We start from the raw sequence: 72089 nt of genomic DNA, 5'->3' as shown, positions 1-72089 counted from the left end.
TTTAACAGACAGTGTTAGCCATTAGATCCCTTTCAACCATCATTTTGTTCAGGAAATGTAAAAAATATAAAAATACTTCACTTTATTATTTTTTTTTCTTTTAGACAATACAAGTCTTCAGCAAAGAAATATCTAGGTCAAGCTGCTCAGTTTAAATACTCTTTGTCAATACACCATTTGGCATTTAATAGTTAAGACATTAGGAAATTTAAATCAGAAAAATATTGTGCATTTTAAGAGCAGATTGTTATGTTCAGTTGGCCAGTTAATTTTTACCATAGAGTGGTTTCTTAATATACAGTACACTATTGCTGTATTCCAAGAAATTTTGCTTACACATCTTTTTTCTATTGAAAATAATATAATTGCTCCAGGTGCATAATTTTGAGATAATCTGAGACGACACGCTGAAAATAATTGTCCTAAAACAGATTTATTCTAAGTTCAAACAAAATATTTTATCACAAAGCCAATGTATTTTGGTGGTCAGAGAGAGTCCCTTTATGAGGGGTACAAAGATACAACAAAAACATACCAAAGTATGTAAACTAGGTAAAAGCGTAATAATAATAATAATAATGATAAAATATAAATTATGTATATCAATTATGTATTATAGTATATAAATTATATACATTGCTGGGTGTTTGCAAATCAGACATTATTCCAAAATGAATACAATTAAATACAGAAGTTATTAAGGTATGAAACTGATATATATTATTGTGATTGTAAATGATCACCTTGTAAAAACAGAAATGAAAGGCAAAACATTTGTGTATAGATATGAAAAAAACATCACAAATACCTTTTTCCCCGTGTCTGTCTCCCTCTGTCTCTCCCTGTCTCTTTCTCTCTGAATGTGCGTGTCTCTCTCCGTCCGACACTCTCTCTGCCTGTCTCTCTCTGTGTCTCTCTGTCTGTCTCTCTCCATCCCTGAATCTCTCTATCTGTCTCTTCCTCTCTCTCAGTCTTTCTCTGCCTGTCTCTCTCTGTATATCTCTCTGTTTTTCTGTCTCTCCCTGTGTCTCTCATTGTCTCTCTCTCACTGAGTGTGTGTGTGTGTCTCTCTCTCTCTCTTTCTATGTGTCTCTCTCTGCCTGTCTCTCTTTCTGCCTGTTTTTGACTGTCTGTCTCTCTTTTTTCACTTAGCTCTAGGGCAGTCTTTGGAGATTAAGAGGTAATAAAAAGGAGGATAGGAGAAGAGTCCATGTAATGGATTTTTAAGTCCTACATTTTTCATGTCCCTCTCAGTCTGGAACATGCTGTCACATATTGTGCAGCTATTTTCACTGTTGACTCCTCTTGTTCTGGTAGAATTTGAAGTTTCCTCTTTTCTTCCATTGAGTTGAAGTCTGGGATGAGAGCAGAGAGTCTCTGGAAGTGAGTGTCCCTCGCTGATGAGTATTTGGGGCATCGTAGCAGGAAGTGGTCCTCATCCTTCAGGACCCCTGGTCACACTGCTGGCACAGTCTACTTTTCCTGGGCTTGTAGGTCTGTCTGTGCTATCCTAATTTGATTTCCAGGCTGTGGGCACTTAGTCTCTCTCTCTCTCTATCTCTCTCTCTCTCTCTCTCTATTTGTCTGTCTGACTCTCTGTCTGTCTGTCTGTCTGTCTCTCTCTCACTCCATGTCTGTTTCTCACTGTCTCTCTCTTTCTCTGTCTTTATCTTTCTGTCTTTCTGTCTGTCTGTCTCTCTCTCTCTCTGACTGAGTGTGTCTGTGTCTCTCACTCTGTCTCAGACTAGGCAAACCTTAGAGTAGGACCTCCAAAATAAGGTGCTGATTAGAGAAGGTATTTAGCAGTTTATATTTACTAAAATAATTTAATTTCCATGTTCTAGGTACTGTGGGAGACCAGATATAATGAATGCAGGGTCCTGGTTTAGTATAACTTTAATGTTCAGTTTGTATTTGGTTTTCCAGGTTTACAACCACTTTAAGGTTAAAAAAAAAAACGATCCAGCTACTGTCCCCCCCTTCCATAAATACTTACCTGAGTTTGGTATTTGATCCTGCTCTGTACCCTCGGTTCTTCTCTCTCCTTTCCCTGCATTTCAAAGCTTGGCTGAGAGCAGCAGGCTCCTGTCAAAGGAGGGAGCGAGGGTCAGGCCAAGCCACACTGTATGTACCTATGAATGCATAAAAACCTGGCTCGGAAGTGAGCCTACCTGTCTGCCTCCATAGCAAGCAGCTTGCTATGGAAGTAGACACAGAAAAGTAGGAGATGAGAAAATGAGCTGGGACTCCAGAAGAGGAGGTTCTAGCCAGTTCTTTGCAATACCATTGCATGGAGCTGGTAACTATAACATGTTTGTTAATTTGAGAAAATTTTTTAAAAAAAGAGCCTTTAGAACCACTTTAATGTATGCTAATATTAGTAAAAAATCAAATGCTTATGCAAAGGGTTTTACTTCTTCCTCCCTTGATTGATCTTTGTCTTTCGACAATTAACGAGTGGTTGCCATAGAAGGCTTTGTTCTTTCTGCTTGCCATCTTTTTATGCCTGATACAAATTTCTGCAGCCTTTAGGCTACTGCTTTATGAATGAAAGATTTTAATTACTCTAATTATTTACCCCAGAAGGAGCAACCTCTGTAAAACATGCATCACACATAATTTTACCTAGCATTGCCGGATCTATGCAAACCCAGCACACCTTTCCAGAGGTCTAATAGCAAGCAAAGTCAACTTGTCTTTAACCCAAATGTCATGAGAAAAGTAAACCAAAGATACAATGGAATGATTTATTTGACTTCTTGCAATTTTGTGGTGGGGAGACAGAACTGCATACCTCCTTATGTGGGAAATATGTACTTGTTCTACAATACCAGGAGAAAATAAATTAGTTAGCCCAAATGCACTCTTTTAGCGGAAAAGCTGAAGAAACTACTGCCACCTGGATCTTCTACCATAATCTAGGTGTTGGTGTGGGTGGGCTCACGGCCGTAAAGATAGTGGAGGACATTTTAAGAAGCCAGAATGCCAGAGGGATACAGCAAAACCACCAGCACTGTGGAAGTTTGTTGAAAACTACAAGCCGACAGCCATGTTTGTTGCAGAGTGTGACAGTTAGTGGGGGGGGGGAGAGATCCCCCCTAACTGTCAGAATGAGGGATTGGGGGGAGCGGGGGCCGGTGCATGTGTAACATGTTACAAAATGTGAAATTATCCTTTAAAGAGTCTACAGCTTATCCCAACCCCAGCATCACAGAATTTACCCCCCTACTTTTCTCACTTGTAATGTGGAGAGAAATGGGTAAAAGTGCTCCAAGGCCACAGTGTACATGACTAGATGTGGCATCAACATACTTCCTGTCAATTGTAAAAAACTACCCATTAACCAGGAAGGGGAAGAACCGGGCAGGAAAAGAGCATAGTGAGAAAGTACAAAGGTTGGAAAAAATGCACAAAACAAAAAGCACTGCCATGGCCCACAATTACAATGCAGCACTTTATGTCAGTATGGAACAATGTGCCCTGGGTAATCAGGATGATATATATTTAGGAATAACACCTGATCATCACATTGAGAGAGATTGAAATCAGGTGGTGCTTTTGGAAATTCTAATGAATTCAGGAGCTGAAAATTTGGACAGAAAAAAAGGACCAACAGCTGGGTGGATGGGCAAAATCAGTATAACCATGATAATTTACTAAGTAAAGCTCAACTCCTAAATGGTATCAGTGTAGATTTACTTATATTTTGTATTTGAAGTTTTCAGAAATTTTGTCTTTTGACTATTATGCTCATCAAATCTTGAAAACAATTACATTTTGAATTGTTGCAATCTTTAAACTGACACTTGTGAATCCTATAAGTTGCAATATAGCTGATGTAGTGACTAGACAGCTGCTCTTGTTATCACAGGGTAGCCAGCACATTTTTCCAATCAGTGGGGACAGCTCAGTGAAGATTATACTTCTCTGCACAAAGTATTTTTGCTCCTTTGAACTACAGTGAAATGTAAATTGTGTAACCTGTAATTTGCCTAAAATCAAGTACTTCCAATAATCACATTTAATTTTCCTATCAAGTCAATAAAACTTACCACTTCATCCACAGTAAGTTCCATAACTGATTCAGACTTCAAACATGCTTTCACTGTGCACTGTAACAAACTGAAACTTATATTTATTTCTCATAAATCCACTTGTATGAAATGACAGCTCTCGACACTTTTTAAGGTTTTCACTATAAAGTATTTTCTTCATGTACTGCATGTTGTGGTTTACGTAATAATAATGTCCTATTTATTTATATACCAAATTTGTGTATTTTAAGTAACTATGTTTACTTTTGCCTGTATTCACTAATACATTTTAGCAAAATTTAGGTTCGCTGTACCTTCACCTAACGATTAAAAAAATTTGCAGACCCCAAACATAGCAGCAAACCCAATCGAAGTCCATAAAATGCCAAATCTTGCTTTTTTTTTCTGCCTCTTTTCAAGGCCAATTGCAAGCTTTTAGAAAAACCTTGCATGGGTAGCTGGGCACTGCTATGTGGGAACATGTACCAATGAATAAAAAAATACCATTGGGGGATTCTGCAACTAAATGAAGAACTACAGGCTGCAGCAGTAGGAAGTTTATTAACTGTGATTGTTTAAAGTTTGGGTACAATTCTACATGGGCGAAAACTCAAATCTCACAGATCACTACAATATTAACACTTTAAATTGTCCTTAAATTAAATAGCATAGAACTCTTAGGGCTCTCTCACACATGGAGTTCGTCAGACGGACTCCGTTTTTCTCAGCGGGGGATCGATCCACCGATCCCCCGCTGAGCAGGAGGATGACAGATGTTCTCTGTGCTGTGTGCGGAGACACAGCTGTCAGGTCCCCATGCATCTCTATGGGGGAATCGGATGGGAACGGACCGTCTGTCCGTTCTCATCGATCCAATCCGATCCTATCCGATCCGCTGGATGGATGGAAAATAGGGTTTCAAACTGTCCAGATTTGATTAGCGAGTTTTAGTAGGGCAGTTTCTTTGGAGTGTTGTGAGCTAAAGCCAGACTGCAAGGGGTCAAGAAGGTTGTTGTCAGTGAGGTAGGAATTCAGATGGTTGTAGACTAGGTGTTTGATGGATAAAATACATTTTTGCTTTAACCACGTGACCTCCGGAAAGTTTACCCCCTTCATGACCAGGCCACTTTTTGCGATATGGCACTGCGTTAATTTAACCGACAATTGTGCCATCATGTGACACTGTACCCAAATAAAATTTGTGTCTTTTTTTCCCAAAAATAGAGCTTTCTTTTAATGGGATTTGATCTGCAATTTTTATTTTTTACACTATAAACCAAAAAGACCAACAATTTTGAAAAGAAAAAACAATATTTTTTACTTTCTGTTGTAAAACATATCCAATAAAAAATGTAAAAACAATCAGATTTCTTCATCAGCTTAGGCCAATATGTATTCTGCTACATATTTTTGGTAAAAAAAAATCCCAATAAGCATATATTGATTGGTTTGTGCAAAAGGTATAGCGTCTACAAACTATGGGATATTTTTAACATTTTTTTTTTTTTTAGTAATGGCAGCAATCAGCGACTTATAATGGAATTACAATATTGCAATGGACAAATTGGACACCTAACTGGCAACTTTTAAAACTTTTTGTGGACCAGTGACACTAATATAGTGATCAGTGCTAAAAAATACTGAGAAGGGGGTTAACATCAGGGGCAATCAAAGGGTTAACCGTGTGCCTAGACTGTGCCTACTTACTGTGGGGGAGGTGCTTTAAATAGGAGAAGGCAAAGATGCCTTCCCTTCTGATAGAACGACAATCTGCCTTGTTTACATAAGCAGATTGTCGGTCTCACCAGAGGCAAACGTGGTGGAAGGAAAAAAGAGAAGACGAGAGTTTTAGGTACCAGCATTTTTAATCTGAGCGGAATAGATTTTAACAAAGAGGAACTTGAGATTTTAGATCTAGGCCTTAAATATGCTCCGAGTAAAGACATTGATAAATTCGAAACCTATATAGATGTACAGAGATTCATTAGGAAGCTAAACATCAAAAAGTTTTTTAACATAAAAGGGGAACAAAAATCACAACCAAGGACTTATTTTAAACATAACGAATTTAGGAACCGATCCATTTGTAATCCAAAGGTGCCCAACAATGAATATGTTAATGCTTTTAAAAAGATGGTGGAACATGACATAAAGAATTTAAATGCAAGAAATAAAGAAAATAAGAGAATTTGGAAGACAATTAAAAACATAGAAGAAAATAGTGGTCATTCGCCCTGAGGATAAAGGTGGGGGCCTCGTCATCCTCAAAAACAGGATTATGAAGAAGAGATGAACAACCTATTACAAATTCCCGATACATACAAAAAACTGAAGTCCGACCCAATTAGGGAATACAAGAAGAAATTGGAACTCTATATCAAAAAGGGCAAAGATTTAGGAATCCTTACAGACAAAGAAGCTAAATATCTTCTCCCCACATCTTCGAAAACACAGGTGATATACTATCTCCCAAAAATTCATAAAAGATTAGAGAAACCACCGGGCAGGCCCATAATAAGTGGGATTGACTCACTGTTTTCGAGGCTTGGAGAATATCTCGATAAATTTCTTCAACCTCTAGTGTGCAAGGGCAAGTCCTATTTAAAGGACAGCACACAGCTGATCAGGGAACTTCAGGACCTACACATTGAAGACTCGTGGATCCTAGTGACGGTGGACGTGAATTCTTTGGACACCAGTATTAATCAAAAAGATGGCCTAAAAGGAGTGGAAAAAGCTTTATATGAGGAAACAGATCTAAAACAGGCCCAAATCAAGTGCATACTCGAGGGACTAGAGTTAGCAATGTCTAGTAATTATTTTTGGTATTCCAACACCTTTTATGTCCAAGCAAAAGGTGTCGCAATGGGGGCACATTATGCCCCCAGTGTCGCGAACCTTTTTATGAATTTACTTGAAGATTAACTAATTTATAAAATATACAGACCACACCTACGTTTTTATCATCGTTATATTGACGACATTATCATGATATGGGACGGGACACAAGAGTCCCTGGACGTTTTTATTGAGGAGTTAAATAGCAACAGATATGGCATCAAATTTACAGGAAACCAGAATAATGAACAGATCGATTTTCTGGACCTACAAATATATAAAGAGAATGATAGGTTACAGACGAGGACATTCTTTAAACTGACAGACAAAAATGTGTACATTCCCACCTCCAGTTGCCACCACCGTAAATGGAAACAGAACATACCGAAGGGGCAATATATGAGACTGAGACGCAACTGTGCAAAGCCAGAAGACATTTATCTACAAGCAGAAGGGCTCACCAAAAGGTTTATAGAAAAGGGCTACCATAGATACACATTAAAAGCAACAAAGAATAAAGTAAAAAATATGAAAAGGGAGGACTTACTCACCAAGAGAACTAGAGATAACAATACAAAATTTGATTGTGCTTTTATCACGGGTTTTAATAATCAGTATAGAACAATAGAAAAGATTTTTAACAAATATTGGCCCATTCTTAAGTCTGACAAGACGCTCGCCAAGATCTTGCCAAAAAAAACACAGTTCATATATCTAAGAGCACCCACGCTAAGAAATAGACTAGTCCATAATGTGGTTGATCAACCTAAACCAATTAGAATTTTTCCAGAAATGAAGGACTTTATACACTGCCATAAGTGTCTGGCATGTAAAAACAACCCATTACAACAAAGGAAAATTACACAATTTAAATCAAATGTGAACAAGAAGATTTTTATGAGTAGGGACCTAATTACGTGCTCCAGTACCCACATCACATACATTATTGAATGTCCACGCCGACTTCAATATGTTGGCAGGACTACAAGACCTCTTTATGTACGAATAAGAGAGCACATAAATAACATTAAAAAGGGCTTTCCCAAGCACAGTTTGTCCAGACACTTCCTGGAGACTCATAACAAGAATCCCCAGGGACTAGTCTTTTATGGAATAGACATTATAAAAGAGCACTGGAGAGGGGAAAACAAAACAAGGAAGATATCTAAAAACGAAACCAGATGGATTTACCAGTTATAATCCCTCCAGCCTGGCGGTCTAAATTTAGGTTTTGAATTGTTTTATCCCTAATTTTTAAATATATGATATACAATCTACTTCTTCAATGTCCTCACACTACTTTGATATATATTTACTATTTCCTGGTAGCCCCCTTTTACATATATTTTTTATATATTTTTCTATATATTTTTCATATTGACTCCTCCCTTTTATATGTATTTATAAATGGCTACTTGTTGATATATTACAGAATAGTGATGGACGAACATTGACCGGGGCGGTTCGCGAACTTCAGCCGCAAATTTTCTCAAAAGTCCACGAACCGCAAGTTTGTGGCGGGCCCCATACAAATTTGAAATCACATGTATTTGTCACTTGTCATAGAGGTGCAGAAAAATTGTGCCTTGGGTGTTGGTGGAGCCTGAACACCGCAACTCCTCGCAGTTATTCTTGCTGAGCGCAGGAATGGGTCCTGCTGGTAAAAATTCCATTGAATTCCATTCCAGTGAAATTAGCAAAGATCAAGTGCTGTATGTGTTCTTATCAGTGATCTAGTGGGGGCACTGTGCTGTCATCTGACCTGGCCAAGGTTGGGTGGCAGCTATGCAAACTGGCTAGAGTGATGGGGACCTGGAAGGTTAGTATTGGCAGGAACTGAAACTGAAATTGAGTCTTGGATGTTGGTTGTCCCCTGAACACCGCAACCCCTCGCAGTTACTCTTGCTGGGTGCAGGAATGGGACCTGCTGGTAAGAATTCCAAACAAATTTGAAATCGCATGTGGTTGTCCTACAGGTGCCAAAAATTGGGCCTTTGCTGTTGGTGGTGCTTGAACACCGTAACCAAGTCCTCACAGTTAGTGTGGAGCGAACACGGACTGTATTATTCGTGTTCGTACCGAATAATTGGATTTTTTGTACCCGAACACGGACACAGACACTTTACTGTATGTTCGGGTAAAAATCCGTGTTCGGTCGTTTTATTTCCGGGTTTTGCATGCTTTGGCGCTCTTTTCATGGCGGGCTTTCAACAGCCAATCAACAATCGTTTAACTGGTGTGCCTTAAGCCATCCCAGCCATGCCTGCAAATGTCTCAGTAGCTGTGATTGGCCGTCTGAAGCATGTGACCAAGTCTTTATAAGTTCGAGGCAGCCGCAGCGGCGTCATTATGCTGCTTAGATTCAGGGACAGAGCACACATCAACGTGCTGGCTGCTGATTAGGGAAAGATAGGCAGGAAAAAACCATTTGTGTCCGGATAGAATTGAGGGACAGGTCGGAGTGTTTAGGCAGGGCGAGTTGTAGGCATTTTAGGGATAGAGTCTGCTGAATTATAGGGTCAGTGTCTTCTACAAACTACAATCGATATTGCTGTGTGGGGGGTGGGGTCTGCACTCAATCCTGATCTACGATCTCTTCTCAATCCTGTTAGGGACAGAGTCTGCTGAATTTTAGGGAAACTGTGTTCTACAAACTACAATCGATATTGCTGTGTGGTGTGGGATTGGAGATAGGCAGGTGTCAGTGATCCACATCCATTTTTCTGTGTGTGAGCTGCAGTGAACACAATCTTTTTGGGCTGCAGTGAACACAATCTTTTTGGGCTGCAGTGAACACAATCTTTTTGGGCTGCAGTGAACACAATCTTTTTGGGCTGCAGTGAACACAATCTTTTTGGGCTGCAGTGAACACAATCTTTTTGGGGTGCAGTGAACAAAATCTTTTTGGGGTGCAGTGAACACAATCCTTTTTGGTGTGCAGTGAACACAATCTTTGTGGGGTGCAGTGAACAAAATCCTTTGTGGGGTGCAGTGAACACAATCTTTTTGGGGTGCAGTGAACAAAATCCTTTTTGGGGTGCAGTGAACAACATCCTTTTTGGGGTGCAGTGAACACAATCTTTTTGGGGTGCAGTGAACAAAATCCTTTGTGGGGTGCAGTGAACACAATCTTTTTGGGGTGCAGTGAACACAATCTTTTTGGGGTGGAGTGAACAACATCCTTTTTGGGGTGCAGTGAACAAAATCCTTTTTGGGGTGCAGTGAACAAAATCATTTTTGGGGTGCAGTGAACACAATCTTTTTGGGGTGCAGTGAACACAATCTTTGTGGGGTGCAGTGAACACAATCTTTTTGGGGTGGAGTGAACAACATCCTTTTTGGGGTGCAGTGAACAACATCCTTTTTGGGGTGCAGTGAACACAATCTTTTTGGGGTGCAGTGAACACAATCTTTGTGGGGTACAGTGAACAGAATCTTTGTGGGGTGCAGTGAACACAATCTTTGGGGGGTACAGTGAACACAATCTTTGTGAGGTGCAGTGAACACAATCTTTGTGGGGTGCAGTGAACACAATCATTGTGGGGTGCAGTGAACTCAATCTTTGTGGGGTACAGTGAACACAATCTCATACTTCTGAAGGTTTGAGGGTGCTGCCTGTTCCATACTCCCCCTACTCCTCATCTAGCCTTTTAGGGGTACAAACAATAGTAATTGGGGCCTAGTGTGGTTGTGTACGTGTGATATACATACACTTTTTTGGGATCATATTTTCTATTCCGCTATTTAATCAAAAACCTTTGGGGATCAGTTAAATTGGGGGATAGTCTGTGTTGGTACGTGTGAGAGAGATCCACCTTTCCAAGTTGTTGGGGTTCATCTCATACTTCTGAAGGTTTGAGGGTGCTGCCTGTTCCATACTCCCCCTACTCCTAGCCTTTTAGGGGTACAAACAATAGTAATTGGGGCCTAGTGTGGTTGTGTACGTGTGATATACATACACTTTTTTGGGATCATATTTTCTATTCCGCTATTTAATCAAAAACCTTTGGGGATCAGTTAAATTGGGGGATAGTCTGTGTTGGTACGTGTGAGAGAGATCCACCTTTCCAAGTTGTTGGGGTTCATCTCATACTTCTGAAGGTTTGAGGGTGCTGCCTGTTCCATACTCCCCCTACTCCTAGCCTTTTAGGGGTACAAACAATAGTAATTGGGGCCTAGTGTGGTTGTGTACGTGTGATATACATACACTTTTTTGGGATCATATTTTCTATTCCGCTATTTAATCAAAAACCTTTGGGGATCAGTTAAATTGGGGGATAGTCTGTGTTGGTACGTGTGAGAGAGATCCACCTTTCCAAGTTGTTGGGGTTCATCTCATACTTCTGAAGGTTTGAGGGTGCTGCCTGTTCCATACTCCCCCTACTCCTAGCCTTTTAGGGGTACAAACAATAGTAATTGGGGCCTAGTGTGGTTGTGTACGTGTGATATACATACACTTTTTTGGGATCATATTTTCTATTCCGCTATTTAATCAAAAACCTTTGGGGATCAGTTAAATTGGGGGATAGTCTGTGTTGGTACGTGTGAGAGAGATCCACCTTTCCAAGTTGTTGGGGTTCATCTCATACTTCTGAAGGTTTGAGGGTGCTGCCTGTTCCATACTCCCCCTACTCCTAGCCTTTTAGGGGTACAAACAATAGTAATTGGGGCCTAGTGTGGTTGTGTACGTGTGATATACATACACTTTTTTGGGATCATATTTTCTATTCCGCTATTTAATCAAAAACCTTTGGGGATCAGTTAAATTGGGGGATAGTCTGTGTTGGTACGTGTGAGAGAGATCCACCTTTCCAAGTTGTTGGGGTTCATCTCATACTTCTGAAGGTTTGAGGGTGCTGCCTGTTCCATACTCCCCCTACTCCTAGCCTTTTAGGGGTACAAACAATAGTAATTGGGGCCTAGTGTGGTTGTGTACGTGTGATATACATACACTTTTTTGGGATCATATTTTCTATTCCGCTATTTAATCAAAAACCTTTGGGGATCAGTTAAATTGGGGGATAGTCTGTGTTGGTACGTGTGAGAGAGATCCACCTTTCCAAGTTGTTGGGGTTCATCTCATACTTCTGAAGGTTTGAGGGTGCTGCCTGTTCCATACTCCCCCTACTCCTAGCCTTTTAGGGGTACAAACAATAGTAATTGGGGCCTAGTGTGGTTGTGTACGTGTGATATACATACACTTTTTTGGGATCATATTTTCTATTCCGCTATTTAATCAAAAACCTTTGGGGATCAGTTAAATTGGGGGATAGTCTGTGTTGGTACGTGTGAGAGAGATCCACCTTTCCAAGTTGTTGGGGTTCATCTCATACTTCTGAAGGTTTGAGGGTGCTGCCTGTTCCATACTCCCCCTACTCCTAGCCTTTTAGGGGTACAAACAATAGTAATTGGGGCCTAGTGTGGTTGTGTACGTGTGATATACATACACTTTTTTGGGATCATATTTTCTATTCCGCTATTTAATCAAAAACCTTTGGGGATCAGTTAAATTGGGGGATAGTCTGTGTTGGTACGTGTGAGAGAGATCCACCTTTCCAAGTTGTTGGGGTTCATCTCATACTTCTGAAGGTTTGAGGGTGCTGCCTGTTCCATACTCCCCCTACTCCTAGCCTTTTAGGGGTACAAACAATAGTAATTGGGGCCTAGTGTGGTTGTGTACGTGTGATATACATACACTTTTTTGGGATCATATTTTCTATTCCGCTATTTAATCAAAAACCTTTGGGGATCAGTTAAATTGGGGGATAGTCTGTGTTGGTACGTGTAAGAGAGATCCACCTTTCCAAGTTGTTGGGGTTCATCTCATACTTCTGAAGGTTTGAGGGTGCTGCCTGTTCCATACTCCCCCTACTCCTAGCCTTTTAGGGGTACAAACAATAGTAATTGGGGCCTAGTGTGGTTGTGTACGTGTGATATACATACACTTTTTTGGGATCATATTTTCTATTCCGCTATTTAATCAAAAACCTTTGGGGATCAGTTAAATTGGGGGATAGTCTGTGTTGGTACGTGTGAGAGAGATCCACCTTTCCAAGTTGTTGGGGTTCATCTCATACTTCTGAAGGTTTGAGGGTGCTGCCTGTTCCATACTCCCCCTACTCCTAGCCTTTTAGGGGTACAAACAATAGTAATTGGGGCCTAGTGTGGTTGTGTACGTGTGATATACATACACTTTTTTGGGATCATATTTTCTATTCCGCTATTTAATCAAAAACCTTTGGGGATCAGTTAAATTGGGGGATAGTCTGTGTTGGTACGTGTGAGAGAGATCCACCTTTCCAAGTTGTTGGGGTTCATCTCATACTTCTGAAGGTTTGAGGGTGCTGCCTGTTCCATACTCCCCCTACTCCTAGCCTTTTAGGGGTACAAACAATAGTAATTGGGGCCTAGTGTGGTTGTGTACGTGTGATATACATACACTTTTTTGGGATCATATTTTCTATTCCGCTATTTAATCAAAAACCTTTGGGGATCAGTTAAATTGGGGGATAGTCTGTGTTGGTACGTGTGAGAGAGATCCACCTTTCCAAGTTGTTGGGGTTCATCTCATACTTCTGAAGGTTTGAGGGTGCTGCCTGTTCCATACCCCCCCTACTCCTCATCTAGCCTTTTAGGGGTACAAACAATAGTAATTGGGGCCTAGTGTGGTTGTGTACGTGCGAGATACATACACTTTTTTTGATCATATTTCCTATTCCGCTATTCAATAAAAACCTTTGAGGATCAATTGAATTGCGGGATAGTCTGTGTCGGTACGTGTGAGAGAGATCCACCTTTCCAAGTTGTTGGGGTTCATCTCATACTTCTGAAGGTTTGAGGGTGCTGCCTGTTCCATACTCCCCCTACTCCTCATCTAGCCTTTTAGGGGTACAAACAATAGTAATTGGGGCCTAGTGTGGTTGTGTACGTGCGAGATACATACACTTTTTTTGATCATATTTCCTATTCCGCTATTCAATAAAAACCTTTGAGGATCAATTGAATTGCGGGATAGTCTGTGTCGGTACGTGTGAGAGAGATCCACCTTTCCAAGTTGTTGGGGTTCATCTCATACTTCTGAAGGTTTGAGGGTGCTGCCTGTTCCATACTCCCCCTACTCCTCATCTAGCCTTTTAGGGGTACAAACAATAGTAATTGGGGCCTAGTGTGGTTGTGTACGTGCGAGATACATACACTTTTTTTGATCATATTTCCTATTCCGCTATTCAATAAAAACCTTTGAGGATCAATTGAATTGCGGGATAGTCTGTGTCGGTACGTGTGAGAGAGATCCACCTTTCCAAGTTGTTGGGGTTCATCTCATACTTCTGAAGGTTTGAGGGTGCTGCTTGTTCCATACTCCCCCTACTCCTCATCTAGCCTTTTAGGGGTACAAACAATAGTAATTGGGGCCTAGTGTGGTTGTGTACGTGCGAGATACATACACTTTTTTTGATCATATTTCCTATTCCGCTATTCAATAAAAACCTTTGAGGATCAATTGAATTGCGGGATAGTCTGTGTCGGTACGTGTGAGAGAGATCCACCTTTCCAAGTTGTTGGGGTTCATCTCATACTTCTGAAGGTTTGAGGGTGCTGCCTGTTCCATACTCCCCCTACTCCTCATCTAGCCTTTTAGGGGTACAAACAATAGTAATTGGGGCCTAGTGTGGTTGTGTACGTGTGATATACATACACTTTTTTTGGATCATATTTTCTATTCCGCTATTCAATAAAAACCTTTCTAGGGCAAGATCTTAAATTACAGAAATATGAGGAGACCGTCAAATAAGGGCCGTGGCCTGGGTCGTGGTGCTGCTGGTAGAGCTCCTGTTGCAAGGAGAGGACATGGTCGATCTGTGCCAGCTACACGCACAAGTGAAACACCTTCCTCAAGTGTGAGTAGGCGACAGAACCTGCATCAGTATTTGGTAGGGCATCAAACGCCCCTAGAAGTGATGAGGCCAGAACAAGTTAAGGCGATAGTAGATTGGTTTGCTGCTGACAGTGCCTCCAGTTCCTTCACATTGTCTCCCACCCAGTCTACTGCAGAAAGGTCAGAGTTGGCACCTGCAGCCAATGTCCAACCGTCTTTCACCTCACCCCCTTGCAAATCAGGCCAGCAGTCTGAGCCCCAAGCCATACAGCAGTCTCTTATTCTTTTTGAGGACTCTGTCAGCAGGGTTTCCCAGGGCCATCCACCTAGCCCTGCCCCAGAAGTGGAAGAGATTGAGTGCAGCGATGCCCAACCACTTATTTCTCAAGATGAGTACATGCAAGGATCATCGCAGCACGTCTCCGATGATGACGAAACGCAGGTGCCAACTGCTGCGGCGTTCAGCATTGTGGAGACCGACAAGGAGGGCAGGGGTGAAGACTGGGTGGAAGATGATGTGGAGGACGATGAGGTCCTCGACCCCACATGGAATGAACGTCATGCAGGTTACCTGAGTAGTTTGGAGGAAGAGGCGGTGGTCGCACAGAGCCACCAGCACAGCAGAAGAGGGAGCAGGGTGCAGAAGCGGAGCGGCCGTGCCCTAGACACTACGCCCGCTACTGCCCAACGCAGCAAGGGAACGAGCGCACCAAAGTCAGCTCAAAGGAGTTCTCTAGCGTGGAAGTTCTTTAGAAAATGTGCTGATGACAGGACACGAGTGGTTTGCACCCTGTGCAATCAGAGCTTGAAGCGAGGCATGAACCTTCTCAACCTGAGCACAACCTGCATGATCAGGCATCTAAGTGCAAAGCACGAGCTGCAGTGGAGTACACACCTTCAAAACCAAGAAACGTCTCTGGCTCATCCTGCTTCCTCTTCTGCTGCAGTCTCGGCCGCTCCAGCCACATCTGTAGTGATACCGGCACCTGCCACCCCGCAAACAGACGATCTGTCAGCAACACCACCACCTGGGTCACCAACAACCATCTCCACAATGTCCCGTGGAAGCGTTCAGCTTTCCATCTCCCAAACACTTGAGAGGAAGAGGAAGTACCCCCCTACCCACCCGCGATCCCTGGCCCTGAATGCCAGCATTTCAAAATTATTGGCCTTTGAAATGCTGTCATTCCGTCTGGTGGAGACGCACAGTTTTAAAAACCTTATGTCGGTGGCTGTCCCACAGTACGTCGTGCCCAGCCGCCACTACTTTTCCAGGCAAGCCATCCCTTCCCTGCACAACCAAGTGGGGGAAAATATCAGGTGTGCACTGCGCAACGCCATCTGTGCCAAGGTCCACCTAACTACGGATACGTGGACCAGTAAGCACGGTCAGGGGCGTTATATCTCCCTAACGGCACACTGGGTAAATGCAGTGGCGGATGGGCCTGAGGCGGATAGCAATTTGGCGCATGTCCTTCCACCACCGAGGATTGCAGGGCGCTTCAGTTTGCCTCCTGTTCGTAACTCCTCCTACTCCGCTTCCTCATCCTCTACCGCCTCCTCATCCGGACAGCGTAACACCTTCACCACCAACTTCAGCACGGCCAGGGGTAAACGACAGCAGGCAGTTTTACAACTTGCCTGTTTGGGGGACAAACCACACACCGCGCAGGAGTTGTGGAGGAGCATGGAACAGCAGACAAATGAGTGGTTGCTGCCAGCGAGCCTCAAGCCCGGCCTGGTGGTGTGTGATAACGGGCGAAATCTCATAGCAGCTCTGGGCCTAGCCGGTTTGACGCACATCCCTTGCCTGGCGCATGTGCTGAATTTGGTGGTGCAGAGGTTCCTTAAAAACTACCCCGATATGTCAGAGCTGCTGCAGAAAGTGCGGGCCGTTTGTGCGCACTTTCGGCGTTCTCACCCTGCTGCTGCTCGCCTGGCAGCGCTGCAGCGTAACTTCGGCCTTCCCGCTCACCGCCTCATATGTGACGTGCCCACAAGGTGGAACTCCACCTTGCACATGCTGGAAAGACTGTGCGAGCAGCAGCAGGCCATAGTGGAGTTTCAGCTGCAGCACGCACGCGTGAGTCGCTCTGCGGAACAGCACCACTTCACCACCAATAACTGGGCCTCCATGCGAGACCTGTGTGCCTTGTTGCGCTGTTTTGAGTACTCCACCAACATGGCCAGTGGCAATGACGCCGTTCTCAGCTTAACTATCCCACTTCTATGCCTCCTTGAAAAAACAATTCGGGCGATGATGGAAGAGGATGTGGCACAGGATGAGGAGGAGGAGGAGGATGAAGAGGTAACATTTCCAAGGCTTTCAGGGCAGTCATTCGCAAGGGGCTCCGAGGGTGGGTTCCTGCACACGCAAACGCCAGGGACGCAATTGTCCAGCAGGGGCACAGTTCTGGAGGATGAGGAGGATGAGGAGGAGGAGGAGCTGGAGGAGGAGATGGAACCATGTTCACAGCAGGGTGGCACCCAGGCCAGCTCATGGCCATCACTGGTGCGTGGCTGGGGGGATACAGAGGACACGGACGATACACCTCCCACAGAGGACAGCCTTTCGTCGCCTCTGGGCAGCCTGGCACACATGAGCGATTACATGCTGCAGTGTCTCCACAACGACCGCCGAGTTGCCCACATTCTAACTTGTGCTGATTACTGGGTGGCCACGCTGCTGGATCCCCGTTACAAGGACAACGTACCGTCCTTAATTCACTCACTGGAGCGCGATCGCAAGATGAGCGAGTACAAGCGCACGCTGGTAGACGCCATGCTGCTGGCATTCCCATCTGACAGCGGGGCCACAGTGGAAGCACAAGGCAGAGGAGGAGGAGGAGGAGGTCGCCAACGCAACCAGGGCACCGCCAGCACCTCAGAAGGCAGGGTTAGCATGGCCGAAATGTGGAAAAGCTTTGTCAGCACGCCACAACAAACAGCAGCACCAGCAGCTCAGATGGAACGTCTTAGCAGGAGGCAGCATTTTACCAACATGGTGGAGCAGTATGTGTGCACACGCCTACATGTAGTGAATGACGGGTCTGCCCCCTTCAACTTCTGGGTCTCCAAATTGGGCACATGGCCTGAGCTTGCCCTTTACGCCTTGGAGGTGCTGGCGTGCCCTGCAGCCAGTGTATTATCTGAACGGGTATTTAGCACGGCTGGGGGCGTTATAACAGACAAGCGCAGCCGCCTGTCCAGAGACAATGTGGACAAGCTCACGTTCATTAAAATGAACCAGGCATGGATCCCACGGGACTTTTCCGTACCTTATGCAGAATAGCAATGGATACCGACCTTACCCACCCATTGTTCCATTTTTGCTCTTTCTCACTCTTTTGGGGTGTACCCTCATTTAAAATTTTTGAAAAGAAGCAGTGTTGGCTACCTCGTCCTCCTCCTCAGGGCCAGATTAATGTAGGGGCTATTGGAGCTGCAGCTCCAGGCCCCTACCTTTTATATAGGCCCCGGGTTGGCCATATTCACTGTTACCGCTCTTCTGTCACTTGTAAACACAGAAGTCTGGCTTCTATGCTCGCTTCCCCAGGCAGCACCCTCAGAACCTCCCCACACAGCGTGAAGGCCGGACAAGGAGGGACAGTTGGCGATGCATGGATGTGTTTATGGGCTTCAGAGACAGCATCCCATGTTGAATTAGGCATGCATGGCTGCACCCTTCCTCCTCTGGGTGCATGGCAAGGCACGGCCCTTAAGGCCCTTCAAAATCCTCAGCACCAAGCCCATGATGCTGTTAATCCGGCCCTGGTCCTCCTCCACCGCCGCTTCCACCTACACCGCCCATAGGTGTGCGCAGCCTATTGCATTAAGGTGTGCACCCCAAAGTTGAAATACACATGCATGTGTTTGCCAGCAGGGAGAGTAATGTATCGGGGCCATGTACCTGTAGGCAAGGAGAAATAGAGCAGAGCAGGTCCCAGGGAGATCTTTCCCATCTCCTCACTGGCAATGCAATGTGCCCTAGGTGATTAGGGTGTGCCCAGGCACACCCAGCACACCCTGTGCGCACGCCTATGTCACCGCCACATCCACCACCACCTCAACCTCCCTCCTACTCCATATGGGCCTCGTCCTTCAGAGATGAAGAAGAACATTGTTTTATTTTTCTGTTTTTTTTTTGTTGTTTTAAGTTATTTCCCTATCCACATTTGTTTGCAGAGCACTTGCCATGCTCTTAATTACGTTTTGCTGCCATTTGCAGCACTCTAGCCCTTTCCTTTGGTGTTTTAGAGCCATTTTAGTGCCTTAAAGTTCGGGTCCCCATTGACTTCAATGGGGTTCGGTGTCCGGGAAAAGTTCGGTAAAAGTCCGGGACACGGACCCGGACTTTTTTTTAAAGTTCGGCCGAACCCGTCGAACACGGACATCTAGGTGTTCGCTCAACCCTACTCACAGTTACTCTTGCTGGGTGCAGGAACGGGACCTGCTGGTAAACATTCCATACAAATTTGAAATTGCATGTGCTATACAGGTGCCAAAAATTGGGCTTTTGCTGTAGGTGGTGCCTGAACACCGCAACAAAGCCCTCGCAGATACTCTTGCTGGGGGCAGGAACGGGACCTGCTGGTAAGAATTCCATACAAATGTTAAATTGCATGTACTATACAGGTGTCAAAAATTGGGCCTTTGCTGTTGGTGGTGCCTGAACACCATAACCCAGCCCTCGCAGTTACTCTTGCTGGGTGCAGGAACGGGACCTGCTGGTAAGAATTCCATACAAATTTGAAATTGCATGTGCTATACACGTGCCAAAAATTGGGTCTTTGGTGTTGTTGGTGCCTGAACACCAAAACCCCTGACAGTTAGCAGGACACAGGGACAGGGCCTGCTGTTAAAAATGACATACAACGTTTAAATTGTATGCACCTGTCATACAAGTGCAGAAAAATTAGGCCTTGGGGGTTGGTAGTGTCTTAAATCAAAAACATTGTTGGAAGCTGGCAGAATTAAGGTAGAGGGATAGGATAGGCAGCATTTGCAGTCTTCAAGGGATGGCAGACCCCTAGCAAATTCAATCAGTTTCATCAGCATCAGGGGCTTGATAGCTCTTGTTGATCCAGGACTGGTTCATTTTGATAAATGTCAGCTGGTCAACAGAGTCTGTGGACAGACGCACTCTTTGGTCCATCACAAAACCTCCAGCAGCACTGAACGTTTGTTAGGAAAGCACACTGGAAGCAGGACAGGCCAGTAGCTCCATTGCATATTGAGCAAGCTCTGGCCAGTGGTCCATCCTCAAGACCCAGTAAGCCAGTGGATGCTCAGCTGGAAAGGTCTCCAAATTTGCTCTTGCGCCTAGATAATCATGCACCATATGATGGAGATGCTGCCGATGGTTGCTTAAACCTAACAGCCCTGGGTGCTGCTGAGGACAAAAGAACTGTTTAAAGGCATCAGTCAGCCAGCCGCCTTCTCCACTGCTCCTACTTTGGCTGAACGATGCCTCAGAAACACGTCAAGAGAATGTTGACCTCCTAGTGTTTGGAAAGGTGGTACACAAATTTTTTTTCATGGCCTCCTCAAGATGTTTTATCCTCTGCTCCCTCTGCGAAGGCAGGATGAGCTTTGCAACTTTACCCTTGTAACGTGGATCAAGAAGGGTTGCCAACCAGTAATTATCCCTCTCCTTGATGGCACAAATCCTCGGGTCCTTTCGCAGGCTTTGCAGAATCACGGAGCCCATGCAATGTAAGTTGGAGGAGGCATGAGCTTCTGAGTCCTCTGGGTCACTAAAGATGACAATGTCAGCAGGAGCAACCTCTCCCCAACCATGTACAACTGGGGTTTCTGGGGAATCAAAACCGTCCCTTGAAGACTGCTGTATGCTATCCTCCACATCCATGCTGCCGAAATCCTCCTCCTCCTCTTCCTCCTGTGTGTTTTGTGGCCCTGCAGGAAAGATATCTGCATAAAAGGGGCCTTGTGAGGAAAGGAAGTCCTCCTCTTCCTCCCGTTGTTCTGCCTCAAGTGCCCTGTTCATGATTCCACACAGCGTGTGCTCCAGCAGGTAGACTAGCGAGATAGTGTCACTGAGGCATGCATCGTCCCGGCTCACCATCCTTGTGGCCTCCTCAAATGGTGACAGGATAATGCATGTATCCTTAATCAAAAGCCACTGGTGTGGCGAAAAAAAGACAAGCTCCCCTGACCCTGTCCTTGTGCCATACTCACACAGGTACTGATTGATGGCCCTCTGCTTTGTGTGCAGCCGCTGCAGCATTTCCAACATTGAGTTCCACCTGGTGGGCGTGTCACAAATAAGGCGGTTGGTGGGCAGTTTGAATTCCCGTTGAATGTCAGATAAGCGAGCACTGGCATTGAACGAATGGCAGCAATCGCCACAGACATTTCTGGCCTGCCTCAGGAGATCTTGGAAGCCTGGGTATCTGCTCAAGAAATGCTGCATCGCCAGATTCAGAACATGTGCCAAGCATTGAACATGTGTCAAGTGTCCCTGTCGGAGGGCGGAGAGAAGGTTGGTGCCATTGTCGCATACAACCATTCCTGGCTCACGCTGTCATGGTGTCAACCATCTCTGAGCCTGCCCCTGCAGAGCTGACACAATCTCTGTGACTCCTATCCCCTAGGCAGACCAACTGAAGCACAGCATGGCATCTTTTAGCCTGACTGCTTGCATAACCCCTTGAACACTTAGGGAGCACTGCTGCTTCAGAGGACAATTGAGCAGAAGAGGACATGGAGGAGGAGGAGGTGATGGAGAAGCCAGATGTGGCAGAACCAGCACCAGCTTTTTGGAGGCGGGGTGGCAAAACAAGCTGCAACACCAAACCCTGTCCTGCATGCTTCCAAGCTGCCAGCAGAGTTGCCCAGTGTGCCGTGAAAGAAATGTAATGTCCCTGTCCATGCCTGCTGGACCAAGAGTCAGCAGTAATGTGCACCTTCCTGCTAACTGCTTTGTCCAACGGGGCCAAAACACTACCTTCCACATGATGGTAGAGAGCCAGAATGGCTTTACGTGAAAAGAAATGCCTTTTTGGGACCTGCCACTGTGGTGCAGCACATTCCACAAATTTGGGAAAGGGAGCATGAAAAAGTAGCAACTGTAATGCTAGCAATTTGGCCAAGCTAGCATTAAGACGCTGAGCATGTGGATGGCTGGGACATTATTTCTTTCTACGGTTCAAATACTGGGGTAGTGAAATTTTCCTGCTGCTCAAATCAAGCTGTGGTGTACTGCTAGCAGATTGGGTGCAAGTCTCTGTGGCACCCATTGCTATACCTACTAACTACTGTGAGCATGGGTGTCCAAGGACGAGGAGGATGAGGACGGCTTATTGATCCACTCCACAAACTCTTCCACATGTTGTGGCTAAATAGCACGGACAGCACTGGAAATAAGGGACGGGCATGCCCCGCTTGCAGAGGATGCACTATGTCGATTGTGACCACCTCTTTTTACAATGGACACAGAGGCTGCTTGCCCTTCTTTTCGTGGCCTGTGAGCGTCGGCCTCTCCTTGTCGGCCTTTCGGACATGATATTGGATACAGATCAATATAGGGTATACGCAACTGACCAATAGATACTCAATGATCTGATATGATGTAATCGATAGCCCTATAGATGAGCTGTGGTGCTTATAGATGTACACAAGTGACCGATAAACAATACTCTCACTGATATGATGTAATCGATAGCCTTATAGATGAGCTGTGGTGCTTATAGATGTATGCAAATGACCGATTAACAATACTCTCACTGAAATGATGTAATCGATAGCCCTATAGATGAGCTGTGGTGCATAAAGATGTATGCAAGTGACTATTAACAATACTCTCACTGATATGATGTAATCAATAGCCCTATAGATGAGCTGTGGTGCTTATAGATGTACGCAAGTGACTGATTAACAATACCCTCACTGATATGATGGAAACGACAGCCCTATAGATAAGCTGTGGTGCTTATAGATGTATGCAAGTGACCAATTAACAATACTCTCACTGATATGATGTAATCGATAGCCCTATAGATGAGAAATCTCTCTCCCTCCCTGCTAGGAATGAATCACTGGCACTGCACTGTCTGACAAACTGCAAAAAAACAAATCTCTCCCTGCCTCAAACATGTTCCTGTCCCTCCCTTCACTGCTAGGAATGTCTCTCTGCACTGTCTGACAAACTGCAAAGAAAACTACTGTCGCCCTGCCTCAAATGCGTTCCTCTCCCTGTCTCCTCACCCGCACAATCACACTACACGCTGTGACTGCGTGGCCAGCATTTATGTAGTGTGGGCGTGTACTTGGCCCCTGAGCCATGATTGGCTAAAGACAGCCTGCCTTTAGTCCACTCATGGCAGAGATCATTTGATTGGCCAAAGCATGAGGTCAGGGTGCATTCTTTGGCCAATCACATAATGTGCAGTGCACATGCAGTGCATTATGGGAATCTCGAATTTCCCGTGAAGAAGCACACTTGTTCGTCATTCGACTAATAATCGAACGGCCGATGTTCGAGTTGAACTTAGCTTCCACTAGAACTCCAAGCTCAAGGGCATGTGGCCTGGTATGGTTCAGGAGGGGGGGGTGCGCTCGCCGTCCTTCCTTTTCTGACCTGCCAGGCTGCATGCTCGGATAAGGGTCTGGTATGGATTATGGAGGGCACCCCACGCTTTTTTTAAAAATAAATTTTGGCGTGGGGTTTCCCTTAAAATCTATACCAGACTAAAATGGCCTAGTATGGACTGGAAGGGGACCCTACGCTGTTTATTTGTTAATTTTTTTTATCTGTATTGCTGAGAGCAATACGTTACAGCCACGAGCAAGTTTAAATGACAATTTTTCCTTTAGAAATGCCAGTATTGTTGCAGCAGGCTCAATACATTGTACAGATGCACCACTTTACAGGCACATTATTTAAAGGAATTTTTCATTTTTATTGTTTCACTTTAAGCATTTTTTTATTGTTTCACTTTAAGCATCACTGCTCCTTTAAAAACAAGTTTTACACTTTTTATGGCAATAACTTGCATATAAGCCTTTAAAATGCATATAATGCATATATGCCTTTAAAATGAGGACTTTTTATTTCTCACATTCGTGTCCCATAGACTTTAATTTGCATGTTCACTAGAACTTTTTCCTTGTTTGAGATGTTCTGGTGCGAACCGAACAGGGGGGTGTTCGGCCCATCCCTTTATATCACCAGTGCCTTTAAGAAAAGACCAAAAGCCAGGTTGCGAGTTAAGTAGTTTTATGACATTTTTTTTGTTTTGTTTTTAGATCTTTAATGAGTGTTTTTTTTTTTGGGGTGGGGGGAGGGTAGTTAATAGGGGATCTTATAGGACAACCTTGTATTTTCCACCAGAAAAAAGCTGTAAGCAGCACTGTAAAGCATACCTGAAAACAGCTGATAATTCAATGACCTTTGGTAGTCCACTTTTTCATAGTAGTAAGAGCCTAGCTAAGAGCCTAGCTATTAGCAGGTGGCCATAAAAGCCCTGGGCCCGTGCAGCAGCGTCTCCTGGATCCAAGCATGGTTGTGGGGGATGCCATGTGCGGTGATGTATACTTTTATATTGAATATTCCATGGCAGCAGTTTTTGTGCGCTTGTCTGTTTTTGTTCCCCGCCTCTAGTGTCTTCCAGCCTATGGTGGCTTAAGCGCATTTGCATTCCAAGCCGCTGCTCTCTCTTCTGGCCTGGCGTGCCTGGGTTACTGCGCACTGTGGGCGGTGGTAGCGACGCCTTTACAGTGAAGAAATTCAATCAGCGGTCAGTACTGTTGATATTGAGTTTTCTCTGTAATCGGCTTGCAGCATTTTCCCCTGAATGCTGTGTGTAATCATCACAGGTATATGCTCTGCACTAACACCCTTGTATGCTGCCCATGTGTGTGATCCTGCCTTGATTCTATCACCCGTGCAGGTTGGTTGTCTGTACAGTTTCCACACCACTGACTGCCCCCCCCCCCTTGTGGCCAGCCCTTGTGTAACGGATATGAGATGGTGTGTTTAATCCTTTCCTTTCCTCTCTTGCCTGGGCACTCCTTTGGGGGTGTAAACTCTTTCCTTTCTACCCTATTTTGGTTTCTGGTTTTTTTTCGTCCTTCTAGGACCTTCTCGTTTTTTTTTTGTCCTTCTAGGTCAGATTGACAATACACGGCACGAGATGATAAAGACCTTGTTAGGTCACTACATCAACATTCTTCTTCCAGATTTAGTCATCATTGGTCAATGTCAAGGTCCAGCCTTGATAGCAGAAGCTCTGAATCCTCCTTTAGGCTCCACATCCTCCGCCATGTCAGCTTCTCCAAGAAACAAGCCTGCTGGGGATGCAGGACTTAGGTTCCAGAGGGCAAATCTCTGTGTAAGCCATGCTAAGCACAGGCTGTTGGAAAAGAGGATGGTGATTTCCAGCAAATGGAATCTCTGGTGAGGTGTGTAGTGCAAGAATCCTTTAAAGAGTGGGGTACAAGCCTTATGATAAGTCCAACAGCCGTTATGGTGTGTTCTCCCAGTATGGATGGCTAGGAGGAACTATGCCCATCCTAACCAAGCCATCCATCTTTGAAGACCTCAGACAGTGAGGCAGAGCGAGATGAGTCCCTTTGCCCCTGTGACACCTTTGGTCAAGGCAATGAAGGAAGCACTTACATGAGTAGAACCTGTATAGTCTCCTGCAAAGCAAGAGGAAGTTCTTTAAGCACCTTTAGAGACAGCGTTCTAATTTCCCATTCCTAACGGAAATAAGATAAGGGACATCATTTTGGATGAGTGGAGCAGGGTCACAAGATATACCTCCCTTCTGAGCAAGAGAGTTAAGCTCTATCCATTCAGAGATAAGGATGTGAAGCATCTAAAGGCTGCCTCTCTAGTTTTGAGGCCTTGATGAAGCAAGCAATCATGTCGCTCCTCCTTGGAAGATGCAGCAAATGGCCTGAAAGTCAGTCAGGGCTCTTGTGGACATGTTTAAAGTGCTGGAAACGTGGAAGGAGAATGTGGATGCAGTATTCAAGAGCATTTTTAGAAACTCGGTAGGTCAGGAGCCAGGGCTGGTGTCATTTTCCTTGGTGATGCTCCAAATAAATGGGGTTATGCTTCCATCAGTTAAGGTAAGGTGAGTGCTATGGCTGGGGCCTGGGCTTGCTAATCCCGCAAGATTCCTTTGTAAGATTCCATGGAGGGAGCTTAATTTTTTGGCAAGCTGGATAGCACCCTAACACAGTTGGCAAGTTGGGTCTTGCCTCAGGACCAGGGCCTGCTAAGCCAGAAGATGACACAGTCTAGAGGACAAAGTTCAGAGCGTGCGAAGGTTGCATGATTTTACAGACCAGGTTTGAATTTTAGGAAGAGCTGGTAAAAAGGCCAGATATAGCCTTCAGAAGTATGCTAAAAGCTTGACCTCGGGTATCCAAGAAGCTACTGAACTTGAGCCTCAGACTATTGGAACGTCAAAGCTGTCTTTTCAGGACACGCATGGTCCATCAGAAGTCTTCCTCATCTCGGATTAATTTCCACGGATTTTGCCTCATTCTAAGGTAAAATAAAACCTATACTCTTATTACATAAAGTCACTGGTGTCGCAAAGTGCTGTTGTGCCAGTTCCAGAATTGTTCCAGAGAGTTCAGGGCATGTACTCGCCTCTCCATATGGTCATGAATAGGAGCGGCTTGTGGAGGCCAATTTTAGTCCTCGTGCACCTGAAACAATTTTGATAAAAAGGAGAAGTTCAATATGGAAACATTGTCCCTGAATCATAGGGGGTCCAGCCAGGTGACTGGCTCGTTTCCAATAGAGCTAAAGATGTGCCCATTGTAGAAGATCTCCGCAAGTTCCTTCGGTTTGCATCTCCAGCTTGCTTGTCTACCATTTGGGCTTTCAACATTACCCCTGTGTGTTTTCAGGATCTTATTGGTTGTTAAAGTCTTTATCAAAGCAAGGAGCATATGCCTGCATAGTTACTTGAATGTCCTTCTACTGTTCCAGAGCAGAGGGCAACTGCTGGAGCCCAGAGCCCAGGTTTTTTCAATGCTCCTCAAATTCTGCTAGCGGCTGATTCTGGAAAAGAGACACCTGACGCCCACTCAGTCTCTTGTATGCCTTGGGACTCAGTTCAATATAATCAAGAGGACCATTGCTTTGTTTCTGGATCCCAATGTTCTGGAACAGAACACGCCTGGCCCTGTCTTCTCACCTGCGTGCCTTTCAGTGTCTAAAATGATTGACACTATGGTGTCTACAGATCTGGTGGCCCTTCTGGAAGGGGTTTTTTCCATCAGTGGGAGCCAAGAAGCAGAATTTAGGTCATCTCCATAACCTCAGTCATCAGAGTAAGTCCCCTGGTGGTTGCAATGGAGAAACTGGCTCATTTGCCATTCCATTGCCCCATTTCCTGGTTCACAATCGTGTCCGATACCACCAATACGGGATGGGGGGCTTGCTGCCTGTCAGGAATAGCACAAGGCAGGCGGGGCTGTCAATTTCACAAGATTGTGTTGAACATTCTGAAACTGGGCAGCCTGGTTTCTGGTCCTTGAGATTGGAGTTTCTCGGCTGCTCCTCCAGACTCATCTCCTCTCTCTTGAATGCTAGGAGAGTAAACACAAACTAAGTTTACGGGAGTATCTGTTTAAAGTATGTCCAATACATGTCTGCTGCTGACGGATCATGTACTGATCTAGAATTTCTAAAAATACTGGGCTTACTCCAGTCAGATTTAGATCTGGCTCTATCGATCAGCTCCCTCAGATTACTAGTGTGAGCTTTATCGGCCTTCACAGGTATTTCCTGGTCTAGGCATCTTTCCCTCCAGCAATTTTTCAAGGGAACAACTAGGCTCAGACCTCAGAGTAAGCGGAGGTTTTCCAAATGGAGTCTCCCTCTTGTTCTCAACCCCCTTTCAGGAATTTGAACAGAGTGTTCTAGGGCTGTCTCCGTTAAAAGCCTCTCTGTCATGTTTGCCTTTCTCCTGGCTATCGCGTTGCCCCAGAAATAGATTCACTGGTCATAAAAAACTTTTCTTAATGTTCTTCCAGTTTCTGGGTGCTTTTACCTATGCCAGACTCAATTCCCAAGGGTACATCAGTCTTTCGTGGGAACCAAGAAATTGTTCTGCCAGCCTTTGGAGTGCTAACTTTAGACATGGGAGAGGTCACGCTGTGGCTTAGTTGGTTAAGCCCATGTCTAGTAAGCAGGGAATCCTGAGTTTGGCTCTCAGCAGTGCCTTCCTTTGGTTCTCTCTCAGATATTGTGAAGTTATATCTACAAGCTACAGCTTTCTTCAGGCTTCAGAACACCTGTTAATTCTTTTTGCCGGAAAGAACAAAGGGAAAAGTGCCTCATCTAGAACAATTGTGGCATGGATTGGGCAATCCGACAGGCTCACAGAGCGGAGAGCTTGGCTCCTTTGGGGGCAGTGACCACTCACTTGACCAGGAGTGTGTCTAAATCCTGGGCGGCTTTGCAGCATGTGGTTCCCAATGTAATCAGTGAGGCTGCCTTGTGGTCCCCGATCAATACATATTTGGCTTATTATTATTTAGAGCCAACCTCTTTATCTTCTGTTAATTTTTGGTTTACAAATCCTGTCGGTTGACAGTGTCAATGAATCCCTTTTCTTTTGTTCTGAAATTGACCACCCGGGTGTCTATGGCTAGTTAGTTCCCATACGTATTCTGCCATGGAGTCTGTCAGGAAAACAGCAAATTTCCTATCAAATACTTACCTTTGGACTCCATGGCAGCAGGAGTTCCCTCCCAGAGTCATGAGTAGACTAGTTAGGAAACGCAGTCTCTGGCTCAGAGCAAAGATTTATGGGGGGTCCTGTAGGGGAGGAATGGAGGTGGGGTTAAACCATATGTATGCTGCCATTGAGTCCATCAGGAAAGGGAAATTATGGTAAGTATTTGATAGGAAATTTTCAGTTTTCCAACTTAAGGTAAATAGACTTTCCAGTCACCTTTTTTCTATTGATACAAAAATGAAAAAGATATGAAAATTGCATTTCCATGCACCATTGTTCTTTTACAAAGACACAGAACACAAAAGAATTAGAAGTTAAGCAGTTCATGAGATTTTCTTTTTTTTATCAGTATGATTCCAGCAAGCATATTTGTACTGGAATGATGAGAAAGAACAAAAAAAGTAGGTAGGAACATTTCAAGCTGTTTATCTTAGTGCTCTGCTTTCAGCGCAAACAAGAAAATAGTCTTTGCCCACCGCATTAATGGAATGGAAAAAAAATCTGCACTACTGTGATAATACCTTTGCAACACAGCTACATTAGCAGTAATAACCAAAAATTTCCATTTGTAAAACCTGCCAGCAAGCACATTATAACTATGCTGTTTTTTTGTTTACAGATGAGGCAAAATTATTGTTTTTCAGTATGAATCTATGGAAAAAATGTATTCTTGTTTATCACTGTATAGAACTGTTTAACCTTTCAAAGAATATGAGTGGTAAGGTAATTTGCTAGATAGGCTGCCTTTGTTAAAATCATATGAATAGTGAATTAAAATTCCTGCATAGTTTTGTCATTTGGAAAGCACAAAGTACTGTATATCAACTCCTTGTTGACAGTTAAAAATACCTGTTATGTGGTTTTATTATACATGAAGCAAAGCCAGAACATGTAAAAATGGAACTATACTAGGTTTAGGTCAACTTAAAGGTGTCAAAAAGTTCTGTATGTTTTTTTTATTTAAAACCATTAACCCGTTTGTGACCAGAGGTCACAAATGCCTAGATGCACAGGCCAAATTAAGCAGTGTCAGTATGTGTCGGTTAAAGCTGTTGTAACGCTAAAAAAACAAAAAAACAAAAAATAAAAGGCTCCTTTAAAGCATGAATAAATGCATATTGCTGTTGCAGTGTAATTTGTCCCTTTCTATGTTCGAAAAAACCTGGTTAATCCTGATTGTTCCTGTGTCCCCTTATGTGAACTGACCACGGTAATCATGGCTGCTGATCCATGACAGCGTGGTCAGTTTATGTGGCTCCATCATTCCCCAGTCTCTTCCTCTCCCCCTCTCCTCCTCTCCCCCTCCCTCCCTGCCTGTCAGTTCAGTCCGTGTGTGAGAGCTGATCTGCTTCCCGCCCCTCCCCTCTCCTCCTCCTCCTGCTATTTCCACTGCAATACATACCCCCGTTACTTGTTTCCTCTCTGTGTTATGAGGATCTCAAGTACTGTGTGTCCATTTTTTAAAAAAAATGTAATTCTAAATACCTCCTTTCGCAGCATTGCTCTGCTGCGTGACCTCCCTCTGCTGGCCGACTGACATCAGAGGGGAATCTCAGCTCCTCCTGCTGCTTTCCTTAGATTGGGGAAGGAGAGCAAAGGGGGATCATGTGAGAAAAGGTATTTTGAATTATAATTTAAAAAAAACACACACACACATACATTACTTTAGATCTTCTTAAAATGGAGAGAATACAAGTAATGGGGGTATGTGACTTAACAACCACTTTAACTTAACAATAACTTTATGACTAATTAGCATACCTAAATCATTTTATATATATTTTTAAACACACATTAGGTTTTTATTTGGTGCACAATTTTAGAATTGAAAGGAAAAAAAATGTTTTGTGAAAGGTTAACAATGTTTTTATATTTTTTAAAATAAATGTATTATTTTTAATAGTGAAACTTTATACAGTATAACAGTTGAAACATTAAAGAGGTCCTTCAGTCATATGTGTAAAAATTAAAAGTCAGCAGCTACAAAAACTGTAGCTTCTGGTTTTTAATAAACAGTGTAATCTGGGGTAGTTCTGGAATAACCGCCAGCCAGTTTGGTGAAAGCAAAACAGTTCATTTATTTGAACAGGTTAAACAAAAAGCAGCTTACTTCACCTAAAACTGAATAAAAAGTCCAAAATCCAGGGATCAAAAACTAAACAGCAGGCTCACCGCTAATCTTCAGTACTATACCAGGGTTAGGCTCCTCCAGAGTAAGGGTGCCAGGCAGGTCACACAAGGGGTTTAGCAGCCCATGTCTCAGCTTGTCTGAGAGCTCAAACTTGCTACATGGCTTGTGAGTCTCTCTTCCACTTACTTCCCTGACACAGGTGCTGATTTCCCCCCTGCTGCCTTTCAAACCTCCCTCACCTAGGACTTAACCCCCTTGAAACCGAAGTCCTGGTAGTCAGGGTTTGGAGGTTCCTCCCACCCAAATCCCGGTAAACCTCTGAAATCCAGGGTCCCTAATACAATCTAGGTGTCCTGTACACATCCTCCCCCTCCCTCTGCCTCGACGCAGAGGTGTCCTAGACAATGTGGGACACCTTACATTGTACCCTAGAGAGAGCGTCTGTGTTCTGGTTTTGCTTTCCTGGTCTGTGTTCAACTACAAATTTAAATTCTTGCAATGACAAAAAACACTCTGTTACTCTGGCATTCGTGTATTTATTCTGTCTCATCCAGGTCAATAGGGCATGGTCTGACACCAAGCAAAACTTCCTACTGAGGAGAGAATAGCATAGTAAGTCCAGAGCCCACTTAATGGCCTGGCACCACAGTGTAATTTCTCTTGGCGGCTGTCAAATTTCTACTCAGAAAAACGATGTGATGTCCCTTCCCATTGACCTCTTGGGACAGAACGGTTCCTTAGCCTTCACTGGAGGCATCTGTTTGAACAACAAATTCTCTAGAGAAGTCTAGAGTGACCAGCACTGGATACTTACACAAGGCAGTTTTAAGCTGCTGGAAAGCCTTTTTAACCTTGTCATTCCATTTCACCATAACTGACTTTTTACCCTAAGTAGGTCTGTGAGAGGTGCAGCAATAGTGGCGAAGTTGGAGACAAACCTGCGGTAGTACCCCACAATGCCAAAAAAGGCTTGCACCTGTTTCTTCGTGACTGGGTGGGGCCAGACCTGGATAGCCTCTTCTTTGTTTATCTGTGGCTTCACCAACTTTCTGCGTACAATTGAAAAACAAGCTCAGAGAGGGGGTATATACTGTATATGAATACTGCGGTTATGGGTACCCACGTCCCAATTATAACTGAATAAATAAAGAAAGGGGGCGAGGGGGCAGAAGGGACTTTTGAAGGGTACCGTCATCAGACCAATAGATATAGATAAGACAATCATTTTAAAAGAATACATTTTATTAAATATTAACAAAATGTGTTAAAAATATATTATATTTCTGATGATACAGATAACAATACTATGGTAGCCTTAAAAAGAACAAAATCAGGAGTAGCAAATCCATAAGTGAAAACAGAAGTTATATTTCTACCTACAATGTACCCCATGTACTTGGTCTCTTCCTTAGCAATGGCACACTTTTCTGGGTTCACAGTAAAACCTTCTCTCTTCAGAGAGTCTAAGACTGCCTCAACTTGGGGAAGATGGGATTCCCAGTCAGTACTAAAGATGACAATGTCGTCTAGATACACTAAAGTGTATTTCTGATGTGGGTGTAAGGTTTTATCTATAGCTCTCTGGAAAGTAGCTGGAGCAGCATGCAAGCGAATGACATTCTTTTATATTGGAAAGGGCTTCCTTAGTAGGGTTGAACGAACACGGACTGTATTGTTCGTACCGGACTTTTGGGTTTTCGGTACCCGGACATGGACCCAAACATTTTACTGTATATTCGGGATACAGTCCGTTGTTCGGTACTTTATTTCATGTTTTGGCGCGGTTTTAATGGCGCGGTTTCAACAGCTGCAGGGCAGCCAATCAACAAGTGTTTAACTAACTAGTGTGCCCTTAGAAGCCACCACAGCCATGCCTACTAATGGCATGGCTGTGATTGGCCAGTGCAGCATGTGACCCAGCCTCCATATAAGCTGGAGTCACGTAGCGCCGCACGTCACTCTGCTCTAACTACTGCTGCTTATTTGAGGGAGAGATAGGATATTATTGTAGGGGCAAGATTGCTTTCAGGGAAAGAATAGGACACAGGACAGAAGAATGTTCTTTAATCATACAGCGATCTACATCGATTTTATTGTGTGGGGGTGCAGTGCACAATATTTTTGCCCTGACCTGAGCCCAGTGAGGAGGAGGGAGAAAAAAAAACAACTTTTATCAGTCTGTTAGGTGGGCGGCGTGCAGCGTGCAGCGTGCAGCGTGCAGCGGACATTTAATGCAAGCTCAGTGCATATGTGTCTGCTTAATCTGGATTTAAAAAAAAAAAATTCCTTCATATTTTACTGTGACTTACAGCGTTTAGACACTGCTGTTGTAATCTGCTATTCAAAAATCACCAATTTAAAGGGAAAAAATTGTTTTTCCAGTTTTTTCTTAATATGCTACTGTGAGATAAAGCCGTTAGACACTGCTGTGTTCTAATCTGCTATTTAAAAATCACCAATTTAAGGGAAAAATAATTATTTTTCAGTTTTTCATTCATACGTTACTGTGACATACAGCCTTTACACACAGTGCTGTTCTAATCTGCTATTCAAAAATCACCAATTTAAAGGGAATTTTTTTTTTCAGTTTTTTCTTTATATGTTACTGTGAGATAAAACCGTTAGACACTGCTGTGTTCTAATATGCTATTCAAAAATCACCAATTTAAGGGAAAAATAATTATTTTTCAGTTTTTTATTCATACTTTACATTGACATACAGCATTTAGACACTGCTGTGTTCTAATCTACTCTTCAAAAATCATCAGTTAAAGGGAAAAACAAATTTTTTTCATTCATACGTTACTGTGAGATAAACCCTTTGGATACTGTTGTTCTATTCCGCTATTCAATAAACACCCATTTAGGGCAAAAAAATTAAATTGCGGCCTAGTCTGCATATTTTACTGTGAGATACACCCTATGTATACTGTTGTTCTTTTCCGCTATTCAATAAACACCCATTTAGGAGAAAAAAAATTAAATTGCGGCCTAGTCTGTATCTGTACGTGTGAGATACACCCATTGGATAATGTTGTTCTATTCCGCTATTCAATAAACACCTGTTTAGGGAAAATAAATTAAATTGCGGCCTAGTCTGCATATTTTACTGTGAGATACACCCTTTGTATACTGTTGTACTATTCCGCTATTCAATAAACACCCATTTAGGGAAAAAAAAAATTGCGGCCTAGTCTGTATCTGTACGTGTGAGATACACCCGTTGGATACTGTTGTTCTATTCCGCTATTCAATAAACACCCATTTAGGGAAAAAAAATTAAATTGCGGCCTAGTCTGCATATTTTATTGTGAGATACACCCGTTGGATACTGTTGTTGTTCTATTCCGCTATTCAAAAAACACCCATTTAGGGGAAGATCTGAAATTAGAGAAATATGAGGAGAAGATCAAATAAGGGACGTGGCCTGGGTTGTGGTGCTGCTGGTGGAGCTCCAGTTGCAAGGAGAGGACGTGGTCGATCTGTTCCAGCTACACGCACAAGTGAAAAACCTTCCTCAGGTGTGAGTAGGCAACAGAACCTGCAGCAGTATTTGGCAGGGACTAATGTGCCTCTAGAAATGTTGAGGCCAGAACAAGTACAGGCGATAGTAGATTGGGTTGCTGACAGTGCCTCCAGTTCCTTCACATTGTCTCCCACCGAGTTTACTGCTGAAAGGTCAGAGTTGGCACCTGCAGCCGATGTCCATCAATCTTTCACCTCTCCCCTTGCAAATCAGCCAAGCAGTCTGAGCCCCATGTCATGCAGCAGTCTCTTCTTCTTTTTGATGACTCTGTTAGCATGGTTTCCCAGTGCCATCCACCTAGCCCTGCCCCAGAAGTGGAAGAGATTGAGTGCACCGATGCCCAACCACTTATGTCTCTAGATGAGTACATGGAGGACCATCGCAGCACGTCTCGGATGATGACGAAACACAGGTGCCAACTGCTGCGGCATTCCGAATTGTGGCAACCGACAAGGAGGGCAGGGGTGAAGACTGGGTGGAAGATGATGTGGAGGACGATGAGGTCCTTGACCCCACATGGAATGAACGTCATGCAGGTGACCTGAGTGGTTTGGAGGAAGAGGCGGTGGTCGCACAAAGCCACCAGCATAGCAGAAGAGGGAGCAGGGTGCAAAAACAGAGCTGCCATGCCCTAGACACTACGCCTGCTACTGCCCAACACAGCAAGGGACTGAGCACACCAAAGTCAGCTCAAAGGAGTTCCCTAGTGTGGCAGTTCTTTAGACAATGTAATGATGACAGGACACGAGTGGTTTGCACGCTGTGCAATCAGAGCCTGAAGCGAGGCATAAACCTTCTCAACCTGAGCACAACCTGCATGACCAAGCATCTAAGTGCAAAGCACACGCTGCAGTGGAGTAGACACCTCAAAAACCAAGAAAGGTCTCTGGCTCCTCATGATTCCTCTTCTGCTTCAGTCTCAGCCTCTTCATCCACCTCTGTAGTGAGACCGGCACCTGCCACCCCGCAAACAGAGGATCTGCCAGCAACACCACCACCTGGGTCATCAACCATGTCCACAATGTCCCGTGGAAGCGTTCAGCTTTCTATCTCCCAAACACTGGAGCGGAAGAGGAAGTACCCCCTACCCACCCATGATACCTGGCCCTGAATGCCAGCATTTCCAAATTCCTGGCCTTTGAAATGCTGTCATTCCGTCTGGTGGAGACGCAGAGTTTTAAAAGCCTTATGGCGGTGGCTGTCCCACAGTATGTCGTGCCTAGCCGCCACTCCTTTTCCAGGCAAGCCATTCCTTCCCTGCACAACCAAGTGGGTGACAAAATCAGGTGTGCACTGCGCAACGCCATCTGTGGCAAGGTCCACCTAACTACGGATACGTGGACCAGTAAGCATGGTGAGGGACGTTATATCTCCCTAACAGCACACTGGGTAAATGCAGTGGTGGCTGGGCCTGAGGTGGATAGCAGTTTGGCGCATGTCCTTCCACCACTGAGGATTGCAGGGCGCTTCAGCTTGCCTCCTGTTCCTAACTACTCCTACTCTGCTTCCTCTACTGCTTCCTCATCCGGTCAGCGTAACACCTTCACCACCAACTTCAGCAAAGCCAGGGGTAAATGACAGCAGACAGTTTTAAAACTTGCCTGTTTGGAGGAAAAACCCCACACCGCACAGGAGTTGTTAAAGGGCATTGAACAGCAGACCGATGAGTGGTTGGTGGCAGTGAGCCTCAAGCCCGGCATGGTGGTGTGTGATAACGGGCGAGATATCGTAGCAGCTCTGGGCCTAGCCGGTTTGACACACATCCCTTGCCTGGCGCATGTGCTGAATTTGGTGGTGCAGAGGTTCCTTAAAAATTACCCTGATATGTCAGAGCTGCTGCAGAAAGTGCGGGCCGTCTGTGCGTACTTTCGGCGTTCTCACCCTGCTGCTGCTCGCCTGTCAGCGCTGCAGCATAACTTTGGCCTTCCCGCTCACCGCCTCATATGTGACGTGCCCACAAGGTGGAACTCCACCTTGCACATGCTGGCCAGACTGTGCGAGCATCAGCAGGCCATAGTGGAGCTTCAGCTGCAGTATGCACGCGGGAGTCGATCGGCGGAACAGCACCACTTCACCATCAATAACTGGGCCTCCATGCAAGACCTGTGTGCCTTGTTGCGCTGTTTCGAGTACTCCACCAACATGGCCAGTGCCGATGAAGCCGGTCTCAGCTTAATTATCCCATTTCTTTGCCTGCTTGAAAAAACCCTTTGGGCGATGATGGAAGAGGATGTGGCACAGGAGGAGGAGGAAGAGGGATCATTTCCAAGACTTTCAGGGCAGTCATTCACAAGTGGCTCCGACGGTGGGTTCCTGCACCCACAAATGCCAGGTACACAATTGTCCAGCAGGGGCACAGTTCTGGAGGATGAGGAGGAGGAGATGGAGGAGGAGATGGAACCATGTTCACAGCAGGGTGGCACCCAGGCCAGCTCATGGCCATCACTGGTGCGTGGCTGGGGGGATACAGAGGACACAGACGATACACCTCCCACAGAGGACAGCTTTTCGTTGCCCCTGGGCAGCCTGGCACACATGAGCGATTACATGCTGCAGTGTCTCCGTAACGACCGCCGAGTTGCCCACATTGTAACTTGTGCTGATTACTGGGTGGCCACGCTGCTGGATCCCCATTACAAGGACAACGTACTGGATTGGAAGATGCGCTAGTACAAACGCATGCTGGTAGATGCGCTGCTGGTGGCATTCCCACCTGATAGCAGGGGCACAGTGGAAGCACAAGGCCAAGGCAGAGGAGGAGGAAAAGGTCGCCAACGCAGCCAGGGCACCGCCAGCACCTCAGAAGGCAGGGTTAGCATGGCCGAAATGTGGAAAAGCTTTGTCAGCACGCCGCAACAAGCAGCAGCACCACCAGCTGATATGGAACGTCTTAGCAGGAGGCAGCATTTTACCAACATGGTGGAGCAGTATGTGTGCACACGCTTAGACGTACTGAATGACGGTTCTGCCCCCTTCAACTTCTGCGTCTCAAAATTGGGCACATGGCCTGAGCTTTCCCTTCACGCCTTGGAGGTGCTGGCCTGCCCTGCAGCCAGTGTATTATCTGAACGTGTATTTAGCACGGCTGGGGGCATTATCACAGACAAGCGAAGCCGCCTATCCAGAGCCAATGTGGACAAGCTCATGTTCATTAAAATGAACCAGACATGGATCCCACAGGACTTGTCAGAATAGACATGTATACTGGCCTTACCCAGCCATTGTTGTATTTTTGATCTTTCTCACTCTTTTGGGGTGTACCCTAATTTAAAAATAAATTTAAAATTAAAAACAAAAACCAGTGTTGGCTACCTTGTCCTCCTCAACCTCCTACTCCATATGGGCCTCGTCCTCCTAGATCAAGATGATTATTTATTATTTTTATGTTTTTTATGTTATTTTAAGTTATTTTAAGTTATTTCCCTATCCACATTTATTTGCAGAGCACTTGCCATGCTCTTAACAAGCTTTTGCTGCCATTTGCAGCCCTCTAGCCCTTTCCATGTTTTTTTTAGAGCCATTTTAGTGCTCAAAAGTTCGGGTCACCATTGACTTTAATGGGGTTTGGGATCAGGGTCAAGTTCGGGTTAAGTCCGGGTCACAAACCCGGACTTTTTTTTCAAGTTCGGCCGGACCCGCCGAACCCGGACATCCAGGGGTTCGCTCAAGTCTATTCCTTAGTTAAGGTATTTGCCAGTAGCCTTTGGTGAGGTCTAAGGTGGTGATGTATTGGGCTCTCTATTAGTTTGTCTACTCAGGGCATTGGATATGCATTGAACATCGATACCTCATTGAGTTTTCTGAAATCATTACAAAATTGCAGAATTCTGTTGGGCTTCAATACCAACACAATCATGCGTGACCACTCTCTCTGCGATTCCTCAATAATATAGAGTTCAAGCATTTTCTGTACTTCCTCTGACACTGCTTTCCTACGTTCCTCAGGAATGCAATGGGGTTTCACTTGAACCTTCATTAGGTTCCATGACAATCCTAAGAAATTTTCTCTATTCCTCTGTAAGAACTCCTTTACCTGCTGCATTTATGGCTTGAAAAGGGAGGTGGACACTAGCACAGAGTTCTCCCCTATTGGGGTCTTAGAAGTAACCTCAGCATGGTCAACTGCCTGCTCACGGTCCCTCCAAGGCTTCAGGAGATTTACATGGTATATCTGATAGGGCTTCTTTTTCCCAGGTTGGTGTATTTTATAGTTTACCTCCCCAACCTTTTCTACCACCTAAAAGGGCCCCTGCCACCTAGTCAGGAATTTACTTTCTACTTTAGGTATGAGCACGGACTCCCAATCCCCAACCTGGAACAGTCTAAGTTTGGCAGACCGGTTGTTCACTAATGAGGTGTGGACTCACTTTCCCACATTTCCTTCACTAAGTCAAGCAGTCCCCATCGGCTTTGCTCATACACCAATTCAAGCGGGGGAAATCCTATGGGTGCCTGAGGCACTTCCCTACTAGCAAATATTAGTGCTGGGAATAGACAGTACCAGTCTTTACCATCTTGTTGCACAACCCCCTTAAGCATTGACTTGAGAATTTTTATTGAACGGCTCTACCAGTCCATCTGTCTGTGGATGATAGACAGATGTGCGCAGTTGTTTGATTTGGAACAACTTGCACAGATCTGCCATCACCCAAATATGAATGGGGTGCCCTGGTCTGTCAAGATCTCCTTTGGGAATTCTGTCCTAGAGAACATATTAAACAATTCCCTGGCAATTGCGTTTAAAGTAATCTGTATTAGGGGAACTGCCTCTGGTGACATAATCGAGTACCATGAGGATTTATTGGTGGCCCCAAGCTAATTTCACCAAAGGGCCCACCAAAATCATCCCAATGCGCTCAAATGGTACCTCGATACTGGGCAATGGCACCAAGGGTTTCCTCAAGTGAGGCATTGGCGCAGTCAGCTAGCAGGTGGGACATGAACTGCAATAATGTCTAACCTCTGCTTTCACTCCCGGCCAGCAGAACCGGTCTGTTATTCATGCCTCGGTCTTGTCAGCCCCCAGGTGACCCTCCAATGCGTCATTGTGGGCTAGGTCAAGAACTGTGCGTCTTAAAGGCTGGGGAACCAGTAACTGATAGACCACTTCTCCCCTAGCCTCGGTAACCTGATATAGCAACTCACCAATGACCTCAAAGTGGGGAAACCTTTTTTCGGCCTCAGGTACTTGTGACACCCCATTAAATATAGTAACCTGTTTCCAGGCATTTTTCAATGTGGGATTCCTCTTTTGGGCAGAAGAAAATACACCCCTTGACACCTCATCCCTCATCCTCCTCGGTCATAACCTAAAGTGGGGAGGCTTCCTCTATGTTCTTCCCAGTCATGACCTGCATGAGAGTGGCTTCCCCCCCTCAGGGGTCCCCTTGACTGGTGGATCAAATGCCCCAGATGCAACTCTGTCATTGTTCTCCAAAGCATTGGCGTCCAGCCCCTAAAGGGAACAAAGCAGTCCAGCTGTCCTGGTAGTCCTTGACTTACATAGTTCCAAAGCTCAACAAATAAAGGGCAGTCCCTTCCTATAATAACATCATGGATGAGGTCAGGTACCATCCCAACCTCCTGGAAAATTGTGCCCTAGGCCATTCAAACTGCCCTTCAGTCAGGTCCAGGTGGGCAGCACACACCCTCTGGCATAATAGGACATCCCATGTAGACTACCACACTCCATGGGTTCCTCCTGCAGGGGACAGTGGGTCTGGATTTGGCCCTGGGAGTGACACTGCCAGCATAGCATGCTCTCATTCTTTTTTGCCAAAGCAGAGCTCTAGGACGCTGGGTTGGTCACTCTTTGACTCTCCTGAATGCTGACTCCCTGGTTTATGGATAGCTTGGCTCCATGGCTGCTGATAAAATACAATAAAATCATTATTAGCAGACACAAATACAACATACAAGCTGAAAGACACATTACTAGTTCATGCGCTGATCCTTGACTTAAATGTCCAGGTTTGTGATTCTTTTAAAATAACACACGGTGATGCAAGCGATGGGGCATTGCAGCTCACCTAACTCTCCACTGGGTGGTGGACAAACACTATAAAAAATAAAAAAAGAGGAAAAGAGCGCATGACCGCCCTAGCACAACACCGTTTATTGAAATAGAAAATGAGCCTCTCTGAAGCCTGTTTGTTTGTGACCTCTGACAACTCTCCTTCCCGTCTTCTGGCGCATTTGCAGCGCCGGCTGGACCGGGCGCACGTGCACTCCGAGTGGCTGACTCTGAGTCGGAAGCCTCCACCTTCGGGAGTCTCGTTGTGCAGGAGACAGAGTGCATTTGGATGACGAGCGGGAGTGCAGTCATCTACATCAGAGAGCTGCTGACGTCCTGGGGTCATCGATGTACTGATGTGTCTACATTCATCCTTTCCATGTAAGTGTATTCTTGACTGCTTAATTTTCTATTTCAATAAACGGTGTTATGCTAGGGCGGTCGTGCGCTGTTTTCCTCTTTTTTAATTTTTTATACAAATACAACATAATTCACAGAATTCCTGCTAAAAGACAAAACCGAGTTAATAAATAAAAATGAAGATGAGATAAAAAAATATACAGGCTCTAGGCTCAGAGAGACAAAGGGAGAGAAACAAAGTTACAGAGATACCAAACTTAGGAGCAGAGCTAACATTACAGCCAGAGCTGGGAGGGGGGCCCACATGGGAGGGTGGGATTAGTGGGGGAACCACGTTCTCTTCCTCAGCAGATAAAAGCTGGCAGCAGGAAGCGGGGGAGAGACCAGCTTTCATCTGCTGGAGTTAGAGTTTTGCAATTGTCATCCATCACTAATCCCCCTCTCTGTGTGGGCCCCCCTGTGTGCTTGGGCACCCCCTACAAGAGGACTGGTGGTCCCCCCCCCCCCTATCAGCGGCCCTGCTATGCTCTCCTCACTGGCAAGGGTCCTCGAGATTTGACAGGTTTCAGTAGATCCTCCAATACAGCGTATCTCTCAACCATTTCCAGTAGTTCATCTGCTGTCTTGGGGTCCCCATGACTCACCCAGCACTGAAGGTCATTTAACAGTGACCTCAGGTACCAGTCTAACATGACCCACTCCACTATCTGGGAACCCTTCAACACCTTGGGCTGCAGCCACTTCTTGACCAGCTGACTTAGGTCATGCATCTGGGCGGACAGTTTGGGCAGTACCTCTACTGGTGTACTCTTTGGGCCCACATAGCAGTAGTCACCCAAAGGCGGGACAGGATTTCTGCCTTCAGCCATTTGTAATTCTTGGCATCAATAGCTGACAGATTGAAGTAGGCCTTCTGGGGATCCCTGGTGAGGATCGAAGCAATAATACCAGCCCACTGGTCTGGGGGCCATCCTTCTCTTTCTGTTGTTCTCACAAAAGTAGCCATAAATGCCTTTACATCATCACTAGGTGTCAACTTTTGCAGGTAGTGGCTGGCCATTAAAGCTACCTGGATGCTAGAGGTAGCAATGTTTTGTTCTCAAGACACTGTACAGCTTCCTCTAAGACAGCTACCTGTGCTTGAGCAGTTTCTTGCTGGACTGTGAACTGGGTGACCAGCAAGCGAGTGGTTACCTGTTGCTGGGCCATTGCCTCCTCGTGGCGAGGAGTGGCTTCTGCAGTGGCCTGATGTTGGGCTATCATGTTCTGAGCCAGGGCTTTTATCACCTCCTCCATGTTGCCTTATGAGGTTTTCAGAGCTTGTGCTGTCCTGAGCCAGGACATGCAAATGTGGGTACTGGCCCTTTAAATGCTCCCAAAAGGCTTTTGTGGCTAAACTCTGCCCCGCAGTCTCCACCAAATGTAATCTGAGGTAGTTCCGGAATAACCGCCAGCCAATTTAGTGAAAGCAAAAGAGTTTATTTATTTGAACAGGTCAAACAATAAACAGCTTACTTCAGCCAAAACCCCAAAAACAGTAAAAAAATCCAGGAATCAAAAACTAAACAGCAGGTTCACTGATAATCTTCAATTCCATACAGGGATTAGGCTCCTCCAGAATAAGGGTGCCAGCTAGGCCACACAGGGGGGTTAGCAGCCCCTGTCTCAGCTTGTCTGAGAGCTCCCACTGCCTACAGGGCTTGTGAGTCTCTCTTCCATTCACTTCCCTGACACAAATGCTGTTTTACCTCTGCTGCCTTTCAAGCCTCCCTTACCTAGGACTTAACACCTTCGGGACCAAAGTCCCAGTAGTCAGGGTTTGGAGGCTCTTCCCACCCACATTTTTTTAAACCTTTTAGCAAGAGAGAACTGGAAGTCAGTCCTCTCCAGCCAAACATAACCCGGGACACCTCACCCTGCATGGGTGAGAACCCCTGAGTACTGCAATAATGTCTGTGCAATTGTCCCCCTTAAAGGGACCACAACTCAAATATTGGGGAAATGTACCTGCCATCCAGGACACATTCCCTGTGCCCCGTACAACAGACACTCACTTGTCTAGTGATCTACCACTTTCATCACTGGTCTTCAGTCCCCAGGAGTGGGCACCTTAACTGTGGGCAGCCAGCTGTGACTCCTTGGGACTTCACAACAGGCTGCCCACTTCACATGCTTAAGCTGTGCTGTCCTTTGTGAATGATCCCTCAGTGTTCTTGGACCTGTGGTGTGTTTCTGAAGGCTGTGGGCAAGGGAGGGGTGAAGAGAACTTTAGATTGGATCACCTAGGAGATCCAAGCAGAAATGGCAGATACCACCTTCCCCCTGCAAACAAAATACGCTAAATACCCCCTTCTCTCACTCAGTCACCACTACACTTTTTATCATTAAGGCACAGCTGCTAGTCGGTTGCATCCAACTTCTTTTAATCCCCTTCATCTCATTCACAATTTCACTAGCCCACTTTCATATCACCTTATTATTTTTTCTTAATTAGTCCACCTTATCCCATATCCACCCCCACTCAACCTCATTCATTAATTCCTCAAGTTTCACACTACTTTGTCATTTTTCCCTTACTATACATACCATTCAAGTAGCATCATGACCTCTATATAATATATACTTACTTACTACGGCCAAGATTTTTACTCATTCTATATAGACACATTCTGGCTACTCTGTAATACTCCCATCATACTTACGATCATTTTACCTTCCCTCAACAGTTCACCTCCTCACCACATCCCCATCCCCCCACCCCACCCCACTCATCTCTCTATGCCCACATCACCTTGTCACCTTCCCTTTATTATACACATCAGTTGAGTAATATTACGTTCTCTATATAATATACAATTACTTACTATTATCATTACTGTTACTCACTTTACATAGATATACTCTGACTACTCTGCAACATTCCAAAAAAACCTACTCATATTCTTTCCTGTATGTAACACCTTCGCCTTATCCGTGGGCCTCACGTGCCCTCAGCTCCCGGGGGAGACATCTGGGTCGATGCCCCCACCTCCAGGACCAGTTACTGTTGGAGCTACTGTGTAAGTTTTGGGACCATGGGGACTTTGTTTCCCATCCCCTTTCCTCCCCTTCTCCCCCAATTTTCAAATTACCATCCAATACAATGTACCTATACGCATATACTTATTTACTTTTATAGATATGATCATACACCGACTCTGAAGAAGTGGCGAATGTAGTCCACGAAAAGCGTCAGTCTATGGATGTTATGATGTCATTTTACTACTCTGTTACCACTGTTTCATTGTTGTGCTGGTTCTTTTGAGATTGTCCTTGTTGGGGTGTATTATTATTTACGTTATCATTCAATACCACATTATCCCAGTCTATACGTGTATTACATCATGTTTACCCTTATATGTATCAATAAATGCCATACAACTTTTTACCAAGTCATGTCTCTCATTTAAAGTCCCAACCTTTTTGCATTGTCTCAAATACGCTAAATATGTCAGAAAGGGGAGGAGGAAGAACGTAACATTCCCCTGTGGGTGAAGTTCTGCTTTAAATACATGGCACTGTTGATGAACACTGCAACCAGAAGATGACAGTGTACACCAGAAGGCTGAAGGCTTTTATTTTTGTCCATGGAGCTTTGAGTTGGCATATAATCACTTTAGCAGAGAATGAACCACTCTGACTGGTACCCAAACATCAGTGGGAACTCTTGTGGACACTGATAGCCTGTATTGAGAATGAGCAGCTGTTTAAAGTAAATGCTGGTTCCCAAAATGCAGAATGTATATTACCACAGTGGTGTAGTGGTTAGCACTTTTGCCTAGCAGCAAAAGGGTCGCTGGTTTGAATCCCAACCACAACACTACCTGCTTGGAGTTGGCAAGTTCTCTCCGTGCCTGTGGGAGTTTCCTTCAGGTACTCTGGTTTCCTCCCACACTCCAAAGACATGCTGGTAGATAAATTGGCCCTAGTATGTGTATGTATGAATGTGAATTAGGGACCACAGATTGTAAGCTCCTTGAGTGTAGGGACTAATGTGAGTGTACAATGTATATGTAAAGAACTGTGCAAATTAACGGTGCTATATAAGTATCTGAAATAAATAAATAAACCTATCCCCAAAAACAGGCATTGTGTCGTCGGGGAGTTCACAGATGTACAGGGTGCACATTGATACTGATTTTACAAAGCGTTTGAGACAGTGTACAACAGAATGTAGTATCTCTTAAGTTAAACTAAGTAATGTACAGAGTAGTCAATGGGTCACTCTTTTAGCTCATTTGAGTGTATGTAAACCCTAACAATGAACTTCTGTTGCTTGCTCCCTTTGGACTGTTAAAATACAGTTGAAAGTGTCTGTTATATCTCTTTGATAAGAACACATACAGTACCTTTTGATCCTGATAGCAATCCAGTGCTGTCCTGTGCACTGTACCTGTGCTGCACTGAAATCTCAAGCAGTAATATTAGTCCTGCCTAGTTTATCAATATATTACTTTTTAGTTCCAAGATTTCACTTTTAAAATAAACTTTCAACTCTGTAAACAGGATTTTTTGCAAAGTACTGTATGAAAAGTTGACCTCATTATCATGTGAAATGGAACTTAGAGCACCATGGTAAATGTTTAAAGAGAAAAAAAACTATCATTCTTTTTGGTCAGTTTTAAATTAAAAATATGTATTTTATTTTACTTATATTTAATTTACAAACGTTCATTGAGAATCTGTCATTAAACAGCCGAAAAAGCTGCCAAAAGATATACCTGCAACATCTGTCAGTGCTTTTGCCCTATCTGAATGCAAGGCCATTCTGATCAGGAAAAAGCTTAGTTCTTTGACACTGGTAGTGTCAAAGCTTGCCATCCCCCTCCTGCCTTGCACACATTCCAGTCAGTAAGGAAGCTTGTCATAGTGCAGAGCCAATCAGAATGTATGTGGTAGGGAGCAGGGAATCTCTAAACCAGGGGTCTTCAAGCAATGGAACTACAGGAACTACAATTCCCATCATGCCTAGTCATGTCTGTGAATGTCAGAGTTTAACAATGCCTCATGGGATGTGAACTTTCTACAGCAGCTGGAGGGCCGTAGTTTGAGGATCTCTGATCTAAACATTACAGGGAAGATCAGTCTGACATTTAGGCAGAGCTGAAGTGCTGAACACCTCTGTAGGTATGCACAGTCAACTACATGTTCCTGTACTTCTCAATGCTCAGCAGATTTATTTTCTTGCTAAAGTGACAGAGTGGCTTTATTACAGAATGCTTTCATTATACTGCATTTATAGAGCAAGTTAAGGTCTAAACAATATGTGATGGGAAAGAGTGTGTGCACCTCCCCTGACCTATTGGGTTTTGTGTTTTTTTTTTTTCAAATTATTAGATCAAAACAATCAAAACAAAATGGTAAAATGGCTCAACAAAAATCAATACACAAAGAAAGAGTTACAGTTACATTTATAGTCCTGCACCTAATAAAAAAAAAAAAAACAAACATACACAAAAACACTATTTGTTCCTAATTAATAATTTAGTTTCAGTAAAAATGTTATTAAATAATTTTTCTGGAATAGCAATTGTTTACATGAAATAAATTATTTTGAATAATGAGAAGAGAAAAAAAACTCCCATTGGAGTTTGAGGGGCAAGACATATTTCAATATATATATATATATATATATATATATATATATATATATATATATATATATATATATATATATATATATATAAATGATTTAGCTTTATTATATTCATTAAAAATGCATGATCAAATTCATAAAAAGCATGATAACATAAAACCATGCTTCTTTGTATACAGCAAAAACACCCATTCATACCAACCTGAGTAAATGTATAGTAACATTTTCATTGTAAGCTTGAGCAGTAGATTTATTTTGGTGGGTGATACCTGATGTGTTTTACTTCCTTACTCTTCTTCAGGTGTTGCAAGATAGATCAGTCTATAATACAATCATATCAAAATGAATCCATGGAAGATACATAGCCAAGGACTTCTTTATAGGTATATTAACGGTTTTATGAATATTTACTACATGCACTTTGCAAACCACATAGCAATAACATCAGCCAATTTTATTAAAACAAACACAGACAAATGTAGGTCTCCTCCTCTATGTCGCCTACTGGACAGCACAACCCATCCAGGGTGGGGAAAAGTAAGCACACTGAAACCATAGGGGCACACTGATGTAACAAGACATGTTTTAAAGTGAAAAATATACAGTATATATTGAGTAGACTATAGTAGATTGGGAATAAAAAGCACCAAAAAAAGACAGAGGAAAACTACAGATCATACATTGATGTCCTATCCTATCGAACTACCATCTCTACCTTAATATCCAGGTGTAATAACAGTTCCAAATGGGACTGAGTGTTAACTTCTATTAAATACCAAGCATCCCCGAGACCCCCATGAGGACACCTTAGTCACCCCACATAAGTGTAAATATAAATTGTATAACATTCGCATAGTGATTAGTTGATTAGTTGCCAACTAGTGCCCTAACAGTTATAACCCTATCAGTGGGACAGATTAAAATAAAAAATGCCTCTGATCTTCAAATGAGATTACAGAGAAGCATTGAAATCTCTTGTTTAGAAAGTATTGTATCCATTTTAACGGGTTGCCGACCGCCACAAGTACATATACTGCGGCGGTCAGCCCTGGCCAGGCAAAGTGACGTACTGGTACGTCACTAGCCTGGGAGCCAATAGCGGGCGGGAGCTGCCGGAGGCGCACTCCCGCCTCGGCTCATTCATGGACAACTCCGTGCGTGTGACCGGTGGACCCGATGTCTGCTGGTCACTCGCGATCGTCTGCTGTGAAGGGAGAAAGGCAGACGGCTAGTGTAAACAAAGCTGCCTGTCATTCTCCCCTGTGTAAAAGCACTGATCTAACGGTCCTGCTATGTAGGACCGTTGATCTGTGCTGTTACACACACAGTCACATCCCTACACAGTAAGAAGCACGCCCCTAGGGACACACATAGTCACTGCATCTCTAATAAAGTTAACCCCTTCCCTGCCAGTGTCATTTTTACAGTAACAGTGCATATGTAAAGAACTGATTACTGTAATAATGTCACTGGTACATCCAAAAGTGTCAAAAATGTCAGTCAAGGGTCCAATCTGTCCGCCGCAATGTCGCAGTCCCGCAAAAAAAAATCGCAGATCGTCGCCATTACTCGTCAAAAAAAAAACAACAAAAATGACAAAAATCTTTCCCTTAGTTAGTAAAAGCAATAACTTTTGCGCAAACCAATCAAAATACGCTTATTGTGATTTTTTTACCAAACATATGTAGCAGAAAACAAATTGGCCAAAAATGTAAAAAAATTTAGATTTTTACATTTTTTGGGGGGGAATTTCATATAAAAAAATGTGAAAAATAATGTTAATTTTGAAAAATTTACGCTCTTTTTTTTATTATAGCGCATGATCAAAAAATCGCACAGGTGATCAAATATGACCAAAAGAAAGCTCTGTTTGTGGGAAAAAAAGGACGTCAAATTTGTTTAGGTACAGCGTTGCACAACCGTGCAATTGTCCATTAAAGTCACGCAGTGCCGAATCGCAAAATACCCCCTGGTCAGAAAGGGGGTAAAATCTTCCGGGGCTTAAGTGGTTAAACACTCACGTGTCATCATCACAGTCTCCAGGGATGCATGGATGCCGTATTGCCCCACATCAAAAAGTGGGGACAACCCCAATCAGCTGGACAGCCATAGACATTACTCATCAAGTTGCTAAATTACCTACATGCTTTGTTACATGGCAAAGGAGAAAGGTCCGCTAAAAAAGGGTAACACCTCTATCTCTTTCTACATAGACTTTTCTATAGAAGTACAACAGAAATGTATTTAATTTACCTTGATGAAATGGAAACTTAATAACCCCACTATACTGTATGCTATGGACTACCCAGCAAAACTTTTCTTAGAAGAAAAAGTTAAAGTACTCTTTTTTTTGAGAAACTGTAGGATGCACACTGTTGATACGAGACTGATAATGGTCCAGCATTGTGAGGTCTACAAGAGGTTTGCTTAGGGATTTACACCCCACCAATATTCTTTGCTTCGATTAGCCCATTATTTTCCACCTTATCCTAGCCACCTAATATGAATTTGTCTGGGTGCGATGTTGCAGTCTCCCCATACCCAGTCATTCCAGTCATTCCCTTGCTGTATATAATTGAAGTTTGTTTACTGATTTTCCACCTTACTCACCTCGTTGTGCCCTACTTTCATGTGTTCAAGTCACCTATCACCAGTATTCTTCTCTGGTTTGATAAATTACTATATATGATGTTATATGTTACAAACCAGGATTCCCTGTTCTCATGTCAATTGCCCACTATCCAATTAATTTGACAGTAGTGAGCATGGACTTGCCCACCATTCTTTTCCAGAACCTAGGGTCCCCTAAACCCACAGATTTGTTCTAGTGGAACACTCACCTTCATTACTGTATATGTTGGGGTGAATGCAGAAAAGGTGGACAATAAGTTACAGTTTATAGTTAAACTTTTGTTTAGATCTTTGCTTAATTATCACCTATTATTGCAATGTATACTTTAACATGAATTTAGGGTGTCACACATACAAGAAATATTATATATTATCATTAAAAATGCAACAATTTAACATTTAGTGCTAACATTATATAAAAACAGCTAGGCCCCATCAATTGATCCTTACATAATCATACACAATATTAGGAAAAAAGATTATTCCCCATCCCCATATACACCCACCGTATCCTCTCCCCTATATAGCTATTACTGTATATTTTGGGAAGGGGAAAATGTTGCTTCAGATTATACTGAAAATCACAAAATAGTAGGAGGATGGTAGCTTCTTTAATGCATATCCCAGAATAAATCTGCTTCTTCAGAAACTATGCGAGTCTCTATGAGTAGATAAAATACAACAATTTTAATGTACAACAATATATCTCCAATGTTACAACTATACAATGTTTTGCTCATTATAAATGACAAATTGTAACATTGGAGATATATTAATGTACAATACAATTTTTATATGGTCTGGTATACTTTAGGAGTAGGGAAGTGCATCCTTACTGCCTCCTCCTTTCCTGGCCACCCAGACTGCATGCCTGTGATAAGGATATGGTGTGGATTTTGAAGAAGACCCTGAGGGTGCAACCTGGGTGTTCAGAAAGGGAGGAGCAGTAGGTGTGCACCCCACCTCCTGGAACAATACCAGGCCACATGACATCAACTGAGGGAGAGTACCTTGCCAAGGGGGCTCATTCTTGTCAAGGCACCTCATTCCAATGTTAATGGGGACAAGAGCTTCATCCCTGCATCCCTGGCCTGGTGAAAGTGAGGATCTATAGGAAAGACTTATCTGAATCATAAATCTCTATTTAAAATAAGGAGGCTCTAGAAGTCTTGCCCTCCCCACTGTGTCAATGAGTACAAGATTATCCCTTGTTACTCATTTACTAAAAAAATTTGATAATATATAAGAACAAAGATACCTTTGATAAAGTCCTTTAACTACCTCCCACCCGGGCCATAGTACATATACGGCCGGGCGGGAGTCTCGTCCTTCTGAATGGACGTTCCGGAACGTCCTTCAGAAGGAGAGAGATCGCGCCGCCGCGGGCACGCGCAGCGGCGCGATCTCGATGTGCCTGTGTCCCTCGGACACACGGCAACAACATTCGGCAGGAGGGCCCTGTGATTGGCCCTCCTGATCACATGACGGCTGTGTCCAATCACAGCCGTCATGTAATGTAAATAGAGCCGTTGTAACGGCTTCGATCTCTTCTCCTCCTGACAGATCCTGTCAGTGAGGAGAAGATCAGAGGATCGGTGCTGCTGCGGGGGTGATCAGTGAGTATTTCTAATTACTCACTGATCACAGGGGGGGTCTGTGCTGGTAATCAGAACATTGATTACCAGTGCAGCCCTGGAGGGGGAGGGGTGCCACTAAGCCACCAGGGATGCCCACCCATGACCACCAGGGATGCCCACTATGGCCACCAGGGATGGCAAGCAGGGCTCAGAGAGCCCCCCATTGCCCTCCCTATCAGTGTTGCCCATCAATGGCATCTATCAGTGCTGCCCACCAGTGCCATTATTGCCATCTATCAGTGCCGCCCACCAGTGCCCATTATTGCCCACCAGTGCTGCCTATCAGTGCCCATCAGTGCCCCCCATCAGTGCTGATCAGTGCCACCCATCAGTGCCGATCAGTGCCGATCATTGCCGCCCAACAGTGCCACTATCAGTGCCCATCAGTGCCGCCAATCAGTGCCCATCAGTGCTGCCTATCAGTGCCCATCAACGCTGCCTATCAGTGCCCACCAATGCTGCATATCAGTGCTATCTATCAGTGCCACATATCAGTGCCCATCAGTGCTGCATATCAGTGCTACCTATCAGTGCCCATCAGTGCTGCATATCAGTGCCACCCCATCAGTGCCACCCCATCAGTGTCTCCTCATCAGTGCCTGTCAGTGCGGCATCATCAGTGCTCATCAGTGCAGGAAAAAACATATCTATTTACAAAATTTTATAACCTAAACAAGAAACTTTTTTTTTTTTTTTTCAAATTTTTCAGTCTTTTTTTATTTGTGCACCAAAAAAGAAAAAACCTGACGGTGATCAAATACCACCAAAAGAAAGCTCTATCTGTGGGGAAAAAATGACACAAATTTGGTTTAGGTACAGTGTTGCATGACCGCGCAATTGTCATTCAAATTGCAACAGCGCTAAAAGCTGAAAATTGGTCTGGGAAGGAAGGGGGTTTAAGTGCCCTGTATTGAGGTGGTTAATAAGCCCCCAAAAATATGTCACACAATGTAAATCCAATGTTAATAAACACTAATGACCCACTAACACTAACACAATGACCCACACAATGACAATCCTCTTGTTGTAAATGACAGGCACAGCAGTTTACATTCCAACAGCACTAGGTAACCTGGCCGACATCGCTGACCACATATGTTCTTGATAATATTTAATGATATCAATTCAATTTTTTTTTTTTTTTTTTTTTTGGGGGGGGGGGGGTATATCCTGGAGGTGCTCACCTCTATCATACACTGGGATCAAATCGGTTTTATGTCTGGTATGGGTACAGCTATTACCTCTAAAGAATGTTTGAGAATATTCTATGATTTTATGACAACAAAGGTAAAAAGGGTGACAGGTTCCTTCGATAGACACCACAATAGCATTTGTGTTTCAGTTGGAATTTCTTTAAGGCTTCCTAAATCTAGGTTTCGGTTTGGCCAGATATTTTATTGGATTACTTTACTTTACATTGTACCCAATGCTAGAGTGGTAACCAATGGTTGGACCTTGGCCCCATTGATTTATCAAGTAGTACCAGACAGGTTTTTTCGCTATCTCCATTACTGTATGCAATAGCAATGGAACCCTTAGTCACCAAATTCAAATTGTTTGTCTCAATATTGCAGACTTGGAGAAAAAAGTCAATTTCTATGCAGATGATATGGTATTGTACCTGACTGAATTCAAATTAATATTATTCACCAATATTTTAAGGAGATTTGTGGGTGCAATGCTCCGGCTTCTGATGTCTCTTTCTTGAACTGGTAAAAAGGTACGGACCTTCAGTTATGGAGTTAGAGAAAGTATCAATGGTCTACAAGTGGGGTGATGTCACTAGACTTGTGTTCCACTGAGAACTACAGTCCATGTTTCTATGGCAGTTACTTGTGGCTTTTTCATTCACAACTTCCTGTAAATAAATGACTTGGTTGTGTGAGTGGAGTAATGCAAAATTAAAAAAAATGACAGAAGCCAGCAGGAAGAAGAACCCTGCAATCCCGTAAGTGGGATGGGGGGCAGTTTGTGGTCTGTACTGACCATGTTAAACCCCAAATATGGGTGTAAAATAAATCATGGTCTGAAAGATGCAGACAGATTTTAATAACATGTAGAATGGTCAAATTCTTGAATGCGGTCTCTTCCAAATGTCCTAAATATAATGCACTACATGCTTCCTTTTACATTTGATATGAGCTTGTTCTAGTGTAAACATGTTTTGGAAGCAAATCATTACATTCATATATGACCTAGTGCAGGGATCCTCAAACTACGGCCCTCCAGCTGTTGCAGAATTACACATCCCATGAGGCATTGTAAAACTCTGACATTCACAGACATGACTAGGCATGATGGGGAATTGTAGTTCCTGAACAACTGGAGGACCATAGTTTGAAGACCCCTGACCTAGTGTGTAGCTCAGTTCCCCACCCCCCTCGGGTTTGTGTTTTGGGAGTCCTACAGGAATTAGGCCTACCCTTAGCTTCATGTGAACTCTTACTGTGCATGAACTTTTCTTTCAAGCCATAAGAGTGGTCATCTTTCATTGACTGTCTCCCAAACACCACCATACTTTCCAATAGATGACGTCTTGAATGATGCATTGCCTTTTTTAACCCACATAGAGGTTGTCCTGCACAATATGAAAAGCATGGAAACCCTGGTGGAATCAAACCTTTCACATCTCCTTGTTACTCCTTAAGATACCACGGATGTTATTTCAAATTTTATATTTTAGATCAACAGCATTACTTCTATCTAATTTAGAATGTATATAGATAGGTCTGAATGAACTGGCAGACAGAGGCAGAGGTGGACCCCTCTTAGTCTTTATTAAAGTGGTTGTAGAGGTAAAAGTTTTTTTACCTAAATGCATTCTCAGCATTAAAGGAGAAGTAGGGTCAAAGTTCCTTTGCCCTACTTCTCCTGGGATCACAGGAATGAACTTCATTCTGCAATCCTGTGACCCAAATTCAGCTGACGGTGGGCCAAAGCCTGCTGTTGGTTGATGTCACTCTAATGTCAGGATCCACCCAAATGCCTGGATCTGCAGCTGGATCAGCCTCTCAGTGAGACACTGAGTCTGAGATACCCCCCCTGCACAGCCCGGCACTCCAGTGACCACTGGAAGTCACTGGCTCGCTGTTCACTGAGGACGAAGAACTGAAGGATCAGCTTTCTTTGATCGCTCAGTTCTCGGTGTAGAGGCGGCGGGGGAAAAGACATCATCGGATCAATTCTGCATCCACCTAGGTGAGCATAAATGTTTTTTTTTTTTTTAATCCCAAACTTCTCTTTCAAGAAAAAAAAACCTCTAATAGTAGCTCCCCCCACCCCCACCTCCCTTAAATACTCACCTAATACCTGATCTTGATCCATCAATGTGCACCTCTGCAGCAGTTCTTCTCCCCTATTTCCTGTCTCACAGGCCATTGGCTCCTGCCCCTGTCAGTCAAAACCTGTGAGCAGGGATTGGGGAGTGGGACCAAGATGGGCTGTGTGTCTGAATAGATGCAAATAGCCTGGCTTGGGATCAAGTACACACAAGTGCCCCAATAGGAAGTGGCTTCCTATAGGGGCAGTCAGTGGGGGGGGGGCAGAAGTGCCAGCAGGGGACAGATGAGGAGGATCGGGGTGCCCTGTGCAAAATCATTGCACAGAGCATGTAAGTATGACATGTTTATTGCATAGTAAAAATATCCCCTAATCTGCACATCCATGCAGACCCGCTGTAGTTACAGTAGGTATATGGCAACTTCAGCCTGGTCTCCCACAAAGCCACAGTCCCAACATGTTTCACTCAGCCCCTTGGAGATTACTCATGGGGATGCAAGCTCTAAGAACTAACAGAGGTTTTTAAGCATCATCAACTGATGCATACGTGAAAAATACATTTTCAGGTGTGTTTAAATCTGGTCTAAAATAATTAAAACCAATAAGGATCCAAATGTAGACAAGGCAAAAGAGCACTAGGAGTAGACGCAGGACGTAATATACTGTTAGAAAAATATGACAAAGATGCATAAAACTGTGAACAGCCTAGGATTCAGAGTTAACCCTATTAAAATCAAGTTGGATCTTTATTGTATATTGAATAAAATGACTAGACTAATGAATGAAAAACAAAAAATAAATACATTAAAAAAATTTAAGAAGATCAAAGTCTACATTGAAAAAAATGAAATAATAATGAAAGAAATCAAACAAAAAATCCTATTTTATATAGTGTCTAGAATTGAATAATGAAATTCCCCAGCAAGGCACTCAAATATAGATATGGTGTTATCTTATAAGCTATAAGAGCTGATTGGGTAAAAGGGGATAGGAACAGAAGAGCAGAGGAAAGGGGAAGGAATGGGGAGAAGGCTGGGTTGGGGCAAGGGGCAGAAAAGGAGGAGGAGAGGAAGAAAGGAAAATAGAGGAGGGAGGGGAAGGGGGCATGGGGGGAGGAAAGAGAAGAAATTTGGGGGGGGGGGAGAGAAGAAATTTGGGGGGGGGGAGCAAGAAAAATGGGACATAAGAGATTATTCATAATAATAGACAATGTCCCACTTAAAGTTTGGGCCATTGGGGATATGAGTGTCTAATTTGAAAATCCAGTGTACCTTTCTCCTACATAGGAGGGAGAAACAGTCACCACCAAGGGCAGAACAAACAACCCTCTCGACAGTCTGAACTCTAAAGGATTGTACATTCTGATGGTGAAATTGGTTAAAGTATTTGGCTAAATTGTGTAGCCTTTTACGTATCCACCTGTGTAGGAAAAGTAGAAAGTTTCAACGTCATGTTTATGTAGTTTCAATGCCTCAATACTGATTCATCATACTACTTTGTAGAAGCATGGTAGCAAGTTAGCTTGGTAAAAAAAAAAGTAGAATAGCAGTGCAGATAATATTTTTTTTCTTTCTTACTTCTGAATAGGGATGAGTGGAATGATATCAGAAAAACTAATTTATCAGCAAAATGAATGATTTTGTTGTTGGGGAAATTCTACAGAAGTACAAACCCTCACATTTCTCATTGAGCTGCATCATAAATTGATAAAATTTGCTCTAAAGAAATGAATCTGCTCTGTTTTTTCTTGATTTAGAAGGTGTAAGGTTTTTATTTTAGTTGTATTCAGTATAGTTTAGTTTATCTCTATCAAGTTATGTTTTGCTGTCTGTGTCTCACTGGGGAGATTTCCCTTCACTTGGAGATTAAAACTTCTATTTAATTTCCATCTAAGTAAGTTGTCATGAGAACAGGTGTCCCTATTGGTTTTCTTTTACCTTTTGCTGTAAGGACAATTTACATTTTTGATGCTCCCCTCACTTTTTGTCTCAGTGACAATGGTGATCAAAAAAATAAGGGTTAATAACATTCATTATGCTTGTGCTTGTGATTGTAATTGTGCTTTCCTGCACAAGTATTGCTACAGTGCTGTGGCCACTTTGCCATGTGCCCTCCTTTGTACTTTGCCTAGTTCTTTCCTATGCTTCCATTTATCATTTTCCTGGAGTTGCTTAAATAACATTGGCTTGGTCTTACTTATTTCCACACAAAGAGGAATTTGTTTTTTTCCAATTCTGCCCATTTTATAAAACATTAGTAGTGCTGAACGACTGTCTAGAAAGCCCAATATATCAGATATACAGGGGTTGACTTACTAAAACTAGAGAATGCTAAATTTATTGCAGCTGTGCATGGTAGCCAATAAGCTTCCAACTTCAGCTTGTTTAGTTGAGCTTTGACCAAAAAAAAATGGAAGCTGATTGGTTTATGCAGGGCTGCACCAGATTTTGCACCCTATAGTTTTAGTAAATCAACCAAACAGTACATATATATCTTTTTAGGATACATTTTTTTTTTGCAGTTAATTAGAACACTCTAGTTGTAGCCTAAATTGAAGTTGAACTATAACAGTCTGTTTTAAAGTTAATGGACTTGCACACATTTTAACTGTGATAATGGAGCTGCATAGTGTATATTTGCATAATGTACACAGAGAACTTTAAAATAATGACATTATCTGACTATGAGCAGTTTTACTGCAATGTTCAAGCACAAAAGAGCCCCTGAAATGTTTGTTGGAACATCAAATTGCTGAAGGTGAAACGTATTATTATTATTTTTTTTTTTTATATATTCAGTTATTTTTGACAGTACTTGCCAAAACACTATGCATGCAAAAATAGAAAATGTTGCTGGAATATAATCTTACATATTTGAATGACAGACGTGTATTTCAAGATATATAGCTTATATTTTCATCTTTCCTACATCTACCCTTTACATTGCAAACATGTGTTGCTTTCCTGTAATTATAATTACCTCCTCAGGACCTATTTATGAAAGGTGAACATTGATATTTTGCCATTTTGTTTTTTGGGGAACTATATGTTCTGACAGTTTATAAAGGTGTTCTGAACATTTTTGTCCATTCATTTTCACATCAACACATGTAAAAAAAATAATACAAAAAGATGTATATTGTAGATCAATTGCACCAAGATTGAACAATGCTGGAATGGGCAAAAGAACCTTCCTCAGGGTGTTACATAGAAACATGGAATGTGTCGGCAGATAAGAACCATTTGGCCCATCTAGTCTGACCAATATATCTGAATCCTATGAATAGTCCCTGGCCCTATCTTATATGAAGGATAGCCTTATGCCTATCCCATGCATGCTTAAACTCCTTCACTGTATTTGCAGCTACCACTTCTGCAGGAAGGTTATTCCATGCATCCACTACTCTCTCAGTAAAGTAATACTTCCTCATATTACTTTTAAACCTTTGCCCCTCTAATTTAAAACTGTGTCCTCTTGTGGTAGTTTTTCTTCTTTTAAATATGCTCTCCTCCTTTACCGAGTTGATTCCCTTTATGTATTTAAAAGTTTCTATCATATCCCCTCTGTCTCTTCTTTCTTCCAAGCTATACATGTTAAGGTCCTTTAACCTTTCCTGGTAAGTTTTTTCCTGCAATCCATGTACTAGTTTAGTAGCTCTTCTCTGAACTCTATCTAGAGTATCTATATCCTTCTGGAGATATGGCCTCCAGTACTGCGCACAATACTCCAAGTGAGGTCTCACCAGTGTTCTGTACAGCGGCATAAGCACTTCTCTCTTTCTACTGCTTATACCTCTCCCTATACATCCAAGCATTCTGCTGGCATTTCGTGCTGCTCTATTACATTGTCCTCTAACCTTTAAGTCTTCTGAAATAATTACTCCTAAATCCCTTTCCTCAGATACTGAGGTCAGGACTGTGTCAAATATTCTATATTCTGCCCTTGGGTTTTTACGCCCCAGGTGCATTATCTTGCACTTATCCACATTAAATTTCAGTTGCCAGAGTTCTGACCATTCTTCTAGTTTTCCTAAATCCTTTTCCATTTGGCGTTTCCCTCCAGGAACATCAACCCTGTTACATATCTTTGTGTCATCAGCAAAAAGACAAACCTTACCATCGAGGCCTTTTGCAATATCACTTATGAAGATATTAAACAAAATTGGTCCCAGTACAGATCCCTGAGGTACCCCACTGGTAACATGACCTTGCTCTGAATGTTCTCCATTGACTACAACTCTCTGTTGTCTGTCACTCAGCCACTGCCTAATCCACTCAACAATACGGGAGTCCATGCTCAATGACTGCAGTTTATTGATAAGTCTTCTATGTGGGACAGTGTCAAAAGCCTTACTAAAATCTAGATATGCAATGTCTACTGCACCTCCACCGTCTATTATTTTAGTCACCCAGTCAAAAAAATCTATAAGATTGTGTTGTCGTTCCCTTCTACTTTGCCATTGTTTACATGTTTTAATTTTTAAGTGTTTTTTTTTTCTGTTGAGCGGGTTTTTGATTTTTACTTTTTACTTTAACAGGATACTTTACATGTTATTGAAGCAAAGTACAATAAAAATAAAAATTTTCATTAATCTGTATTAATAAACCCTCCAGATATCACACTACCTATTGAGCAACATAATAGTTTATTTTTTTTAGTTCTAAGCAATAGAAAACACAACTATGCACAAACAGATAACATTAACTGTTAACATTTTACTGGTTCTGTAAAGCAGGATGATCCAAAAAGACAACACAAAAAGCAATGTGCAAACGGTTTTGACTCAAGCAGTCACTATAAACACTTGAAGAAAAAGCAATGTGTTCCCAGAATGACTCTGTGCTAATCAACTGACCTCATGTGTTGTTCAAATTGCAATGAGGCAGCTTCTTAGCAATAGATCTGAAAGCTAGTGCCTATTACAGTGATTTCCAGCTTTCAGGGGGAACAGGCAGGTATGGCACATACATACCTTCATTGGTCCAAGCTGGAGCAATGTAAATTTATTCAAATTGCCATATGTAAACTTTTATTTTTAAATCTTACCATTGTCAAGTGAGTTAATTAGCATCTAAATGTAAATTTCTTTTTGGATAGCTGAATTGCTGCATGTACACCAAACATTCTCAATAAAGTATTAATAAATAAATATAAAACAGGACTAAACACCCCCCCCAAAACATATAGGGCATAGGGATTTAGGAATCTACATATAAAAATAAAACACTGGGAAAATGTCTGAGCATTTGCATCGCCATCACAAATAAACCCCATAATAATTGAGATATTTCAAGTAAATACTATATTATGGCCTTTAGATGGAGTCAAAAGTCCCCTCCCAGGAATGGAACATGTAAGGGCAGAGCCTGTCATAAGTTATCACATTTGTGAGTACAGTCATGTGGCCATTGGGATTGCTGGTGACAGTGAGATTGCAATATCAGTGGTTCTATTGTTCCTGATCCTCATCACAAGTTTAACACTTGATACACTGAATATTTTTATGCTTATGTGACTGTATTTGGATTGTTTCTTTTAATAGGATGGTTAACCACTTCAATACCGGGCACTTTTACTTTTACTTTTACTCCCTTTCTGCCCAGGCCAAATTTGAACGTTCAGTGCTGTCGCTCTTTGAATGATAATTACGCAGTTATGCAACACTTTACCCATATGGAAATTTTATCATTTATTTTGACAGATATAAATTTATTTTGCCAGTATTTAACCCTTTAGCTGCCAGGCCCTGGGCTCCACTTTTAAACTTAGCTGGCCAGGCCATTTTTGCAATGTTTCCTTTTTTATTTATTTTTCCCTTACAGCTTTCAGAGTTTGTTAAAGACCCTTATATTATTATAACCATATATTTTCTGAAAGAACATGACCAGTAGAATACAAACAAGGTGCTACTTATTTTTAGGACACAATGATGTTTGGGCAAATGTTTATCAAAACAATATTTTTGCTAAAAATACACTAACATCAATATTAGCAGATAAAAACACAGCACATTTTCCAAAATTCCTGCTAAATATAAAACCTAACCTGTACTGAGTTAATAAATAACAACTATTTTGTAAATTTTAGATTGTGCCTTTTTGCGAATTGGTAAAAATAGAACATACACAAAAATGGAAATATCCAAATTTCTCAAAAAAATCTGCAGGTTTTCATTGTTCCCTTACAGCATTCAGAGTTTCTTTAAGACCCCCCCAAATCATATATTTTCTGAAAGCACATGACATGTAGAATAAAAAAAAAAGTGCTACTGATTTTAACGCCCCCTGCGATATTTGCGTAAATGTTTATCAAAACTATATGTAGCACTACTTCCAAGGGAGCTGCTGAGTGTGGGTCCCCCTGGGTTACCGCTAGCAACAACAGTACCTTTATTGCACACATGTAAAGGGAGGGGCAGAGGAGAAGACGAAAGGGAAGTTTCCGTTTACTTGCTGTCCTGAACACACAACAGAAAGTGAGAAGAAATCTCTCCTAATGGAAGTTGATGATCGCTTGGTAATTGATATGACTAAGGAGTGAGGAGTGGAGGATCCCAGTTTTCCATGACTTATGCACCTATATACGCTTTATGACCTTTGTGATGGAGGTCATCTACACCTGGTAAGGATCAGTGTGTGCGGGTGTTTGGTGGTGGTCTTTTTCCACTGAGGATCTTCACTTCCATCTGTCCGAAGTCTTCCATACCTACATATATGGACTATCCATGAACTGTTGTTTCTCCCCTAAACATTCTGTGCAAACAGTTTTTAGAATAGCGCCACATTTTGATACATATTGCCTTTTGATCTTTTTATTTCAAAGATTTGTGTTGGCTGCTTTTCGCCTTTTTTGTATATGTTTTATGCTATATGTTTTAGCGCAGCAATATCGTGGTATACCTTTAAGCATGTTTTCCAGTGTGAGCACCTCAGACAAGAACCAGTCCAGTTTCATTGGTTCTTAGGATTTGTTTGAGAACTTGGATGGGAGAAGGGAGAAGTGGGATACTCCAACAACTGATCTATGCACAATTTGGCAGGGACACTGAAAGATGCTGCTTGGCGCTGGTTAGCGCTTGACTGACGCTGGTTAATGCTTCACTGATGCTGGATAACGCTGACTGATGCTGGCCTCAGCTAGGCCAGTTACTAGAACTTCACCTCTGACTGTGGAAAAATCATTTAAGCTCCCTAGGGTATTCTTTGCTGGGGTAGCTGACTTGTAGTGCAGACTGTACTGCTAAACACTTCAGGGCCCTTCCTGGCGCCCCCTTTTACTCCCCAAACTTCAGGGCTTTACTACTTGGCACCCCCTTTACTGTGCACATGTACAGATAAACTAACATAGAGAAGAGTTCAGGGGCTGCTAAAAAAAAACCGCAGTAGTGTACATGAGGCCTTAGCTGTAGACATCAGTTTAGGCAGATTTTTCCTGAGACCTGAAAAAAATTTTTTTAGGCATCCTCCTTGGTAAAAGTTTGAGATGTAGCACCCTGGCATCCAATTTAGTATCACTAAGGTATTATATGGAGCAGACTATTTCATAAATTTAGAATGGCCCAAAATAAGTAATTGACCAGGGGTTGGTGCCACCTGAACAGTGGTTAAAGCCTAAGTTAAGTAAAAAAAATAATAATAATGAGCATCTGAGCTGTCAGTGGGCACAGGAGCCATCGGTAGTCATGACTGCCTCGGTCCACTGCACTACGGGAAGGGGCTGGTAAACACATGTTTACCTGCCCCCCAAGCCCGAGATTCACCAGCAACCCCCCCTCCCGCTCAGCATGACAGCTGGATGGATACAGTGCCGGTCAGCAGCTGCAGACGGTGGGAGGGAAAGGGAGGGATGCTGCCGGGGGGAAGGATGGATGGGGGGTGCAGGGATCAGTACGGGGGGGGGGGAATCAGCCTGCCAGAGGGGATATTATATGATCCCCCTAAGCCCCAGCAGCACCTGAAGCCGGCGTGAGCACCAGAGGAGGGATGCCGGTTTCTAAAGGTAGCTGCAGGGGATTAGGTTTGTGGAGGGGGTAGTTTCAGGTGACAGGGAGCGGCGGGAGGTGGAGAGGCTGGGGACAGGAAAGCGGATGCATGGGGGAGGAGCGGTTACATTTTAAGTTAATAACGCTGGTAAGCTGATTGTAATCCGCTGATCAGAGTTAAAAAAATGTTCAGCAGAGTCTGCTGAACAAATCTGTTATAAGTTCATGGTCATTGAAGTGGCCATGAGCTTATAGGAGAGGGAGAATTGAGGTGCAGATGAACCTGGCCAACTGCAAGTAGTGCTGTAGGTCTGTATGCCGTACAGACCTGGCAGTGAAAGGGTTAATCACCGCTGGGTTTTTTTTCTTGCTAAACAATTTAAAAAATACCCAAAATTTTTGAAAAAAATGTTTTTTCATAGTTTGTTATAAAATTATACAAATAAGTCATTTTTCTTCTTCACGGATGTGTGCTGATGAGGCCGAACTGATGGTCACTAATAGGCTGCACTGGTGGGCACAGATAGGCTGCACTGATGGCCACTGATGTGCACTGATGAGGCTGCACTGATGGGCTCTGATGAGGCTGCACTGATGGGCACTAATAAGGCTGCACTGATGAAGCTACACTGATGTGCACTGATGGGCATTTATGGGGCTGCATTGATGTGCACTGATAAGCACTGATAGGGCTGCTCTGATGAGGCAGCACTGATGGGCACTGATGCCCACTGATGAGGTGACACTGATGGGCACTGACAAGCTGCATTGATGGGCACTGACAGACCGCACTAGCAGGCGTTTCGTGATTAGCTATGTCTGAAGGACACAGCAGTTACAGAGCATACCTGATGCATGATGCAGGGGGTGCACATAGGGTGGGGTTCTGGGAGGATGTCAATGGAGGCCCTCCCAGAACTATAGTACCACGCTGTACCTGTCTTTTGGCTATAGCGCGGTACTGAGGTGGTAAAAATGGAGAGCACTGTATGTTTTTTTCTCTGAGAGAGTTTTTATTAGGAACTGTCCCCTTGAAGGTTAAGCTTTACCTGCAATGTGCCTTTAGAGTTGGAAGTGATCATTAACGTCATTTTACTTACCTGTGTCTGTTTAGACCTCTTATAGTTTGGAGTTCAATAATAAGGTGAAAGGATTCACTTTGAGTGTGGAGGTGGAATCACCATTTTATCAGAGGAAGTATTGTTGCACACAAGGAATGTTTTTGCATGGAACTTTTTTACTTTATGAAGACTGTGACAGTGAGAGACCCTGTCACTGTGTGAATATAGGTTAATGTGACACAGGATTCCCATTTAGGGTTAATCCGAAGTTCCATTTTCTAAGCAATGAAAGTTGTATATTTGGCTTTCTCCGGATACTGTAGTTCTGGATCGTAAGTTTCAATGCTGTTTCAAGGTTTTACAAGATGCTTGCAACCTGAGTAAACAGGTGTGAAGGGTTGTCATATACTCAGGTCTGAGGATAACTCAGATTTCCCAGCTGGAGACTGTTTCCAGTGTAAGGGACAGAAGGTCTCACCCAGGGGTCAAAGATGCTCCGGTTAGCAGCCAGGAGACAGGAGGTCTCACTCCAGGAGTCAGGTTGGCTCCTATCAGGATGTCAGGAAAACCCCAATCTATAGGCCAGGAGTGGGCTGGGCTGCAGGGTCCTGTGACCAAAGGCTAAGAGAGCCAAGTGATCCAGGAATGCTGAACAACACAGTCAGAGGGACTTGCAAGAGAAGTAGCGGTGCTGCCAACAAGTAAGCCAGATGGCTACGCATTTTCATTGTTTGGATTTCGTGTGAAAGAAACGCCTGCATGGGCAACTAATGTGCCTGAGAACTTTCTATTTATTTAATAAAAGTGGGCTGCCATGCCCCAAAATACAGTTTTGGACTGGAGCAAATTCATTGTAAAAGCACCTGCCGCTTGAGTTTAATTTCCCTAGTGCCACAAGGCACATGGATTTTTTTTCCCTTTTACCTATTATTTATGTGTTTGCATGTTCTCATTTTCACCTTTATTTATTAGTTTGTTTACACTGATTAATTGATTCATTCTGCACGTTTTATTAGGTGTAGTTGTGTACATTTATAGATTTATTGGGTTCAGAGATGGAATTTTAGTTTCATTGCATTTTTGCACTTTTAACATTAATCTAGCGCTGCACATTTTTAATAATTCCGTTTTTTTTTTTTGTTTTTCAATACCTTATTTTAGAACATTAAACAGAAAGTACTGAAACCACAGTTATGGCAGTGCTAAACGAGAACGTGTTTAATAAAAGTTTTACACTGAACAAGCCATAACAAGCAAATATATGTAAAAACATGAATCTGGAATACAAGGTAGGAAGAAAGCAGAGAGAAAAAAAGGGGGGGGGGTTAAGGGACAAGAAGGGGCAAGTCTCTCTGTGCCAAGAGTCATATCAGTGTAAAGTATTCAGGTAAAAGGATTTACTTAAACAGCTCCATGTACTCCCCAGAATAAACAAATTAGTGCCAAAAGAACCATTTTTAAGGAATTTCTCCCAAATGCCTTTTTCTGTGGCCACTAGGTCTTCAATTTCATTGATTTCAGACACTTTTTTAAACCGGTGACTGTGTCTGCTTCCAAAAGAGGGGGATACAGCTCTTTGTGGCTGTAAGCAGGAGATATAGAATAGATTGTATGTAAATCTTGCTCAAGAAACAATGGTAGTGCAGAAGGAAGAATGCAGGGTCCTTTGGAAGCTTGTGGTCCATGAATTATTGGGTTATGCAAAGAACCTCTGTCCAGAATGAATGGGGAAGCAGCAGGACCAGAAAATGTGCAAGAAAGAACTGGATTCCTCTCCACACCTCTTACAAAGGTCAGAGCATTGGGGGAACACCCTATGGACCTTCACCAGTATATGATTTTACTGGGTCAAACCCTTAAACCCGGATTCCAGATTCTTAATGCAGAACAAGGTTTTGTAAGAAAACAGCAGAATTCTCTCTACCTGCTTATTTGTCAATTCGACCCCCAAGTCCTTTTCCCACCTGGTAATGTTAGGAGGTCTGAAGTCTGGAGGCGGGGGAAATGAGCAAATGGTATGTTAGACACCGCATGAGGCAAAAGAGATTGCTCTAGAAGAAGTTCAAACAAGGTGAGAGGTCTCCTGAAGGAATCTGTTGAAGGTAGGGATCTAAGGAAGTGGGCTAACTGTAATTTTTGCCAGAAGGATAATCCCTTGAACGTCGGGCTATCCATGATTTTCTCTCTGGTCACCCATCGACCATTAACAATAAAATGATGAGCTTGGAATGACCCGGCTGCTTTCAAATTTTGTAAACCAGAGAAGTAAGCGGAGAGGGGGTTGGTGCAATGGAAAAGTCCCAAAATGCCTTGGAGCAAACCCGCCAGGTCTCCCCAACCATAACCCAGGCAGGCAAGTCTGCTTGGCACCACAGCACTAAGTCCAGCTGAATTCCTGAGAGAGCCTGTTCCACTTGAACCCACTGCTTCAGAGGGCTATGGCGGCACCAATCCAACACTCTTGTCAAATGGGATCCCATGTGACAGAGGCTAGCATCAGGGAAGGCCATATCCCCCAACAACTTTGATAGGCTCACAATCAACTTGGCAAGCCTAGGGGGCTTCTGAGCCCATAGAAAGGCAACAAAGGCTCTGTTAACAGCTCGCAGGAAGGAGCTCAGTATATGTATCAGTAGGGCCTGGAAATGATAGAGCAAGCGAGGCATGATATACATCTTCACTATATTACAGCGGCCGAACCAAGAAAAATGGCCACGCTGCCATGACACCAGATTCTTCTTAATGGCCGTCAAGAGAGGCAGAAAGTTCAATGGAAAGATTTTGGCCACTGTGCTAGGTAGGAGAATTCCAAGGTATCTAATATATGAAGAGGCCCATTTAAAGGGGAAGTCAGTCCTAAGAAGATTACTCAACAATGCCAATATTGTTACTCCAAGAGCCTCTGACTTCTGGTAATTATTCTGGTAAAAGCATAAGTCCTCATAGGTCTTTAGTTCAGCGAAAAGATTTGGTAGGGAGATCAAGGGCTTAGATAAGAAAAATATCATAAAGTCATCAGCATATGCCGCAATCTTAGGGGAGAAGGCTGCGTTAAGATGGGGGCCGGAGATATCTGGGTTGTTTCTAACTGTCCTTAAGAAGGATTCAAGTGATAAAATGAATATCAGAGGGGAAAGAGGGCACCCCTGCCTCGTCCCATTATTAGACCCCAAAAGAAGAGGACAGGTGACCATTCACCTTTACTTGCGCAGAGGGACGGAAATATATAGCCTGAATCCAGTGCATCATCCCTTGACCCAACCTGATATGTCGAAGGGTCTCTATCAAGAAGACCTAGTTCATACTTTAGAACGACTTTTCGGCGCCGGTTGAAAGGAGCAGTCTTCCGGGCCTGAGCAGTATAGAGCAAGTTATTCACCTTGGTCATATTATCGCGGCCTTCCCTTGTATAAAGGAACCCCACTTGATCAGAGTGGACCAGTTGGGGGATCAATTCAATCAGATGAAATGTGAGAATTCTGGTGAAAAGTTTAAGGTCGGTATTTAAAAGGAAAATCAGGTGATAGTTTTGAAAATGTAGTGGATCCTTCCCTTCCTTTGCGATAAATGCAAAGCGTATCCTCCAGGAAGGTGACCCCATTGCCCGCTGCATTGTGCATGGCAAAGAAATGTAGCATTAGGAGGTCACCAAAAGTTTTGTAATATAGGAAAGAGTAACTGTCAGGGTCAGAGGCCTAACCTGATTGTGTACGTGCTATGGCCAGGGCCAGATCCTTTGCCCTAAAGGGTTCCTCCAGCACAGCCAAGTCTTCGTTCGACAAACGAGGAAGATACATACTTTGGATGCATTTCTGAATAGTCGCAACCCTTGCAGAGTCGTCAGAAGCAGAATCAGCACGAGGAAGATTGTAAAGCAACACATAGTATCATCAAAATATCTCAGCCATCTCCCATGAACCTTTTGTTTCATTTTGTTAAGAAGCTCAGGGATAAATGTATGAGCTTGTTGAGCTAAAAGACTGCGTGCCAAGAGCTTACCACATTTATAAAACGTACATCTACATATGGCAAATGTAGTTTTCGCTCTATCCAAAGCAAGGGAGTGCAATTGGTTCCTCAGCAACATGAGTCTTAATAGCTAACAACTGCTTCTGGATCACCTTCAGGGCCCTGATCTTTTCCAGGAGATCCTCAATTTGTTTGGATCTTTCTCTTTTAAGACGGGAGCCAATTTTAAGTACCCCTTATGTGCCTCCCACACCCTCATGGATGCGCTGTCTGAAATCATATTGGAGGAAAAGTAATTGCGTAGCTCCCTGGAAACCTCCTCAATGACCACTGGGGATTGAATTAAAGATTTGTTCAACTTTCACATCCACGGCTTAGACGTGGGTGACTGCAGGTCCATGTCCACGAAAAACTGGGGCATAGTCTGGGAAATTGATTGAACCGATAGAAGCTACTTGACTTTGGACAAAAGAGAATGGGGAGTAGAAAGAGGTTAATTCTACTACATTTCTTCACTTTTCTTCACATCAAAGGATGCAAAATAAATATTTAGGGTACATTTACACCATCAGTCCATGCTGAACGTATGGCCATTGGTGTGCACTGTGAGACACAGCGCCAGTGCATTAATCCCAATGGATTGCACTATTTCTTTTTTTTTTTTTTTACAGAACTTCACACATTATTAACACAGCTGCATATTATTTACTAAGCTCAGTGAATACTCACTTCATGTTATTTACTAAGCCCAGTGAACATTTAGTTTGCATGGTTTATTCTTTTAATAAATCAACTGGGATGTCTGTAATGCTGAACTCCAGGGAAAAGGAAAATGCTCCAAAGCAGTGGGTCTGCCCCTGCACTGAAAGGGTTAAATGCTCATTTGTGAATGCGCATTTCAAAAAGCAATTTTACTTACCTGATACTCAACTCCCTCCAGGCTGTAAGACCAGTCCCTGCAGCCTCTTCTCCCCTATACTCTGGCAGTCACAGGTTCTCTGATGGCATCAAGTTCAATGCAGAGCCCAAATTCCTGCAATGGCTGTGAGGACACAGAGGGACAGTCCACTGCCGCAGAGTATGGGAGTAAAAGCGAATGCCAGCTGCCAGGGGAGCAGAGAATTGGGTAAGGAAAAATGCTGTTCTTGGTTTCCTGAACAAACATTTAGATGCCCCACTGCTAGGTAGCATTTTTTTTATTTCATGGAGAGGTTTTAAAGATAAAATTAAATGTATATTTATTTACTTACAACTGCATCAGATGTTGGAAAACACGTATATATGAATGCCATTGAATGTAGCTATGTAAACATTTTTATATGCTGGGTAAGAAAAAAAAAGTATTATGCTTTATGCATCCTAAGGAACGTTAAAAGCATCATTTATGAAGCAGCTAATTAAAACAGCATTTGCGGTGCATTTATTATAATTGAATTCTATATAATTGAACACAGTCAGAAGCATTTGGGGGGGACTTTGATAAACAACATCATAAAGTGAAGTGTATAAGTATTATAATGTGATTGAAGTAGAAAGTAAACAAAAATAATCAAGATTTCTAGCATAATGATCATTACTTGCAGTTATCAATATGCAGGCCCCCTATTGATTTTATTTGGATCTTAGCAGAGAAAAGTCGATTATTTTTGCAGTCTGTTTTATTTAGGTTCAAAGTATAAAAACAACTACATGCAGAATTCAAACGAATAGGGGTTTAATGAATGTGGTTTTTTTTACAACATCTGAATCTCCCCTGTCTTAAAAGGATCCACCAATAAACTTAATGGCAATAAGCCACAGTCATTATTGATAAATTAAAAATGCTATACCACAATGAGTACCAAGGGAATACATTGAATTTCAAAAGGCAAATGCAACCTCAGTGTTGCCATATTACAATTTCAACATGTAAAGGGGACGATTTGTTTTCCAAGTACTTTGAAATTCTTCCATGCTCTAATTATCTAGGCTTTATCATTTGAGCATTTACCATCTAATACAGAATAGTTAGATGGAAACTGTAAATGTCACACTTTTGAAATGATAAAAAAAATCTAGTACAATTTTAAAGCAATTATTTTTCCAGTTTTGTGTGTTGCTTAAAAGTAACCTGTATGGAGAAAATACTGTATGACCCATTGTCTGGCTCTCATACTGATCCAATTGTTTCAATACGTTATTGTTTTTGTTATAATTTAAGTTATTGACCTAGAGCAAGCATACAAAAAATTCAGCATTTAAAATGTTAGAGGCATATATCTATCTGATTAAATGTTACAGTACAACTATGATCAAACTATAAAATCACACATATGATGTACACTTTCCATTCAGAACTGAAACAGGCAATACAGGATTTCAAATTGGTAAAAACATATACTTTTGACTGACATTGAGACAATGCTCCCAAACCTACTCAGGGAATGTGATATAGTTACATAGTTACATATACTGTAGTTACATAGTTAGTCAGGTTAAAAATATACATATGTCCATCTAGCTCAACCAATAAAAAAAACAAAAAAGAAAACACAACCATATAGGTGTCCTTTTATAAAACGGAGATGAGCAGTGAGCCTGCTGATCACAGCTTATTTCCGATCATTCTCAGTTTATAAAACAGAAATGATCAGCGGAGAACATGTTCTTCGCTGATCATCTCTTCACACGGGAATCTGTCATTGCCTGACAGAAACAGCCAGGCTATGAAGCTGCGGTCTCCGCACTTCACTGGTGATCTGGGCCAGAATTCACACTCCCGGATTCACCAGCCTGGAGCTTGTGAAGCGGGGAGTGAAGACCAAATCGGGGGAGAACTGAGGGGGAAAAACAAAGATTATCGACTTCCTTCTTCCTCGTTCAGACCCCCCAACACAGTAATCATGTCCCCCTGCCATATTTATGTATATATATATACACACATACATGTAGATATATATTTAATGTGTATATATATATATAAAATGTATGCGTGTGTGTGTATTCAGTGTATATATATATATATATTTATGTAAGGGGACTATTATTTATTAACATTAGTGGGGATCATGTACTCAGCAGTGATAATTTATCACTGCTTGTTAAAGATCGCCAGTGATTTTCATACTACGGTAATCTCGCTTTGTCTCACGAGATTACAGCGCTCCCATTCACTTCTACACAGATCTCAGAGAAAACACTTCTCCTCTGATCACCCTGGGAGAACTGAAGTTCTCCGCTTCATAAAAAGGGTGCCAGAGGAGATAATTTTCCCCGGAGAACTGCAGAGAAGCGAATAGAGGAAAAAATTCACCCTTTGATAAACGTACACCATAATCTTTTTTTTTTTTATCTATCTCCAATTTAAAAATACATTTCAACAAACCGATAGCTATGGGAACCTACCCTTCAGGGCCAGTACCCCAAGTCCTACAACACCAATACCTATTTTGATAGACCATATCTTTTATCGCTTTCTTGGCTTAAGATTCCCACAGTAGTCTCAAGTTTGTATGACTTAAACGATTTACCCTTATTGACATGGATAAAAGAGGATCTTTAAAAGTGGAAAAATATTACCTTTTCCTGGCTAGGCTGGATGGGAATGATTAACCACTTAAGCCCCGGAAGATTTTACCCCCATTCCGACCAGGGTTTTTTTTGTGATTCGGCACTGCGTGACTTTAACGGACAATTGCGCGGCCGTGCGACGCTGTACCTAAACGAATTTGACATCCTTTTTTTCCCACAAACAGAGCTTTCTTTTGGTGGCATTTTATCACCGGTGCGATTTTTACTTTTTGCGCTATAAACAAAAAAAGAGCGTCAATTTTGCAAAAATAACAATATTTTTCAAATTTTTTTATATGAAATTCCCAAAAAAAAAAGGTAAAACCAAAATTTTTTAACATTTTTGGCCAATTTGTTTTCTGCTACATATGTTTGGTAAAAAAAATCACAAAAAGCGTCGTATTTTGATTGGTTTGCGCAAAAGTTATTGCGTTTACTAACTAAGGGAAAGATTTATGCCATTTTTGGTGTTTTTTTTAACGCATAATGGCGGTGATCTGCGATTTTTTTGCGGTACTGCGACATTGCGGCGGACAGATCAGACCCTTAACTGACATTTTTGACACTTTTGGGGTTACCAGTGACATTACTGCAGTAATCAGTGCTATAGATATGCACTGTTACTGCAAAATGACACTGGCAGGGAAGGGGTTAACTTTATTGGGGAAGGAGGGGTTAAGTGTGTCCCTAGGGGCGTGCTTCTTACTGTGATTGGACATGGCTACTAGTGTAGGAACAGTGATCAACGGTCCTACATAGTAGAACCGTATGATCACCATTCCTACATAGGGGAGAATGACAGGCGGCTTGTTTACATCAGCCGCCTGCCTTTCTCCTTTCACGGAGGACGATCACATGCACGGACTTCCCAGGGAACGAGCCGGGGCCGCTATTGGCTCACAAGCAACTGACAGGCTAGTGACGTATATATACGTCACTTTGCCTGGCCGGGGCTGACCGCCGCAGTACATGTACTTGTGGTGGTCGGCAACCGGTTAAAATGAACATATTACCATGTTTGCTTTATGTTTTTCAGACAATTCCTTTATGTCTTTCCCCCAAGTTTTTCAAACAACTAGAAGCAGCATTTAACCCTCCTAGCGGTATCCCCGAGCATGACTCGGGGGGGGGGGGATTTTCTGTGCTAGGATCAGTATCCCCGAGTCACGCTCGGGGTGGATGGGCAGAGCGCGCAGCGGTCTCTTACCTTCTCCTGGCGATCCAGCGATGATCTCCCATTGCTGAGATCGCCAGCCGTCTGAGATCCCCGCCGCTCGTCCGTGTGATGACTTCCTAGTTCCGTTCCCTGCAGCAGCAATGCTGCATGGGAGCGGAACTAGGGAGGGAAATTCAAACATTGAACATTGCACAAAACACAAACACACACATAACATTTATATTATATATATATATATATATATATATATATATATGTGTATGTATATATATATATATGTATGGCCATTCAAGAACAGTCACCGAGTTTTTGCGAAGCCACTCCTTCGTTATTTTAGCTGTGTGCTTAGGGTCATTGTCTTGTTGGAAGGTAAACCTTCGGCCCAGTCTGAGGTCCAGAGCACTCTGGAGAAGGTTTTTGTCCAGGATATCCCTGTACTTGGCCGCATTCATCTTTCCCTCGATTGCAACCAGTCGTCCTGTCCCTGCAGCTGAAATACACCCCCACAGCATGATGCTGCCACCACCATGCTTCACTGTTGGGACTGTATTGGACAGGTGATGAGCAGTGCCTGGTTTTCTCCACACATACCGCTTAGAATTAAGGCCAAAAAGTTCTATTTTGGTCTCATCAGACCAGAGAATCTTATTTCTCACCATCTTGGA

Source organism: Pelophylax lessonae (genome assembly GCF_965119305.1).
Source record: "Pelophylax lessonae genome assembly, chromosome: 1".
NCBI classification, from domain to species: Eukaryota; Metazoa; Chordata; class Amphibia; order Anura; family Ranidae; genus Pelophylax; species Pelophylax lessonae.
This window is presented reverse-complemented; position numbering follows the sequence as displayed.